Source organism: Gracilinanus agilis, chromosome 1, assembly GCF_016433145.1.
Source record: "Gracilinanus agilis isolate LMUSP501 chromosome 1, AgileGrace, whole genome shotgun sequence".
Classification (NCBI taxonomy): Eukaryota; Metazoa; Chordata; class Mammalia; order Didelphimorphia; family Didelphidae; genus Gracilinanus; species Gracilinanus agilis.
In genome coordinates, this window is record NC_058130.1 from 607,630,541 (window position 1) to 607,702,629 (window position 72,089).

The window sequence follows — 72,089 nt, forward strand, 5'->3', positions numbered from 1 at the left end:
GAAAAATGAAGGTGAAAGTTATGCATGCCCGTCTTGAAGGTTAGTCAGATCACCTGCACTTTTCCCAGGGTAGGAAATAAGAAATTACTTCTTATTGGCATATAGTGGCATGAAGAAAGGGATGTTCAAAAGCATCTAAATATTGCTTTTACTCAGGGTATATTAGCTATTTTCATGTTGAGGACCCCTCCTCCTTATCCCCCAACCCTTTGGTAATTTGGTAAAGTCTATGGTCTCATACTCAAGAGTTGCTTTTTAAAAAACCATTACCTTTGGTCTTAGACTCAATACTAATTATTGGTTCTAAGGCAGAAGAGTGGTTCCACAGTCAAATTTGAAGTCAGGTCCTCGTGACTCCAAGCCTGGTGCTCTCCACTGTGTTACCTAGTTGTCCCTCAGAATGTTTTTAAAATAAAATAAGATATATAGGATTACAAATGAAGCTAGTTATCATTGATAGTTAACAAAAAATATATTTTTTAAAGTTTCTTCAGGTCAAATTATTTACCATCTCCAAGAGAGGGGAGAGGAGAGGGAGAATCAATTTGGATCTTAAAATTTCAGAAAATGTTATGTGGAAAACTATTGCATGTAATTGGGAAAATAAAATTACCTTAAGAAGAAGGTTCATGTTCTCATCTTAAGAACTATTGCCTCAACTGAAATATTTAACCTAGCTTCCCTAAGTTTTCTAATCCATTAAGACTTGGAAATTCAGGGGCAGCTAGCTGGCTTAGTAGATAAAAGAGCTGAACCTGGAATAGAAGATCCTGGGTTCTAATGTGACCTTATACATCTTCCTAACTGTGTGACTCTAGGTAAGTCACTTAAGCCTACATGACTAGCCTTTATTGCTCTGAAGAGATATTTAGTATTGATTCTAAGACAGAAAGTAATGGTTTAAAAAAATGGAAATTTGAAGGCAGTGGTAGTGATTTAATTTTATTTGTAACACAAGGTATATTTTCACATAAGACACTAATAAGGGATGGACCTAAGATTTCACTGGTATGGAGAAAACATGAGAAACTTCTACCACCAATTCAATCTTAGGAAGCACCATATGGGTACTGCTTCGATATTTTCTAGCATAATGATTTTAACCCCAACATAGTTGCCGATCTATATCATGTTACCAAAAGCTTAAGTGTTTTTAAAAGGTTATTTATTCCTCTTGAATTTTGAAACTTCTACTAAAACCATGCTCCAATGTTTCCAAAGAATGTCTTTTCAACAATCACTCTTGGACTCTGTTGGTCATATTAAGTATATTTTCTCAAGGTGTCCCCCAATATTCCCATCCTAGATAAGTATTTCAGGTGTGCTGTTAAATGTCAAACGACCATAGATCTCTGAAGAAAAAATGTAGACAGGACACACTTTTAAGTTATCATTTTATCCATCAGTCAAAAAATCTAGACAATCAACACAATAATAAATTGATAGCCTTTTTTTTATTAACATTTACAGATTTCGGAGATGTAAATGCTCACATGGAAAAATTTTAATTGGTTAGAGCCAGTTCCAGCACACCACTGGATGAAGTTAGAAATGCACTTTACAAATACTGTCTCATTCTTTTGTCACAACTACCTTGGGAGATACTTCTTCAACCATAATCAAACCATCACTGCTACTGGAAAATAGGTGGCAACCTTGCCTGGCTATGTATGGATCCACTCACCATCTACCTTTCTGAAACCAAAATACCCATCCCTTGCCATCATTCTCCTGTATGTTGTCTCATTCGTAAGAACTTTAGCTTCTTGAAGACAAGGATTGTTTCTGTCTTTACATTTATATCACTAGTATTTAGCATAGTGTAAGTATTTAATGCTTTTTTTTTATGTTTAGTCAAAAGGTAAAGCAGCAGAACCTAAGTTCTAACAGGTTCTCTCAAGGTAGAAAGGCTTCAAGTAATGACTCACTAAGATATGGTGTCTGTAATCTGAGGACCTGTCTAGGTAAGTTTGGAAAGGCTCATCTTTTAGAGGGTTGTCACCAGATAAATTTTATCAGCTACAATAACTGATTAAAAAACAAAATAACATCACTGTCTGGTGATGCATCGATCACTTGGAAGATCCTTAAAATATTGAAATAATTTTGAAATAGTTAGGACTCCAAGGGATCTGTCTGTAATAACAATGACTAGGTAACATTTATAGAGCACTTTAAACAAGGATGTGTTGATAAATGTTTAACAACCAGATGCCTGAAGAAAAAAAACTATAGTCAGGATACATTTTAAAATTTATCCTGATTGGAAGTTTAATCTGCATTTTATCTATCACTTTTAAAAATCTCTAGACCATCAACAAACAATAAATCAACCCCAAGTTTTTAACATCTGTTGATATCTGAGATGTAAATGCTCATTCTTAGAGCAGAAATGAGAGTTAAATGACTTGCCCAGGTTAACACAGTTAGGAAGAGTCTGAGGTCAGATTTGAACCTAGGATCTCCCATCTCTAGGCCTGACTCTCAATCCACTGAGCCACCACCCAGCTGCCCCCCACAATGAAAATTTTCAATTGGTTAGAGCCAACTCCAATACACTACTGATTAAGGTTTGAAAAGCACTTTGTAACTATTATTTCATTTTATTGTTATCATAACCTTGGAAGATAAGTACTATTATAACCTCCATTTTATATTTTATAGATGAGTTAACCAAAGCGGAAAGATTAAGTGCCTTGTCCAAGGTCACACAGCAAGTAAGTTGTTGAAACTGGAATTGAATTTAGGTCTTTCTGATTCTAAGTCCATTGTGCTCTATCCACTGTGTGCCCACTAGCTACCTAAATTTTATGAGCTCATCCATGTGATTAATTCCCTCCAATGATGAAGATTGAAACCTATCCAAGGTCCCCCCAGCCACTGTAAGTACATTTTATGTCCACCTATAAATTTGCCATGAAATCCAACCACAGTGCTGAGAATCTTCCTCATGTTATATTGACATCGTATAATTCTAATGGACCATATAGGCTTTCCCTTGTTCTCGCTATGTGATTAGTCCATCTCTTTCCAGTTATGTATTTCTGGCATGACAGCTGTTGGGCTTGAGGTGTCAAAAATAAGATTGTGGCACGTATGGAATTTGAACAAGATTAAAATGAACTGGGCAATTTAACGAAATATATAAAAACAAAGATAATGTCAATATGTAGTTTTCTAAGTCAACATGCAGCCCTCAGGGATGCTTACATATATTCTAGGGCCCTAACTCTTTCTATGAGTTTAACACCAGTGTTTTAAACCACCTCTCATTATCATATTGAAGTAGACCGAATTATTCCCAGGCAAATTAAAGAAGGCTCTCATTTCAACTTCCTTCTATCAGTGCATTTTTATGCTAGAACTGCCTCCATATAATGGCCTTTTTCAAAGGATTTTAACCAACAAGTCAGTTAACAACACCAGCAAATCCTACACATTGTCCTATAAAGGTGGAAATTAATATATTAATTTATTTCCATGAAAATACAACACAAAAGTCATTCAAAACAGCAATATAATCAGTAGCTTAAGGGCATGCCAAACAGACCAGTGATCATCTATCAGCTTGAGGCTCCCTTACTCCCTCCCCTTACCCCTGCAAAGTGTGTTCGAGAGCTATAGCTAAAGTGTAAACGTCTTTTCCTGAAAGATTTCTCCTCCCAAAGTCCAGTGTATAAAACATTCTTTTGTTTCCAGCTTATTCTTATTTATATCTTCAGAATCTATTTTCTGACATTGCTGGTTACAATTTACTTGATTTCCCCCACCCCCCCCACCCCCCCGGTCACATTTTTTTTTCATTAACAGGAAAAGTCATACTTTTCCCTTTGGCAAAGTTGGTCCTCTTAAATGTGACACCAGTTTAACATTGAACAAGTACATATTACAGAAGAAAAATATAGTTTTTTCATCTAAATATGTCATTGGTTCTCTAGTAAGAATTTTAGTCATGAAAAAAAATGTAGGCATCTAAAGGATTGATGGGATATCAACACAGACTTCGATCAAATATTACAGAGAAAGGTAGCTTTTGTCATAGTGGGAACACATTCTGTTCACAGTAAAATGGACTAAGATGATACAGCAGAATACAAAGTGGTTGACTCCTCGAATAAACCAAGAATGATGGCTTCTATTTGCCTTCTGAGTAGGTTCCAGCTCAAGAAATGAATGGAATGTTTTAATAGGAGAAACCATACCCAAGAACCTGTAATATTGTTTTCCTTAAGTACTCCCTTCAATTCCAGGTTTCTAACCTGATGCTGCCATGGTCTGACAACAAATCTGGAAAATTCAGGTGAGGATACACTTAAACACTGCAATTCTGTAGAACCTCTACAGGAGTGTGCAGGGAGGGCTGGCATCTCTGGTGTGAGGACTTGTTGAGTTCTTTTCAGAGCTCTTGAGCCACTTTTGGTGTCCATATGCCACCCAGCTCTCACCTGTGGCTCCAAGAAGCCGTAGCATGTGCAGTGGCCACATCCTGATAAAACCACCTCAGCAAACAGACGAAAATAGGTTGAGGGTAACTGACAGGTCTCAAATCCTCAGTGACTTCAGGAGATGTCTACCCCAAGGCTGTGAAGATTTCCCCCAGCAGAATGGATGGATGAGAATAATTTATCCTAATGGCCACAATGGTGACTAAAGCAGGTGCTGTGGAGCACTTAGAGCTTGGTCAGACTTCAAAGAAACCAAGGTTGTCTGCTGCATCCTGGGCCATCACCAGCTGTCGTGATTTTTGTCTTGCCACTGGGCTTTGATAACTCTGGAAAGAGAGTGAGGCTACCATCTTTGTGCAACTCTGCCTCATCTAAATCGAACTCATGCGCAAGTCAAGTCATTGCTGAAGAACGAACAACAATAGAACCTCTATGATTCCTAGTGCTGAGGTAACTGCCTCAGTTTTCAGGGTCTGAGAATCTTCTTCCTGTGAATGAATGCTCAGAATTGCTTATTTTGCTTTATTACATGAAAGGTTAAAAAAAGAGGATGGAAACAAAATCTATGATTTTATAGTCCTATAGCTGATACCACCTGACAAAACTATTTTATACTGGCTCAAGGGAAAGCTCTGCTAGACAGAATACAATCTACTTTCCAGGATGCTGTTATTAAGAAGGCATAGAAAGAATCACAGAATGGTGTAGTGATTAGCTTTGATGCCACAGAAAGTTCAAGCAGCACTTAGGAATTTACTCCTCTTCAAATCCCCCACACATATAAAAGTGCATTGTCTTCTCCATACACACAGAGAATAGAAATCTATGCTTCAGTAAAGTTGAAATTTTCTTCATTTCACAGCTGTTCTCCAGCAAATTCCCAGACTGGCATCTCAACTCCTTGCTCCATCGGTAAATACAGAAGAGAGCCAAGGATACAGAAAAGCCTAGAATTAGCAATAGAGAAAGCACAATTTCACAGACCTTTTTTTCAGTGAAGCCGACATCATTCAGTGTTTCAAGCCTTGCTCTATGATTTGCTGCAAACATTATGAAATACATAATTTTTAAATAACAGAAAATCAAAACCACTAGTACTAAAAGAACCAATGTGTGGTCTTAATTCTAACAGGAGAAAAGAGACTCAGCTATCTAGTTATTGCTAAGCATATATGTGCTAGGAAGAACACGCTATTTAGAGATCTCACTGTGGCACTGTTATAAACCAGAAATAATTCCTTCTTGGGGTGAACTTGTTTTGCTTTGTCACAGACATAGAAACAAGAGCATTAGGCCTTTTTCTTTCTATTTCAGCATGCTTCGGACATCTGATATGCAGCTATAACAAGGGTCTTACATAAAATCATGGTCCAATTATTATTTTTAGAATGAAATAGTCACAGGTGTCCAAGTACCTATCCAGCCCATGCTCATTGCTTGAAAACCAGCTACTGCTTTGGCCAACATTTTCTCTCGTGTGGCCAAAATGTTCCGTTTTCATCATAACCAGTCCTTGAAAACTGTGACTTTGTTGTGAAAGACCAAATCTTTAAGGAACAAAAAGCTTCCTTTCCAAACTTGAAGTCATTAAGCTTTTATTACCGTCTTGACTCCCCTGAATCCAGTTGCAGAGGATCAAAGATACCAACTCGATCTTATTGGAATTTCACTTTGGTTTAGGGTTCTCTCCCGAAGCTTCAGTTCCAGGCATTCTAAAGTTAGTGGATATGTTTTAAGCTCAAACTTGTTTGCAAACATATTTGGGGAATCATATAACCACTTTAAGTCACCGTTTCCAAAGATGCAAATGTCACGAATGTAGTGACCTATAAATGGAGAAGAAGCAGTTAATAAAACCAAACATTTATTTTCAAGAGATAGAGTGCATGCTGCTTTTTAAAAGAAATTTTATCCCAAATTTGCCCTTACCCCCATGTCTTAGGAATAGTACTAAGTATCTGTTCCAAGGCAGAAGAGCCAATAAGGACTAGGTAGTTGGGGTTAAATGACTTGCCCAGGGTCACACAGCTAGGACGTGTCAGGCCATATTTGAATCTGTGTCCTCCTGACTCGAGGCCAGGCATGCTATCCATTGAGCCACCTAGCTGTCCCAAGGATATGCTTTTAGTCTTCAGAAGCATATTTTTTCCTCATTGCCCACTTTATATCTAGCATTGTTTATAGAATAATGCAATTCAAAAGAAATAAGACAAGGTCCATGTTCATTGAGAGTTTACAATCTACGAAGTTATGAAGTTCATGAAAAATTAAATAATATAATGCAACAAACTAAGGCAGTATATACATTTAATGGCTTTTGAGTGGTGCCCATTAGGAGTGCAGAGAGAAGTTAGAAGTCACATTAGGCTAAAGTGTCCAGCAAAATTTAATGAAGGTGGGGGTAGCGCCATGTGGCTCAATGGATAGAGAGCCAGACCTGGAGATGAGAAGTCCTCAGTTCATATCTGACCTCAGACACTTCCTAGTTGTGTGACCCTGGACAAATCACTTAACTCCAATTATCTAGCCCTCATTGCTCTTCAGCCTTGAAACTGAAACTTAAGCCTCGATACTAAGAAAGAGGGTAAGGGTTCTTTAAAGAATTTAGTGAAGGAAATTATCTTCTTAAAGGATAGGTAATATCTGGCTACATGACAAGGGCATTGGGGAATGCCATACCCAAAAGCCATATGGAATAATGAACATAATTTTAGGGCAAAAAGGTACAATAGGACTTAACATATAATTTAATATGTTGTATAAATGTCAGTTACTGTTGTTCGCATAGATCATTTGATCTAATGTTTTAATTTGCAGATAAAAAAAATTCAAGCTCAGAATGACTTATTCAAGGTTATCCAACTTACCCAACTAGTTCAGAATTTCCTGAGTATCATAGTTGTGTAAGATAGTAGATGGAAAGAGGCAAGCTGAACCTAGATTGTAAATGGCCTTAAATGCCAGAGTAAGGAACTTTGATTTTATTCTGTAGATACTAGAGAGCCATTGAAGGTTTTTTGAGCAAGAGAATGATTGGTGAAAGAGTAGAAGATGACTTTGTCAGAGTTGGGTAGCTGGGAGAGAATGAGAATTCTACTATAATAATCAAGGCTTAGGGTTGGTTCAGTGGATAGAACACTAGGCCTGGAGTTGGGTAGATCTGGGTTCAAATACGGCCCTTAGACACTTCCTACCTGTGTGACTCTGATCAAGTCAGTTAATGCCCATTGCTTAGCCCTTGCCACTCTTCTATCTTAGAATTGATACCAAGACAGAAGGTACTAAAAAATAAAAGAATACAAAAAAGAAAGATAATTTTAGACTTTTAAGTTTGAGGTAACACAGTTATATATAAATAGAATTGTCGAATAAGGCAAAGTTCTGACGAGAAATTGGGACAGGACACATAGACTTGAGAGTCGTACACACTAAAGGCATAGTCAGAGATGTAAATTCTCCAAAGGGCAATGTATATAAACAGAAAAGAACAGAGCCCAAAGGTTAAGCCCTCACAATTAGGAAGGAGAATCAGAAACTAGCAAAAGGGACAGAGGAAGCATTGCTAGAGAGGTTAGCAAAAGATCAGGTGAACATTAGGGAATCAAAAGAGAAGAGAATATCAATGAGGTGGTGGTCAGGGCTGCCAAAGTCTCCATGACTGCTGAGAAAAGGGCATTTGGCAATTGAGAAATAGATGGGAATGTGGTTTTAGGAAAGCAGTGGAAAAAATGAAGGTAAATTTGAGAGAGATGAATTGGTTGTGAAAAAAAAGAAGCAATAAGAATATGATGGCAAATGGGAGGGAAAAAAATAAGATAGCAACTTGGGAAGCAGTAAATGATTAGGTTTTTTTAGAGGAGCTAAAGACAAGGCCACCTGAGTATATTTGAAGGAAGTCTTCATTGGGGAGAAACTAGAGCCTACACAGAGAAGATTCTGAACTGGCTGAAGGAGACTGATTGGCACAATAGATACTCAGGAGCTTTAGGAAGGAAAAAGGGTATATCATCTGTAAACGCAGGCAGGTGAAGCTCTTCCTACATCAGAGCATGTTCCACCCTTGCCCAAGGGATTTATTTTAAACCCATTGCTGCCATGTCACTTTCCTACTACTCAGTAACTCCATATGCTTACAAGACCAACTATAAATTCTCCTGTTTTTCTTTTAAAGCCTATCAAAACCTTGCCCCAACCTGCCTCTCTGCCCTCCCTGGTCATTACATGCTCTCCTGCAATTGAAGCAAACTGACCATATCTCTGTTTCACATGCAAGATGATCTGTCTCCTGCCTTGTGTCTTTGCACTGGTCATCTCCAGGGCCATGAAGGCAATAACTTCTCAAGCCTCTTGAATCCCGTTTTCTTCCTTCAAGACCCAGCTGAAGCATATCTCTATTACCTAAGTCTTTCCTGGTATCCTAACTGCTAGAGTGCCCTCTCTTCAAACTCTCCTGTACTTAACTACTTTTTTTTTGCTATTTGTTCTCTTCCTATTTATTCTGTATACATTTACATATATTTGCTGGTTGCATTGTCCATTAGAATGTATGCTCCTTTCAAGCAAAGCTGTTTCATTCATTGAGGCAGCTGGGCATCAGGGATACAGTGTTAGACCTAGAGTCAGGACAGACCTATGTTCAAATCCAGTCTCAGACACTTATTAGCTGTGTGGTGTGGCTGGGCAGGTCCTTAACCTCTATTTGCTTCAGTTTCTCAACTGCAAAAAGGAAATAATAATAGCAGCTACCTCCCAGGTTTGTTGTAAGGAGCATATTTGTAAGGGGCTTAGCACAGTGCCAGGCACATAGCAAGTGCTATATAAATGACAACTATGATTACACTTATTATTCATTGTATTTGTATACCTACTCCTTAGCGGAGTACTCAGCTTATTTTCATTTTTCAATTGTGTCTAATTCTTCATGATCTCTTTTAGGGTTTTCCTAGAAAAGATACTAGATTGGTTTGCTATTTCCTTCTCTTAGCTCCAAATGGTTTGTAGGTCTGATCCAGAAACAATGTGATCAGGGAGCTGGCTTAACTAAAAGTTGAGGCAGGATATACCAAGAGGTTGATAAGAGCTATAATGAAGAGGTTGACTATAGTAATACAAATAAGTAGGGAGTCAAATATATTCAAAAGTGAATTTAATAGATTTCATGAATATGGAAAAACTGAATCATAGAGCTGGATCATGGCATAGAATATGCTCTGGGTATGTGGCAGAATAGGAAAAGTGAGGAAATTTTAAGTTTGTGACAAGAGAGTTTGAGATTTTAGAAGGTAGTCCTGATTGGCTGTGGTAGTACATAGAATAGAAGAAGGTGAGGGCATGTTGTGAACTGAGTCATCAGTGTAGATTAGGGGTCGGCAATCTTTTTGGCCATGAGAGCCATAAACGCCACATTTTTTAAAATGTAATTTCGTGAGAGCCCTACAGTGCTCACAGTGCGCGCTCCTGTAACAGTTCGTGCTCCTGTAGCAGCGCCTGAAAAAAATTTGACTTTATGGCTCCTGCAGAAAGAGCCATATCCGGCCCTCAAAAGAGCCAGATATGGCTCGAGAGCCATACGTTGTCGACCCCTGGTGTAGAAGATGAAGGCCTTAAAAAGATGCCACAGAAAAGAAGTGGAAGGTAGTGACAGCAAAGACCTGGTGGGAGTGTTATTACCTAAGAGCACATTTTTTTTTAAGTGAAGAGAAGTGGTCTTTTGGTATTTTAATGGACTAGTAGAGTGCTAGAAAGGAAACAGCAGTCCAGTGTTTTCTGTTATCTCTCTGAGCTTCAGGTTGAGGGAATAGAAGAGACTTCTAAGGCAGAGAGCAGAGGGTTACTCTGTGTCTGTTGTGGACAGCCAGTTCTTATGATATTAGAAAAAAAGGTTATGGGTCAAGATGTAGTTTTTCCCACAATCAAGAAGAATTTCTCAGGGTTCAACGGAAGTGGCGAGTAGGGTACTGCCTAGTGGACAAGGCTGGGTAGAGACAGGCTGGACTGGAATAAGAGTGTGGTGAAGGGGAGAGAGGAGAGAAGAAAAAAGGAAGTATGCGGGATGGAATGGGTACCAACAAATGTGAATGACAGGAATACGGAAATGAAATTGGAAGGCAAAATAGAGATCTTTTTTTTTTACTTATAGAAATTAAAGAGTAAATATTGAAAATATAGAAGGTATTAGGGAGAAAGAAACACATACGCAGACACACAGACACGCACCCCTCCCTCTCCCCCAGATGAAATCCATTCTGAACAGAAGAGCAAAGATGCTCCCTCTCTTTTTAGCTGGTTAAGTAATGGTCCTTCATTACTTCTAATTCCCAACCTTCCCCTCTCCCAATGCCATATACAAAGCCAGTTCCAAGGAGCCCTCTGTGCCACAGGCTTTATTTTTATATCATCCTGTGCCAACAGGATCACAAAGACATCTTTCAAAGCACATATAATAATCTAAAGGTCCACAAAGGAAATGACTGAAAGGGAGGGGAGTTCCCGTCACTGAAAACAAAACAAAACAAAACAAAACAAAACAAAAGTGGTTAATAAAAATGGGGAAGAGCTTCTTTACTTAATCAGTTGGATCTGGGAATGTGGTGGAAAAGAAAGGAACTGAATTTCTTGTTCTGCCCTTCCCCACCCCCCCCCATGCCCAACCTTAACCACTACCTACAACCTACAGAACAAGAAGGAAAGGGGAAAAAATAGCAAATAAATGATTTTTCTAATGATGCAAGAGATAAATTACTTGCAGTCATCTGCAGGTATACACATCCACAGAGAAGAATGACCTAATGTAGTGTTTTCTTGGTAGCTCCCTAGTTACTTCAAGGACTTTAGAGACTGTCTTTTCAAACTATGAACTGATGATTTGATCAATGTAATATAATGTATGTAATAATGTAATTAATGATTAAGTGATGGATGGATTGGTCCAAAGGCACTGACTGGCAACTCAGCTCTTCTAACGTGTACTTTACTTTATGCTACAAATCCCATCTGTGCAAATATACCAAAAGATATCCTTTAGTCCGAACTTTGTTCATATACAAAATGTCTCTATTATAATCAATCAAGAAAAAAACCCCAACAACAACCCAACATGCCCTTGTTAAGTTATATTAATATTATATTTCATATTATCTGTACTAATAGTATTATTAAGTGTGAACTATTTTAGGCAATGTGCTAAATTTGGGGGTTACAAAGACAAAAGTCAAAGTATCTGCCCTTAAGGAGTTTTGTAGATAAGACGCACATAGATACATATATGGAATAGCTACAAAGTAATTCTGCGGATGAGACTCTGGTGATGGGGGGAATCAGAGAAGATTTCTACAGAAGGTGGTATTTGAGATGAATCTTCTAGCAAATGGAGGAATCAAAGAGGCAGAGGTGAGGAGAGCCTGAGGTTTCTGCATGGGGAATGGCTTTTGCAGAGGGATAGAAACAGAAGTTGTAATGTTATAGATGAGGAATAGCAAGAAGACCAATTTGCCTGGACTATAGGGTTTGTGAAGGGTAGGAAGGTGTAGGTAAGCCTGGAAAAAGTAGGGAAGGGGCCAAGTTGTAAAGGCCAAATGTTATTTGATCATTTCAGTTGTGTCCAACTCTTCATGACCCCATTTGGGATTTTCATAGCACAGATACTGGAGTGGTTTGCCATTTCCTTTTCCAGCTTATTTTACAGAATAGGAAAACTGAGGCAAACAAACATCAGTATTATATAAGAAATTCAAATAAATACAAACTTGTCTATTTGGCATTAAGACAAGTTTATATTTGAATTTCTGAAGTAATAGATAACTAATATAGTTTAATGAGTAGGAGAATCAGTCCTGTACCATATGAAAAACACGTTAGCAGTGAGCTATGTGGAGGATGGAAGAGATTTGAGACCAGAAAACCAATAAGGATACTCTTGCAATAATCTAGATGAAAGGTGATAAGGACCTCAATTAACATGGTACCTTTTGGATGGGAGAGATGTTGAGAAGGTAGAAATCAAAAGTTCTGAATTAAATGTACATTCAGGGTGAGAATGAGGAAGGGTGAGGATGACTGAGACAGAGAGCACTGGCAGGATGGTGGAGAAGAAGGAGTTTTGAAGAGAAATAAAAAGTTTAGGAGAGAGTGGGTCTGAGGATGAAAATAATCAGTTCTATTTTGTTGGAAACATACAAAAATGCTAATGATTTATGTGGATTTATTTTGTATCCTGCAACTTTACTAAAGTTATTAATTATTTCAACCAGTTTTTAGTTGATTCTCTAGGATTCTCTAAGTTTACCATAACATCTGCAAAAGGTGATAGATTAGTTTCCTCTTTGCCTATTTTAACGACTTCAATTTCTTTTTCTTCTCTTATTGCTAAAGCTAGCATTTGAAGTATAATATTAAATAACAGTGGTGATAATGGGTATCCTTGTTTCACTCCTGATCTTATTGGGAAGGATTCTAGTTTATCTCCATTACACATGATATTGCTGCTGAATTTAAGATAGATACTACTTATTATTTTAAGGAAAGGCCCTTTTATTCTTATGCTTTCTTGTGGTTTTTTTAAAAATAGGAATTTTCTATCTATTGAGATAATCATGTGATTTCTGTTTAGTTATTGATGTGGTTAATTACGCTGATAGTTTTCCTAATATTAAACTAGCCTTGCACTCCTGGTATAAATCTCACCCATTCATAGTGAATGATCAATGATTTCTATTTTGGATGTCTTAAGTTTGAGATATCTTATGAGAAAATGCAATAAAGATGAAACAAAAAAAGGACATTACCATGACAGCCTCCGTGTTCTTTTTCCATGTCAAACCATTTTACAGCTCTGAGATTTCCTTCCCAAGATGCATTTGGCATTGATCCAGGGACATCTGTAATGTGGAGAAAGGAGAAAAAGAAGTAAGAGCCATAAAAAAATGATGGTTGAAGACTAGCATCTAGCTATAGAAAAATGGAATCTGTTTTTTACACTGCTCAACAACCAGAACGTTAATGTTTCAGTGATGTACAAAATAAAATTTATGAAATGAATAGACTAATGTGTTATGGTTCTATTCTTTCTTTTATACTCCTGAATTGTTTTTCTTTGGGAAGATAAAGGCGGGAGGAAGGAAGAAGAATTTGACTGGACCTATGATTTCATAAGTATATGACAAATTCTTACAGTGTATTGACTGACTTATTTTTACAGTTTAAAAATCTTACCTTATGAGCTCTGCTTGCAAAGAACTGAGAAAGAAAAATAAAAATAAATGCCTTGAGATAACTATGTTTTGAAATTCCATGGTCTAAAACCTTACTACAAACAATGCCAAGCCTTTGACTGGTTTTTCTAATAGCTACTCCCTGTCCTATTATAAATATTTCAGTGCTTGATGAGGTAACAAATAGGTTATAGGATCTTAGTACTAGAGTTAGAAAAGCCCTCGGTTGACCTGCCCAACAGCAGGCAGGGGATAAGGGTCATTAATGAAAGAATGCTCCAAATCACTAATAATAATGGAAGTGCACATCAGAACATCCTACAGGGGTAGCTTGGTGGCTCAATGGATAGAGGGCCAGGCCTGGAAACAGGAGGTCCTGGGTTCAAATTTGGGCTCAGATATTTCCTAGCTGTGACCCTGGGTAAGTCACTTAACCTCAAATGCCTAGCCCTTACTACTCTTCTGCATTGGAACTGAAACTTAGTATCAATTCTAAGATAGAAGCTAAGGGTCAAAAAAATCCAACAATCTTGAAGTTTTACTTCACCCCCTGCAAATTGGCAAAGATGACAAAAGATTGGAATAGTCAATGATGAAGGAGTTGTGGGAAGGAAGATAGACATGCCACTGCAATATTGGTAGAGCCATAAACAAGTAAAACTACTTTGGAGGCCAATTTGAAGTAATGCGAATTAAGAATTAAAATGGCCACACTCTGACCCAGATATTCAGTTACTACACTAACACCCCAAGGAAGCCATTGATAAGAAGAAAGTCTACATATATCTCCAAAATATTAATATTAATTAGAAGATAGCACTTGTGTTAGCAAAGAATGGAAAACAAAAGTAGGTACTCATTGATTAAGGAATAGCTGAATAAACTTTAGTACATGAATGAAATGGAACATCACTGTACTTTAAGAAATTACATAGTTGATAAATATAGAGAAACAGAAGTAAGCAAAGCCAATGATATACACAGTGACAACAATGTAAATACATGCATACACATAAACACAAATCAAAACTGAATGTTATAAAATTATAAAGAACAAGCATTATTCAAGAGTTATGAGAAAATACTCCCAACCCACCCTTTTGCAAAAGAGGGAGGTGGAAGATGCACAAATATGGCACATTGTACAAGTTTTCAGACTTTTTCAATGTACTAATCAACTGATTGTGACTTTTTCCTAAACCTTTTTTGCCTTTAAAAACATACTATGCTATAGAGAATGGTTCTCTGAGAAGAGTAGAGGAAGCATACTGGGAAATAATACAGTCATATCTCCCACCCACCCTCAAAAAAAGACATCAATAAAAACTTATTAAAATATATTATGTCTAGATTCTTTACTGATTTGATTTCTGGACCATTATTAAGTGAGGTTGGTACTAAGATAACAAATTATGGTATTGGGTACTGTAGAAAATGATAAGTAAAGGTAATGGAGATACCAGGGATATTATGATAAAACTAAGTGATTTGTGGGTACACACACTGGAGTTTATGAGAGACTATACCTGGACATGGAGACCAGAACAGCCAAGCTGCTCCTAACTGACAAAGGGACAGTTGATCAACCATCACCCTGGGCCAGAGACTTTGAATCCAACAGGCAAGGTAACAGGTTATAACTGGTTTTAATTCTGAACAACTAAAAGGTGGGATAGGGATGTCTACTCTAAACCCTTAAAACCTAATGACAAAACCCACAGGGAAAGGGGAGGACTTATTTCTACACTAACTTAGTGACCTAAACAGACAAGGCCCGAGGAGCTGTAATGGAGTCTCTGAGTGACTGTCTCAGACCTGGACCTGCCAGGCTTGAGCACAGCTAAGGGCTGATGTGGCTTTGGGGTTCTTACTGCAATCCACCGATGATCTCTGGATGCCAAGAGCCAAGATGGTCTCAGGTACCAAGTTGAAAAGGTGTGCTCGAGACACTGTCCACCAGATCTCAAACTTCTCCTCTTCCCTTGGTACAGCACTGAAGATCTTGACTCTTTGCTAGATGCCACACAGGATCCCAAGAAAATCTGGATGCAGGGGGTGTCCTTTACTCTGAGGTCTCCCAGGGCTAACCACAGTGTGTGCTAACCCCTAATGGAGTCCCTCTCAGAGCACAAGTCACTTCTTCCTGCTCCTTCATTTCATCTTGGAATTCCCAGCTCCAGCTCCTTCCTGCTAGATACACCTTAATTCTTAATCAATAACTAATCTAATCTTCCTCACAACAGTACAAAGAAAAAAACCATACGTACTAAAGACAGTTCTCTCAGAAAATTATCATCATAAAGAAAATTTTATAGTAACGTGTAGTCCCCAGTATTCCTAAAATACTCTGGGTAGGATTTGTACTGAGTCATTTTTTTTTTCCAGTAGTGATAGATACACAGGGATCCAGCCTCTCTCACTCAGCCTAACAACTGAACAATTACTCTTTCTAAGCATTTGTTCTCAAATCTCTCGACTCATTTTACCATTTTTAGATGTGGATTAAATGCCCCTACTTTTGCCTTTATCCTTTTTCCTTCTGAAAGGCTTCTGAAGGGCCAGGTCTAAAGCTTAGCAGAAAGCCTAAGATTGTAGGTAGAGATTAGAAAGTCAGCTACAAAGAGACTTGATGTATCATGGTTCTTTCAGAGTTTGGAGGAAGGAACCACTGAGCATACCACAAGGTTTGGATAGTTTAATGGAAATAGTAGACAAACTAGAAATGGCAGCTAGGTCGTGTGCTGGACAGAGCACCGAGACTAGAGTCAGGAAGACCCTAGTTCAAATCTGACCCCAAGACACTTTCTAGCTATGTGACCTTGGGCAAATCATTTAACTCTTCTTCAGTTTCCTCATCTGTAAAATAAGCTGGAGAAGGAAATGGCACAAACACTCCAGTAACTTTGCCAAGAAAACCCCATATGGGGTCACAGAGCATCAGACACAACTGAACAAAAGACAAAGGATAGAGGTTTTAAAATCATATCAATTATAAATTCATCCCCTGGACTTTGTATGGATTTGAGAGTATGGAATCCTGAGGTCCAGAAGAGACACAAGATTATTTCTGTTAAGGTTATCAACATTCTTCTTTTTAAATTTTTCTTTTCTTTTGTTTTTGTTTTTGTTTTTATTTTATTGATACAGATTCAGTAGTATTAGTATAGGATCAAAGCTCTTTGGGCATAGTTCTAAATTGAATTCCAGAATGGTTGGATCAATTTACAACTCCACCAACAAGGAATTAGTGTTTCAATTTTGCCATGTCCTCTTCCAACATTTGCCACTTTCCTTTACTGCTATATTGGTCAGTCTGATGGTTGTGAGGTGGTACACCTCAGCATTGTTTTAATTTGCAGTTCTCTAATCAAGAGTGATTTAGAACATTTTTTCATATGATTATTGATGGCTTTGATTTCTTCACCTGAAAATTACTTGTTTTTATCCTTTGACCATTTGCCAATTGGGGAATGGGTTGCATTCTTATAAATTTGACTTCAGTTCTCTATAAACTTGAGAAATTAGACCTTTACTATAAAAATTTTTCCCCAGTTTGTTGTTTCCCTTCTAATCTTGGTTACTTTAATTTTTGTTTGTACAAACGCTCTTTAATTTAATATGAATACAATTATTCATTTTTACATCTTATAACTCTTATCTCTTGTTTGGTCATAAATTCTTCTCTTCTCCAAAGGTCTGCCAGGTAAATTACTTTGTGCTCCTCTAATTTAGTTATGGTATCACTTTTGAGATCTAAATCATATATTCATTTTGACCTCATTTTTGTATAGCATGTGAAATATTAGTCTATACCTAGCTTCTACCAAACTGGTTTCTAATTTCCACAGAAGCTTTTGTTAAACAGTGAGTTCTTATTCCAAAAGTTAAGATCTTTGGTTTATCAAACACTAGGTTGCTAAGGTCATTTACCCTGTACATTATGTATCTAACCTACTCCAATGATGTACCATTCTATTCCTTAGCCAACACCAGATTGTCTTAATGATTGCTGTTTTATAATATAGTTTGAGATCTGGCACTGTGAGGACTCTCCTTCCTTCACATTTTTTACCTTTTGTTCTTCTGGATGAGTTTTATTAATATTTTTCCCAGTTCTATAAAATAATTATTTGGTAGTTTGGTATGGCACTGAATAAATTTATGTAGAATTGTCATTTTTATTATATTAGCTCAGCCTACCCATGAGCAATTAATATCTTTCTAATTGCTTAGATCTGACTAATTTGTGTGAAAAGTGTTTTGTAATTGTGTTCATATAATTCCTGTGTTTGCCTTAGAAGTAGATTACCGGGTATTTTATATTGTTTAGAGTGATTTTAAATGGAATTTCTCTTTCTAACTCTTGCTGCTGAGCTTTGTTGGTAATATATGGAAAAATTGAGGATTTATGTGGATTTATTTTGTATCCTGCAACTACTAGTTATTATTTCAACTAGTTTTTCAGTTGATTCTGAGATTCTCTAAGTATATCGTATCACTTGCAAAGAATGATAGTTTACACTGTTTCCTCACTGCCTACTTTAATTCCTTCAATTTACTTTTCTTTTGTTGTTGCTAAAGTTAGCATTTCTAATACAATATTAAATAATAGTTGACAATGGGTATTCTTGCTTCACCCTTGATATTCTTGAAAAGATTTCTAACTTATCCCCATTGCAGATAATGCTTACTCAAGGTTTTAGGTAAATACTACTTATCATTTTAGGGGATGACCCATTTATTCCTATGCCTTCTATTTTTTTAAAAATAGGAACTGGTGGTGTATTTTTGTTGAAGGCCTTTTCTGCATTTATTGAGATAACCATGTGATTTCTCTTATTTTGGTTATTGATATGGTCAATTATGCTGTTAGTTTTCCTAATATTAAACCAGTCTGCATTTCTGGTATAAATCCCACATGATCATAGCCAATGATCCTTATGATATATTGCTATAGTCTCCTTAAAAGTACCTTAATTTAACATTTTTGCCTCTATTTTCATTAATGAAATTGGGTTATAATTTTCTTTCTCTATTTTTGTTCTCCCTGGTTTAGGAAATAGCTCTATATTAGTTTCATGAAAATAATTTGGTAGGATTCCTTCTCTGCTTATTTTCCTAAATAGTTTATGTAGTATTGGGATTAATTGTTCTTCAAATGTCTGATAGAATTCACTTGTGAATCTATCTGGCCATAAGGATTTTTTCTTAGGGTGTTCATTGATGGCTTATTCAGTTTCTTTTTCTGATATGGGACTATTTAAGGATTCTATTTTTTTCAGTTGCTAATCTCAGCAATTTGTATTTTTGTAAATATTCATCTATTTCACTTAGAGTGTCAGATTTATTGGCATATAATTGGGCAAAATAGCTACTAACGATTGGTTTAATTTCCTCTTCATTGGTAGTGAGTACACCCTTTTCATTTTTGATCCTGATTTTTTTATTTTCGTCTTTCCTTCTTTTAATCAAATTAATCAATGCTATATTATTTATTCTTCATGAGACCAACTACTACTGTTATTTATTAGTTCAATGGTTCTCTTACTTTAATTTCTTTATTAATTTCTCCTTTAATTTTCACAATTTGAAAGTTAGTCTTTAAATGAGGAATTTAACTTGTTCTTCTTCTAATCTTTTTTAGTTGCATGCCCAATTCAGTGATCTGCATTTTCTCTATTTTATTAATGTAAGTGTTTAAGATATAAAATTTCCTCTAAGTATTGCTTTGACTATATCCCATAAATTTTGATATGTTGTCTCCTTGGTCATTCTCATTAATGAAATTACTGATTATTTCTACAATTTGTTCTTTGACTCACCCCTTTTTAGCATTAGATTATTTAGTCTTCAATTAGTTTTTTTATTTATCTTTCCATGGAGCTTTATTGATTATAATCTTATTGCATTATGATCTGAAAAGGATGCATTTATTATTTTTGCTTTTCTGCATTTGATTATGAAGTTTTTATGCAGTAATAAATGGTCAGTTTTTGTGTGGGAGACATATATTGCTGAAAAGAAGGTATATTCCTTTCCATTCCCATTCAATTCCCTCCAGAGAGCTATTACTTCTAACTTGTCTAAGATTTCATTCACTTTATTTATTTAGTGTTTTATTTTTTGGGTTTGATTTATCTAGATCTGAAAGGGGAAAACTGAGATCCCCCACTAATATAGTTTTATTGCCTATTTCTTCCTTAAGCTCTTTTAATTTCACCTTTTGAATATGTAGAGGCCATGGCATCTGGTGAATATATGTTTAGTATTGATATTACTTCATTGTTTATAGTACCCTTTAGCAAGATGTAATTTCCTTCCTAATCTCTCTTAATCAGATCTATTTTTTACTTTAACTTTGTTTGAGAACATGATTGATACTCCTGCTTTTTTACTTTAGATTATACATAATAAATTCTGCTCTGGCCCCTTATCTTTACTCTATGTGTGTTACCCTGCCTCAAATGTGTTTCTTATAAACTACATGTAATAGGATTCTGGTTTTTGATCCTACTCTGCTATCTGCATTTTTTTATGGGTGAATTCATTCACATTCACAGTTATGATTAACAACTGTATATCCCCCTCCATCTTATTTCCCCCTTTTGATTCTACTTTTTCCTTTTTCTCTGTCCCTCCTCAGTTTATCACCCTACTGTCCTCTCCCTCTTATTACCTCCCCCCTTCCCTCTTGAATTTAGCTATAATATTTTGTTAAGTTGTTGTTTAGGAATTTATTTCCAGATGTGATTTGTGGAGTCTTTCAATTTGTATTTTATTCTCTTGTTCAAGAATATCAGGGCAATTTTCCTTCCTTCCTTTTAAATCCTCACCTTCTACCTTAGAATCAATACTATGTATTTGTTCCAGGGCAGAATAGTAAGGGCTAGGCAATGGGGGTTAAGTGACTTGGCCAGGGTCACACAGCTAGGAAGTGTCTGAGGCCAAATTTGAACCTAGGACCTCCCATCTCTAGGCCTGGCTCTAAATTCACTGAGCTACCTAGCTGCCCTCCAGGGAAATTTTCTTTGATAATTTCTTGTAATATTATGTCCAGGTTGTTGTTTTTTTTTTTAAACCACTGCTATTAGGGAGTCCAATAATTCTTAAACAATCTATCCTGGATCTATTTTCCAAATCAGTTGTTTTTTCATTGAGATATTTCATGTTTTCTTTTTTTTTTTCCTTCTTTTAATTGTGTTTTATTGTTTCTTGATGTCTCATGAAGTCATTAGCTTCTAGCTACTCAATTCTATTTTTAAATAAATGGTTTTCTTCCATCAATTTTTGAACCTCCTTTTTCATTTGTCCTATTTCTTCTTGCATTGCTTTCATTTCTCTTCTCTTCCTCATTTTTCCTCTTCCTACCTCTCTTTTTCCCCCTCTGCCTCTCTTAATTGATTTTTAAATGCTTTTTTGAGCTCTTCCAGAATCTGAATCCAATTAATATTTTTCTTTGGGGCTTTATGTATGTGTTTGCTTTGCTTTCACTGTGCCCTTCTGCATCTGTATCTTGTTCTTTTGTCTCCATAAAAATTTTCTATGCTTAGGGTTTTTTTTTTAAAGTTTGTTCATTTTCCCAGCCCTTTTTTGTGGATTTTCACTTTTATTTTATTTATTTTAAAAGTAGGCTCTGTTCTCCAGGGCGCTCTCTTAAACCTTGGCTCTTTCTTGATGTTACCCTTAGCCTTATTTCTGGGTTTCCATAAGTTTCAGTTCTTCATTGACATTCTTTTTAAGAGTTTGTTCCTTACTCTATTTTCCTTCACCTTAGTAGTCAATTAATTGCCATGTCTTATACTAAAAAGATTCCACTTCCAAAAAAAAATCTCTTAAATTCATTGATCATGGCCATTACTCTAGTTAGGCTCTCATCTCCTCTGACCTAGACTGTTGTATTAGGCTCTGAATTGATCTCTGCTTCAAGTCTCATCCTTCTCTAATCCATCCTAATAGCTCCTAAAGCTGCCTTTCCTTAAGTCAATTCTCTCTGTCCATGGAATCTTCCTGCTCCAGAAGCTCTAATGGATCCCTGTTACCTCTAAAAGCATATATTTTTTTGTATGTTTTAACCCTTCCTTTCTGTCTTAGTAACAACTTTTTAAGAGCAAGAGCTAGGCAAAAAGTTTTAAGTGACTTTCCCAAGTCACAATACTTGTTGGAGAAGATTCTGGAGTTAAAAAACACCCTTTATTCCTCTGTACAGGGAACTACAGCTTAGCTGTACAAAACCTACAGCTTAGCCTCACATTAGCTGTGTTCTCCAAATTCTTGATTCAGGAGCCTCAGTAGACTGCCTCCCTGATCCCATTAAGCAGAAACAAATGGAACTCTTGGACAGGAACATTGATATGACAAGTGTTTTGAGGCAACTGAGGAGATATTTTATATTCTCAGGCTTAGAAAAGTCATATAAACTCACACGTGAAGGGTTCATAACCCAGTACAATTCATTTTTATCCCAGTTCAATTCATTTCAATTCAATCCAATTCATTTCAACAGTTAGTAGCTTCAATAATATGTGACTATGGGCAAGACATTTCATCCTTGTGAGCCTCAGTTTCCTCATATGTAAAGTGAAGATAATGATGTTTTCAGGAATGTATAGAGTAATGAGCTTGGAATCTGAGAGATCTAGATCTCAATAAACCCTGGTCATTTTCTAGCTGTATGAACCACAGAGAAGTCATTCTACTGTCCTAGAACCTCAAATAACTCTTTGACTTTTCTAAATAATAGTGGCACATAATTTGTATCAGGGGAGAGAATTCTCATACTGATGAAATCATAACTCCTTGATTTGTTGACTATGGATAGTAAAACTGCCTTCACAGAACTGTGATGAGAAAGGCACTTTTAAAGCCTTAAAAAAAAACTTTTAAAATGGGAGGTATTACTGTAACTGACAAAGAGAAAGCCAACTGAAGCAATCTTTCAAGGAAATGTGCTTCCTGGAGATAGTTTAAGCTCTGTAGTTGAAAGAAACCCAGTTTCTTGTGAAAGTCATTGAAGATATAATAGGTCTTTACCACGCATCCAGTATCTTCAAATACTATGTGAGCTTCTGGGGATACAAAGATAAAAAGTTAAAGTCTCTCTCTGCCCTAATCAAGGCTGCATATATTCTATTGGATTCATGCAGTGAGCCTGCATGCTTATATTTGTGTATGTGGGTGGAGATTAACTTGTACATTGATAAGTTAATACCAAGCAACCTGGGGAGTGGGGGGGTGAGATAAACAACATTAGGAACCAAGGTGAAACCTAAAATGAACCTTGAGGGGAATGTGAAAGAAATAATCCAGTGTAGCTCTTTACCAGGAAGGTGGCTAATGGGAGGAAGAAGCCTTCTGGAATGGAAAAATGGAGACAAAAAGAACAGTTTCCTCAAAAGCATGAAAACATCTGTGAGTCTTTCTGATCTCCCCCCAAGGAAACTCAAGGATTAAGAGAACATAGAAACACAAACTTAGAGAGGGAAGGGAAGCCATCAACTCTAATCCCATCCTTACATAAATGAGAAAACAGGCAGAAGGAGGTTAAATGACTTGTCAAGAGTTCAACATAGGTAATACATGTGTGAGGTAGAATTTGGGCGCAAGTCTTCCAGGCAGTGAAATCCAGGACTCCGCCTGTCTAAGTTTCAATCAGCCCACTATCACTGTTGTTAGAATACAAGATAAAGAAATGGTCCCAAAACTATATAAATAAATTCAAGCTCTATCACAGACTGAATGAAGTTAAATGAGTAATAATAAAGCATCAGCTAATCAGATGCTGCTCCTGTAGCACTTCTGGATATGAGCCTGCCAGCAAAGGCTTTTCCTTAAAAAGACCTAGCTAGGATTAAGGAAAAAGTAACATTTTAAGCACTAGTGCTATATTGTCAGAATGTTTCAGCATTGTGTTTTTTAGTAACCAAGAAAGGCTTTTTCCCTGGACTCTTTTTCCCCCCCCTATATAGACACAAGTCTTTTGGTATCCTCATCAGCTTTCATGGGTTCATCGATCATTTTCTTCACACGCTTTTGGAGCAATATATCCAATCTTAGTGTCATTTCTGAGCGCAAGTCATCAACTAACTACTCGATATCAAATGGCCCATAGGCATCTCAAACTCAGTGATGTTAAAAACAGAACATACTCTTCTTCCCTAGAACCAAACCTTCTTGCTAACTCTCCTAGTTCTGTCAGGGATCCTGTGGTCTTTCCAGTCACTGAGATCTATAACCCTTGAGTCATCTTCTACTTATCGATCTTCCCCACCCCCACATTCAATTCATTGTCAAGTATTATTGGTTCTACCTTCAATCTATTGCATTCATGTCCTTCTCTCTATTCATGTGGCAGCACTTCTAGTTCACTTTCATCACCTCTTGCCTGGGGTATTTTAATAGCTTTTTAATAAGTCATCTTGCCTTTGATCTCCCCCTCTCCAAATCCATCCTCCACAGCAGGTAAATTAAAATTTCTAAAGCTCAGATTTTGACCATGTTACTCACTACCTTGCTTATTAATAAGCTCCCTTTTTGCTTGATAAAATACCAACTCCTCCACTTGGCATGTAAAACCCTTCACAATCGGGATCTGGACTACCTTCCTAGGATTACTGAATTTTGTTTGCTTCACACATTCTACATTCAAGCCAAACTGTCCTACTTTCTGTCCCTTCTTCACAATATTCCATCTATTGCCCCTATCCATGTCTTTGCCTAAGGTGTCCTCTGGCCTTGGGATTTAGTTTCTCCTATATGTTAATTCCTATGGAATCATGATTCTAGATCTTTTAAATCCTGGACTACTCTTTCATTTCAAATTTGGTATTTCGTATGAAATAGAACTATTTCATCATCCTACATCTAAAACTTAGTATTACTCCTAAGGGCCAAAAACAGATCAGAAGATACTGTCCTAAAGGAATATGGAAAAATTTACAGCCTTCAGGACAAGTGAAATGCTTGCCTGCAGCCAAGCAGTAAAATGCTTGAATAACCTACATGCTTGTTTAAATTGCAATTAAGCAACTTACCCATTAATGTTTTACCTTTCTCCCCAAATATTCTGAAGGCTGAGTAAGAAACTTCTGGACAGCATTAAGATTCTGAGATAACGCTGAGTTTTTTCCCTTTATGACCATAAGACAGTAAAGAACAATGATTTGATCACACAACCAGAGATTTATACCAAGAGAATTTTAATCAATATAAATTTTAGGGGGATTATTGGTCCAGGAGTTCTTTTTATTTCTGAACATTATAACAGTTGCTCACGATGCAATAAAAATCAGTTTATCTTTACCTGGAAATTATACCTATTATAAAAATCTCGGGAAACAGAAAGCTTTAAAAAGGTCAGGAAACTCCCTAAAATATGTGATACTGGTTTGCCAGGCTGGCAGTGACACCAGAGGAAGAGAAAAAAGCAGAGAAGGGTTACATTCATTAGGTTCCATTTCAGCAGAAAATTCTCTTCAGGCTCTATCACTCCTTAATTGGTTTAGTGATCCAGATAACTGGCTGTATCCCAGGGAGCCAAGTTTCCCCCCACCCTAAATCGCTTTCCTCTTCTAGGGTAAATTTGATGGATGGCACAGCCTGTAAAACAATGGACTTGGTTACTGCATCGTTTTCTTAGTAACCCCAGGAAAATGCAAGCTGGGTTAAGGGTGAGAACTTTGTCCTTTTTTAGTCTTTGCAGATATAGGACCTACTAAAGGCTTTGTGGGAATGAATCAAATTGATAACACAAACAGACTACAAAACAACCAAATTTTCTCATAGGAACAACTTCATTATTAGGCATAGGATGTCATCAAAGTTAAAATAGCTATATACTTTTCTATAATAATTTCAAAAAGTAGTTGTGTTTTGATTTCTAAAAATTTGGCAGAAATGTTATTAATATTATTTATACAAGGAGACCCAAAGTGCTCCTCTTTCCCCCCCACTTTTCTCTCTCTCTCTCTCTCTCTCTCTCTCTCTCAAAATAAGTATGCCACTGAGCTGTTGTTCAGTTGTTTTTCACCATGCCTGACTCTGCGTGACCACTTTAGGGTTTTCTTGACAAAGATCCTGGGGTGGTTTGCCATTTCCTCCTCAAGCTCATTTTTGGTTTAAACCTTTATTTTTTGTCTTAGTTACAACTATAAGACAGAAGAGAGCAAGGGCAAAGGGGTTTAAAGTCATTTATCCAGGGTTACACAGCCAGGAAGTGTCTGAGGAAAGATTGGAACTCAGCGATTTTCCTCACTCCAAGCCTGCTCCTCTTATCTGCTGTGCCACCTTCAGATCTCATCCAAAGTGTGATCCTTGGACAAGTCACTCATTCTTTTTGACCTTAACTCAGTCCTCTCTATTTATAAAATGAGGTTAGACTTCATGGCCTCTGAGGTTACTTATCTCTACATGTATAATCCTGAGTCAGATAAAACTAAAAAAACAAACAAAAAAAATCAACCTTATTTCCTGACCTAGAATCCATACTAAGTTTTAGTTCCAAGTCAAAAAGGCTAGGCAAAGGGGGTTAAGTGACTTGCCCAGGGTCACACAGTTAGGAAATGCCTGAGACCAGATTTGAACCCCATCTCCAGTCCTGGCTCTCTATCCTCTGAGCTACCTAGATGCTCGAACATTTTATTTTTAATGTGAGTTTAATCTGAACTCAAATGATTAGAACCTCTGCTCCACAAGACCATAAGCAAGCACTGACCCTCATTTTCAAGGTTGGCCAATGCCAACAACACTCACTAATACTATGCTTCGTGACTTTTTGCCAGAATTATATGACTGGCATCCAGTAGTATCTTATCTGAATGCCAAGTCTAATTGGTTTTTGAGAGGTGAGTTTGGTCTTCTAGAAAGATATCTCTGTAGAATAAGGCTTTTAAAGAAAGAATTCAGTGTCACAGAAAATAAGAAAGAACATGTGTTTCCTGGATGCCCCTGAGTGGCCTCCACTGGCCACTCAGAAGAGACAAGCTGGGTGGCTCAGTGGATTGAGTCAGATTTAGAGATGGGAGATCCTGAGTTCAAATCTAGCCTCAGAAACTTCCTAGCTGTATGACCCTGGGCAAGTCACTTAACCCCCACTGTCTAGCCCTCACCATTCTTCTGCCTTAGAACCAATACATACTATTAATTCTAAGACAGAAGGCAAGGGCTTCAAAAAATAAATAAAATTTAAAAATAAAAATAAAAACTATGGCAGGGTGTGTGTATGTGTATTGTAGGGTGTTACACAGTTCCTCATACATGGACCCTATACCTCTGGAAGTATGGGGCATGCCAGCATGAAGTCATCAGGAATAGGGATTGGGAAAGAGGAATTTAAATAGTTTCACCTATAGCTTCAGGTAAGAAGCTGTGTCTTTCCACTGCATGCTTGGGAAGTTTCTGAATTGTGTAAAGATAATTAGCACTAAAAATAAAAAGAATTTAAGTCTGACTTTTTGGTTTGGGTTTTTCTTTTTTGTCTACAAGTGCCTGGAATAACTCGGGACTGTATCCAAATCAATTATAAACAATTGAGAAGTTCATACTATATAAGGCAAAGACCTGCAAAACAGAACGAAGGGGCAGGGAGGAAAGACAGGCTCTCTTAGGAATGGGTGATTTGCTATATTATCAAGAATGGAGCCCAGAAGTAAATATAGGGCATAGAATACTCTTATAAATCTGCTGCAAGGGTAGCCAAGTGGTGCAGTGGATATAGTGCTAGATTTGGAATCAAAAAGACCTTTCTTCCTTAGGCCAAATGTGACTTTTGGCACTTAGTAGCTGTGTGTCCTTGAACAAGCCACTTAACCCACTTCACCTCAGTTTCCTCATCTGTAAAATGAACTAGAGAAGGAAATGGCCAACCGTTCTGGTATTTTTGCCAAAAAAACTCCAAATAGGGTCACAGAGTTGGACACGACCGAACAACAACAACAAAAATTTGTCACATCTGATCTTGAATTAAGAACGTGGATATATCCTGAGTAAATTCAATGTAAGACCTCATACAAAAAAGAAGAAAATCCAGCTACTTATCATAGGTTCACAGAGCCAGAGCTGAGAGGGGCTTCGGGTTTCATTTAATCCATTTGCCTCATTTTACAAATGAGGAAACTGAGTCTCAGGAGGTTACATCTTAGGAGAGACATGCCCAAGGTCACTCGGGGAGTTTCAAAGGTAGGATTTGGCCCCAGTCCTCAGACTCTAGAGCAAATATTCTTGTCCCTGTAAACAGGTTTTGTCCTTGACAGTTCTGATATGAAGTGTTCCCTCTCACACCTGAGACTCTTTGGAAGGACCTACGTATATGCCCTCCCTGTCAGCTCCCTCCAAACTTGCTTGATAACAATAAAGGGAAACACAGTATTGGAGGACACCTAGAAATAGAAGCAGAAAGGGCAGATTTGAGAGCTCTGGTCAGAAGGCTAAAAGGCATCAAAGGTTCCATACTTATTATTATTATTTTTTTTTACATTTTTAAACCCTTAACTTCTGTGTATTGGCTCCTAGGTGGAAGAGTGGTAAGGTGGGCAATGAGGGTCAAGTGACTTGCCCAGGGTCACACAGCTGGGAAGTGGCTGAGGCCGGGTTTGAACCTAGGACCTCCCATCTCTAGGCCTGACTCTCAATCCACTGAGCTACCCAGCTACCCCCGGTTCCATACTTATTAGTGACTATCTCTGGATTATGGATAGTAGGGATAAAGAAAGTGGAATAATATTCATCTAAATGCTTAACTCTTCCATACTGAACAGGGGTTCTTAACTTGAGGAATGTGAATTGTTTGTTGCGGTTTTAGAAAAAGATTCTCCTATTTCACTGTACTTGGTTTCCCTCGTAATCCTGGGAGGCAGGTTGGTGCTGGGTCTAGAGTCAGGAAGACCCAAGTTCAAATCTAGCCACAGACATTTATTAGCTGTGTGACCTTGGGAAAGTCACTTAGCTTCTATTTGTAAGTTTCATCATCTGTAAAATGGGGATGATAATAGCATCTTTTGTGAAGGATCAAATGAGATAATTGTCAAGTGCCTGCACATAGTACCGTATAAATGTTAGCTATTGGTTTTATTTTATGCATTTAAAAACATTATTCTGAGGGAGCCATAGGCTTCACCATCCCACTGAAGGAGACTACAACAAAAAGAAGGTTAAGAAGAGTTTTTAGCTAGTCAATAAAAGAGACCAAGGAGATAGATGGGTCACACTAATGTATTTATAACACTGGTCACTAATTCTCTGAACATGTTTGCATTAGTCAATATCCTTTGGCCCCCACTTCTGAAAATAATATATAACCCTGGCATTAAGTCAATTCACATCTTTAGGTCTCAGTTCCCTCCTCTGTAAAAAAGGAAGGAATGGAAAAGACATCCACTAAGGACCTTTTCAGCTCTATCCATAACTGTGCATTGAACACTGGAATCAAAGTCAGGGCAGACCTGAGTTTCATTCCTTCCTCAGATATTTTTAGCTGTATGACCCCCACCCCCAGCCTCAGTTTCTATCTATAAAATGAGAGTAATAATAGCCTCCACCTCCCAGGGTTGCTGGGAAAAATCAAATGTGATTAATATTTATAAAACACTTAGCACAGTGCTTGGTGCATAGGAGATACTCTTTCTTTCCTGTTCATACAAACCATTTTGTAGGAGTTTTACTTTGTGCTCTTGAGAATTGGGTTTATTTCTTTCTTTAAGTCTAGTAGCATCTCTGGCACATAGTAGGCACTTAATAAAAGCTTGCCAACTGACTGATCTGTATTTGCTGTCACACATCTGGCTCAAATCAAATCTAGAGTACAATAGAGTTTCCAAATCTTTTTTTTTTCTCCTGTGATCACCTCCCCCTTCTCTACTCATGCAGCTGATCTCCTGGAGCTCAAATGAAACTGAACTAGCAAATCTGAAAGTGGCCTTTGTGCTACAAAAAGGATCTTTTCACTTAATGATTAGACAAACCTGACTAATCAGGAGAACAAGAAGGATGCCTCCTCTCTGGCAGCATCGACACTCCCCTGATTAGAAGGAGCCTGACTGCAACTGACAGTTCTGGAGAGCAAGGGAGAGGGGGCCTGAGCATTTATCTGAGAAGGGAGAGGGCAGGGGCATTGGAGGATCCCAAACTTTCTAATCACCAAACTATGCCAAGAAAGGAAGTAATCCAAGACTACACACAATATTCTTCTACCCCAGTACAGGTCAGGGCAACAAGTGACAAAATTTTGGATTTTCATTTTATATGAGACCAATTTCATCATAAAGGAATTTTTACTTTTAGGGTCCATTAAATGGAATACAAGAGTTTGATTGCTGATTAAAACCAGTACGTACTGCTAAAAGTTAAAAATGAAATGCTATTTTGCATGATAATACATGTCTAACCCAAATTAGATTGTTTACCATCTCTGGGAAGGGGGTGGAAAAGGAAGAAGGGAGAAGATTTGGATCTTATAACTTCAGAAAATGTATGTGGAAAATTGTTATTACATATAATTAGGAAAATATAATTGCTTTAAAAAATTAAATGCTAAATTTGTTTCCTCAAAAAGCAACCCATTCCAATTTTGTACAGTTCTCATGAGTTTTTTCTTTATGTCAAGTATATTGGTTATTCCATGGTGCTAGGAATTCCTAAAACAAATAACTGTATATTTTCCAGATGTACATACTTAGAAAATAGCACTTCTTCTTCTTCTTTTTTTTTTTTTAAAAACCCTTACCTTCTGTCTTAGGGTCAAATACTGTGAGTTGGCTCCAAAGCAGAAGAGGGGTAAGGGCTAGGCAATGGGGGTCAAGTGACTTGCCCAGGGTCACACAGCTGGAAGTGTCTGAGGCCAGATTTGAACCCAGGATCTCCTGTCTCTAGGTCTGGCTCTCAATCCATTGAGCTACCCAGCTGTCCCCAGATCATAGCACTTCTAACAGACCGAGTTGGAATTACGTTGATTTCCCAAATCATACAAAACCATACTTCATTTTTCTCTTGGAAATTTTGTCAAATGGCTTTGTTATGCTGACAGACAGAAATTAACCTGACCTATACCATTTTTCAGTCAAGTCTGACTCTTCATGACCCTATTTGGAGTTTTCCCAGCAAAAATACTAGAGTGGTTTGTCATTTCCTTCTCCAGTGCATTTTACAGATGAGGAACTGAGTCAAACAAAGTTAAGTGACTTCTCTAAGATCACACATCGTGTGTGTGTGTGTGTGTGTGTGTGTGTGTGTGTGTGTGTGTGTGTGTGAGAGAGAGAGAGAGACAGAGACAGAGACAGAGACAGAGACAGAGACAGAGAGAGAGAGAGAGAGAGAAGCCAGATTTGAACTCAGGAAGATGAATCTATTCAACTTCAAGCCAGATATTCTACTCACTGTGCCACCTGGCTGCTCCCCTAGTCTATATACACCAATACTAAACGCAGACATATCTGGGATCCAATGGAATGTCACCCAAAAATGCTAAGCGGAACTATGGGTGTTCTTGGATCATTGGAACAAATATGGTCCAATTAACTTGGAAAACAAATTTAACTTACTCCCTCATGAGAGCAACATAAGTAAAGGACTGTTTACTGGAGAGGTAAGGATTTTAAAGTATTGGTGTTTTATATATATGAGACTCACAGACAGATATATACTTTAAAGGCTATTTAGCCCTTTCAATAGTATGTAAAGGAGGCAGCACCCTGGAGTTGGGTGAGTGATATTTTTTTTTTCCTTTTTAAACACTTTCAAATGAGTCTCACTTATCTCCTTGAGGGTTTTCTGGGGGAAAACTGGTTCTTGAGGGTTAATGAAGTATTTCCACTGAAGTTCAGAGCTTACAAGATCTCTCATGTTGTTCAGGTTAACCTGAAGCCTGAATGGACAGTCCACCATAGAAGACCGGCTCCATACTAGAGGCAAGGTAAGTGGCTCGCCAAGGACCCCATCGCGTTTTTTAAACTCAGTTGTTGCATATGAACATAGGAAACATTTGGGGGCATATAAACTGCTCTGAAGGGGGCAGCTGGGTAACTCAGTGGATTGAGAGCCAGACCTAGAGACGGGAGGTCCTAGGTTCAAGTCTGGCCTCAGACACTTCCCAGCTCTGTGACCCTGGGTAAGTCACTTGACCCCCATTGCCTAGCCCTTACCACTCTTCTGCCTTGGAGCCAATACACAGTACTGACTCCAAGATGGAAGGTAAGGGTTTAAAAAAAACAACAAAACCAAAACCAAAAATAAATAAATGAATAAATGAATAAATAGACTGCTCTGAAGAGTTTCTTAAAATCTTTGTGTATAATCATTGCATAAACCAAAGGCACTGGGCCTCTTCTTTATAGAGATGAACTATTATATGGCAAATTCTATTCAAATATTTCTTTCATTGTTTATTTGTTTTTAAGTCCTTATCTTCTATTTTGGTACCAATTCTAATGTGGTAAGCGGTGATGGTAAACCTATGACATGTGTAACCATCTTTGATGGCATGCAGCCACATGCAGCTGCATAAAGAGAAGTCTGGGGCCACATGCCAAGGATGAAACATTTGCTGTAGTGTAGTGTAGACACTGTGCAATATAGATGACAATTCTGCCTATATTAATTTACCTATTTTGGTTTATTAAAAACAGTTATATATTACAATTATACATTTTTGTTATTTAAACTATAAATACCACAAAATTATGCTTTTTTTCCTCAAAGTGACACACCACCTGCATTATACTTGTTTTTTTTGGTGAATTTTGACACACCAAGCTCAAAAGATTGCCCATCCCTGGGATAGGCCATCAGAGTGACACAACTGGGAAGTATCTGAAGTAAGGTTTGAACCCAGGTCCTCCCGACTCCAGGTCTGGCACTCTATCCACTGGGCTATTTACCTACCCCCAATCAAATATCTCTTTACAATATCCTCTTGGAAATATGGTGATAATTTCTTTTCCTCTGTAAATGCTTTTTTCCCTTCTCTGAGGGTATTATAGGCATGTGTCAGATAGCATTTTATGGATAGATGAGATCGTGGCTAATATTTTGTTGATTTGCTTTACTATTGTACAACACTATAAAACAGATCCCACCTACTATGAAAATGACCAAAAAAAAAAAAAAAAAGGAAACATCTTCAGAACTTCATTATTTTAATTCTTTGAGGAAAAAAGAAAAACTTAATTCCTTTTCAGGGATTCTAATTTAGTTCTCTGGAAGAGCTTGGAGTTTGACTCCTTCTCAATTTTGTGTCATTGTCCAGAATCTAAATTAGATGGGTTGTAAAACATTTTATTCTCTTTAGGCATCCTGTCAATTCCATACCTTTGCATCAAATAAGTAATCATTTTCTTTCCTTACAATGTGTTTTCTGGACAAGATGCTTGGTACAAGCCCAAAGCAGCTCAGCCCTGTCAGCTAATTGTTTGGGAAAAAAAAAAAAAAAAAAAAAAGAAGAGAAAAACGTGGTGTTTTCCACAAATCACATACTGCAATGAAATGCCAAATACTGTGACTTTCCATTTCATGTCATCTGCTGGGCCCATCCACCAAGTTTAGAAAGTCTCATTTCTTCTTTTCCCCACTCCCTTCATCTACAATTTATATCACTTTTATTTTTGTTATTTGGTATCATTGAAAATAAATACCTGTACCAAAAAAAGATATCAATAAACAGAACACAATTATTTGAAGTGACAGACTGGATTATAATGAGATGGCTAAAACAAAACAAAACTTGAAATAACCAAACCCAATGGATCCATTTTCCTAATGACTATGGTAACCAGATCTGGCTAGATACTTTATAATAGCCTTGTAGAACAGATGGCTTGTCTTCTCTTCTAAGGCCAATTCTTGGGATTTCTGATAAAACAGTGACCTCAAGATATAATGAGTTCCGATTGTTTTTTGCCTAATATCATTCACTATTGACCAAGAATGGTCATCTGAAATATGGGAATGGAAAACAGATATCCCCCATACTTCATTTTTTTAATACCTGAGAAGGGAACTTGAGCTGATCAGTTCTAGAAACTATGAAGTCACTCAGTCTTCATTTCAGTCCCCCATGAAGGTTTTTGACTCAGGTTAGCTTCTCAACAACATTTGCTCTTCCAGAATACTAAGAAACAAATGTGCTTTAATTAATCCTTAACCATTACTTAATTTTTTTCTTAAAAAAAAAAAAAGAATAAAAAATCCTTGCCTTCTGTCTTAGAATTTATACTAAGTATCAGTTCCAAGGCAGAAGAGTGGTAAGGGCTAGGGAGGGGGGAGGTGGGGTTAAGTGACTTGCCCAGGGTCACACAGCTTGCAAGTATCTGCCTTTAATTTCCAGCCTGTCCCCCCTGACTCAGTATAGGTGCTCCATGTAGTCAGTTACTTCCTACCAAGTTTGGACTAGTAGACAGCTTGGCTGTGCTATGACATGTGCTAGCTCTCTTCTTCTCCCTCTGCCTCTTGGGATTCCTGGTTCCTTCAAGATTCTGCTCAAGCACAACATTCAGTATGAGGCTGTTCCTGGTCCTCCTGGATGTTGGCACCTTCCCTCCTCTCACCCAACTCACTCCCCAGTGCCAAAAGGTTACCTTACTCTGCTTATGTTTCACATAGAACTATTTACACACAAGGTGTCTCCTTTTAAAGATAAACGCCTTAAACTCTTGCTTTGCTTTGTCCTTGTGACTCTGGTACCTAACACTGGGCATGGCAGACAGCAGACACTTAACAAATGCTTGCTGATTTGACGGGTGAAAGCCCACAATTGTTTTTGTCCTATTCCATCACTGAAAGGTATGAGAATCTAAGAATCACAGGTTAAATGAGTTAGACAGATCTCAGAGGACATATTTTCCCACCATATTGGAGAACATATCCTTCCTTTGTATGAGGACTTCCAGTGAGGGAGAATCCGGTTTCTTCAAAAACAAAAAACCACCCCACCCATTCCAAAATCTCTCTTTATATCAAGCCCATATATACCATTTTGCAACTTGTACCCATTGCCCTATTGGGCATATTATGGCAACTGTCCATAACACTTAGGAGAGAGAACGAGGGATGAGATGGGGAGACTGTAGTGAAGAGGGACATCAAGTGGGAGGACCTAAAAGTAAGTGGATCAATATTTTTGTGAAAAAGGGCCTTACAATAAATAAGGTCACACAAGAATTTGTTAACTATATGTTATACAGCTCATGTGTCACATTACACAGCACCCAAAATAACGGATACAGAGTTTAGTGTCAGCGAAACATTTTATGGGAAATGAAGATGGAAAAACAACAAGTCAAAATTTACCTCTAAAATCTAGTAAAGCAAGTCTAATCTGCCTTCTACAAGCACTTTATCATATTTCCTTCTTTCCTTTACAGATGCCTTTTGTTTTCACGTTGGTCATTTCTCGATATACTCAATTTCCCTCACCTTCTCCAAAAACCTTTATTATAGATAAGCCTTGTGTAATGTGGGTCTTCTATCACAACATGAGCAATAAGGAAATATGAATTGCATGAAAATGCTGGAATAACCAATACTGGACTATTTACCACCTGGGCAGGTGGGGTAGGGAGGAATTTGAATCCTAAAATGCCAGGAAAAAAATTTGTCAAAAACGGTTTCTACATGTACCCGAAAATATACATTAAAAAAAGAAACCTTCACATGTTAAAAAGAAAAAAGTTAAACAAAATCCATGGAGCACTCTACACATCAACAATGCTTATAAACACCCTGAGATATTTATTTATCGCCCCCCCCTCCGAATTCTTTAATTAATTAAGGGTATTTTTCCATGATTACAAGATTCATGTTCTTTCCCTCACCCTGCCCCCCATAGCCAACGTGCAATTCCACTGGTTTTTACATGATCAAGACCTATTTCCATATTATTGATATTTGCACTAGGGTGAGAGTTTATAGAGTCTACATCCCCAATCATATCCCCCCTGAGATATTTCTTCAAAGAAAGAAGGCAGATACATTTTCTTATTTGTAAGAAGAGGTTTGGCCAGTATAATTTCAGTTTTCACATTCATTTTGTTGTTCTTTCCTAATTTTTATTGTTACAGCTGTTGTGCGTAGTCCATAAATTATTGGGCCTAGAAGTTAATGCCTGAGGTCATATCTGGCCTCACATACTTGCTGGTTGGGTGACTCTGAGCAAGTCACTTTACTCGTTTGACTCAAGTTTCTTCATCTGCAAAATGTGAGTAATAATAGCACCTATATTCCAGGGGTATTGTAAGGATGAAAGGGAAAAATTTTTGGAGAGGGGAGAAGCAAAGAGAGACAGATAGACAGAGAGAAATGATATTTGTAAAGAGCTTTGCAAACTTTAAAGTTCTATATAAATGCTCTGTTTGTTGTTCATTTTCCAGTCACATCCAACTCTTTGTAACCCCATTTGGGATTTTCTTGGTAAAGATAGTAGAGTGGTTTGCCAGTTCCTTCTCCAGTTCATTTTACAGATGAAGAAACTGAGGTAAAAAGGGTTAAGTGACTTGTCCAGAGTCACACAGCTAGTAAATTTCTGAGCAGATTTAAACTCAGGAAAATGAGTCTTCCTGATTCCAAGCTCAATAGGCTATCCACTACACCAGCAAATCGCCTCCTATAAATGCTAGCTAGCTATTATTATACTTTTCTATTATTCTGATATTCCCATTTTGTAGCATTTCATACAAATCTTCTAATACGTTTTTCCTGAATTCTGCACAGTTCTACTTTTTTAATGCATAATAACATTCCATTACATTTATAACAATTTCATAGAATCACAATTTGAGAGTGGGAAGGGACCTCAGTAATCTTCCAGGCCAACCATATTGAAAAGGAACCTAAGCATAATTTATCTGGCAAGGAATCAACTAGTCTCTGACTGAAGATGGATGTCTAAAACCAAGGTGTCCCCCCCCCAACCCTTTCTTCAAGTTATACTGGTTTTTTTTCCCTTAAAAAATGAAGGAAGCTGCCTCAAGACTTAACTGGCCCAGGGGGTTGAAGGATTAAGCCTCTTAACCAGTTTAACACAACAATGTTAGGACCAGACTTTCTGCTCATCAAATCCAATGGCCTTTCCTCAATTTTCATCCTTCTTCATCTCTCTGTAAGCTTTGACACTTTTTCAATCATCCTCTGCTCCCTGCTTTTCTCTTTTCATTAAGTTTTGGGGGCACTACTCTTTCCTAGTTCTTCTCCTCATCCCACTCCTCAGACTTTTTTTCTTGAATCTTCATTTATATCATGCCTAACTGTAGGTGTTGTTTACATACTGTTCCCCCATTAGACTATGAGCTATTTGAGATCAGGGGTTTTCTTTCTATCTGCAGGATTGAGTTTTGTGCCTATCACTTGGTACATGCTTAAAAAAATGGGGCAGCTAAGTGGTGCAGTGGATAGAAGGCTGAGCCTGGAGTTCAAATCTGGCCTCAGACATTTGCTAGATGTGTGACCCTGGGCAAGTCACTAAATACAGTTTTCTCAGCTATAAAATGAGCTGGTGAAGGAAATGGCAAATCCCTCCAATATCTTTGCCAAGAAAACCTCAAATGGGGTCATGAAGAGTCAGACACAACTGGAAATACTCAACAACAACAATAAATGCTTGTTGACAATTTTTATCTATTCTACAGAACTTGCAGAGAGCACTGAATGGACAAGATTGCAATAAGTCATTATATTTCTTCTTGCACATTGCTTGCGATTTGATCCTAGGAGGTTATGACTCAGAACCAGCAGTCATCATTTCAGGCGGGGATTCTTGAGCTTTTTTTCTGTCATGGACTTCTTGGAAGTCTGACAGAACCTGTGGATCCCTTCTCTGAATAACTTTCTTAAATGTGTAAAAGTAAACACATGGGATTACAAAAGAAACCAAGAATTTTGACCCCAGGTTACAAACCATTGATTTAAAAGTCACAGAAAACTTATTACCCTCCAGCTTTCCCAAATTGTCTCACAGGACTCCTTTGGCCATTCAGAAGAAGGCTGCCAAACTGGATTGTCAGTTTTGTTATCTATCCCTTGTGCATGCCCTATTCCTGTTGTTCTTTGTGCCTGGAATGCCCTCCCCTTCCCTTTACCAGCATTTGAATCATAGTTCTCTTTCAGGGTCTACCTTAAAAGTTTCATTTCCTTACTGAATTGCCGATCATTGTTTTGGAGTTGGCGGGGATTTCTGGGATTGTCTAATTTAGTCCTACTTGCTTTACAGGTGAGGAACTTGAGAGACCCAAAGAAATTGGGATCTCACAACATCTCAGAGGTGGCAGACACTAAATGTGATTTGACTAAAAATCTCTAACTCAAAAAATCAGTTGGGTTTTTTGTTTTTTTGTTTTTTCTTTCTATACCCTATGCCAATAACTACTCTGATTTCCCCAATGAGAACCAGTCTTTCCCTACCTGGAAACAGGAAAGTACTTGGTATGCAATTTATGTTTATGTCACTCAATTCTATTTTGCATTATGATTACATTGAATAATATTGCATGTTAGCGTATTACTAAAATGTTCTGACTAAAAGTTCTATGAAGTCAGAGTGTCTGCCTTAATTATCCTCTTAATCCCAATAACAGGAAAAGAACTTTTTCACATTGTAAGCATTTTATAACCTTTCTGCAAAATTTTGTAGAAACTGTGACAGAAAAAAAAATTATTTCATCCTATTAGGTAGTTCTGACCCATAATTAAATTCAGAGACACAGAGCTTCACTATATAAAGTCAATCACAGGGCAGCTAGCCAAGGAGACAGAGTTAGGCCTAGAGATGAGAGGTCCTGAGTTCAAATATGGCTTCAGACTAGCTGTGTGATACGGGGCTTAACTCCTTAATATGGGTCACTTAACTCTAAATGCCTTGCCCTTACCTAGCCTTGGAACCCATACTGAGGACAGATTCCAAAACAGAAGGTAAAGAGTTTAAAAAAAAAAAAGGAAAAAAAAGTCAATCATTAGAATAACAATATCATGGAGCTTGATACAAATACCACTAAAGAATTACTTTTGCTCTTTTCATTCATTCACTCAACAACCATTTACTACAAGTAAATCATTTGCAATGGCCATTTTTGTTTGTATAAAACTGTTTAAATTTAATTTAATCAAAATTATCCATTTTATATCCTATAATGCTCTCTTTTGTTTGGTCATAAATTCTTCTCTTATTCATAGATTTAACAGAATCTTAGGTGAGATATGCTCCCCTAATTTGCTTGTGGCAGCGCCTTTTATGTCTAAATCATGTACCCATTTTGACCTTTGTAATGGCAGGTTGTGGGGAAAACAAGCTTTTAGAACGCTGCATGCTGGCTGAGTGACACAAATGGATCCTGGATCCATACCCACTCTGCCATTCCATTTTAGTTTTTTCCTGTAATCTTGGTCAAATAGTGAGTTCAGCAAAGACAATTTAAAAAAGAAATACTTTGGGGAAGAAGCAAATAATGATAGCTAGCATTTAGATAACATTTTAAAGTTTGCAAAGTACTTAATATATATTATTTCACTTGATACTTACCATAACCCTCTTAAGTAGGCATTTTAATAATGCCCATTTTAAGGATGTGGAAACTGAGGCTAAGAGAAATCAGAAAACTGATTAGCCCAGGATCATTGAATTGCTAATTGTCTGAGAAAGGATTAGAATTCACTCCAAGTCAAGCTCTCTATTTGGCAAACTATTTAGCAGCTAACCCATAGCTGCATCTGAGAATAAGATGGAATAGTACTGTGCTAGAATGAACAATGAATAAGGAGGATTCCGAGAAGCTTAGGAAGGCACATGAACTGATACAGGATGAAGTAAGTAGAAATGGGGAAAAACTAAACATATGTAATGATAACAATATAAATGGAAAATACAATAAAAATTAATTTTCTTCCCCAACACTCTGTGCCAATAATTACTCTGACCTCCCCAATGAGAACTGGTCTTTCCCTTCTTGGAAACAGCTAAGTAGTTGATAACAATTTATATTCACATCACTCAATTTGTAATGATTAAAATTGATAAAGGCTGATATTATAAGGAAAACTAATATGATAGAATAAAATCGGACCACATGCCTGGCTAAGATCTATTCAAACAGCCCACCAGTCCATACCTTCTATTTCCTTTGGCTGCTTCCTACAAAAGGGGCAGAGCCCAAGCTCCACCCCTAATTTAAGCTAAGTTCTACATTGGTTCCCGTTGTTTGACGTCATCAACGTCAGAAATGGGAAACCCATTGGATCACAGAAAATGTAGTCTCAAAGTCCACAGGAAGTTTGTCATATATCTACATATGTTAAGGCTCAAATGAGCCCTAATACCTCTAAATGGAACCCCAGAAATTCTAAATAACACAATTCATCGGTTCAATTTTGCATTATGATTACTGTATTCATCTTGAAAAATATTACATTAGTGCATTAGAAAATTCCTTCTGACTAAAAATTTCATGAAATCAGAGTATAGAATTACAAACTACAGCACTATGACCAAATTTATCTCTGAAGAAGAAATGAAAACATAGACTTCCTTACTTCTTTGAAGCAATGAATAACTATGGGTAGGAATATTGCTTAGTTGGTATTCTCATTAATTCTACTGAACTACTTCCCCTCTTTTATTTTGGTTATAAGTGATGGTTGCTGGGCAGGGAAGAGGGAAATGAAGACAATGTTAAAAAAAAAAACAACTCACGAAGGAACTATCATTTCCAGAATAAAATGTACATACCTTCTCATTATTTGTCACATAACCGTTAAGAGTCAAAGATTTAAAGCTGAAAGGATTTTAGTGATTATCTAGCCGGATACCTCATTTTACAGATGAAGAAACTGAAGGTTCTGAGAGGTTAATTACTTTGCCCACAGTTGCAGAGCTATAAAGCAGCAGCCAGGCTCTGAACACAGGTCCTCAGCATGCCTTTTCTTTTTTTAAATCATTACCTTGTTTTAGAATCAATACATAATACAGTGTCAATACCTAGTTATCCGTTCTAAAACAAAGGAGTGGTAAGGGCTAGAAAACTGGGGTTGTGTTTTCTAATCAAGGTACCTAAATGGATCTTGAAGTTTATGAAAATAGCTTTAACTTTCCCACCTATAAGTCACTCATGTGTGTACCCTGAATTCACAATCAAAGGGGAGTGGGTCATTTCCAAAGACTGCAGAATTCTTTCTCTTCTTTGCATATATACTGTGTAACAGATTAGGAAAAGAATCTGAATAGTCTGTGGAATTCATCCAATGCTATCTAGCAGGATGAACAGAGGGAAAATTGGTAGGTGAGGAATCTCAATTTTTCAGTGCTCCTGAAGACAAAAATACTAATCAAGGGGGCAGCTGGGTAGCTCAGTGGATTGAGAGTCAGGCCTAGAGATGGGAGGTCCTAGGTTCAAATCCAGCCTCAGACACTTCCCAGCTGTGTGGCCCTGGGCAAGTCACTTGACTCCCATTGCCCACCCTTACCACTCTTCCACCTAGGAGCCAATACACAGAAGTTAAGGGCCTAAAAATAAATAAATAAATAAATGAAGTACTAATCAAAAGTTCCTATGCTGTTGCCTCTGACTATTTTAGACATCTATGAGTGAGTCAGGGAACCTTAAGAGTTAACTGGCAATAGTCAGCTAGGTGGTTCAGTAAATAAGAGAGAGGACCAGAGATGGGAGGTCCTGGCCTGAGACTCTTCCTAGCTGTGTGACCTTGAGCAAGTCACTTCACCTCTATTGCCTTCACCTTACTGCTCTCCTGCCTTGGAACCTATACACGGTATTGACCCAAGATGGGAAGTAAGGATTAAAAAATAAAAGAGAGGGTTAATTAGCAACCACATGGTATAAAACTGGGCATCACCGTATCTTTGAAACGTTTCTTCTACCGTTCTCCTACTTCAATTCTTCTTATAGCGCAGTTCTCAAATTTTTTGGTCTCAGGAGCCTTTCATATTATCAAAAATTGTTGTGAACTCCCACCCTAAAACTATAATTAATGTAAATTATCTATTGATATTTACCATATTAAAAATTAAAATTCCTGTCATGAAAACAATTTGGACCTCATAAACCCCTTGAGAAAGTCTAAGGGGCCCTCCTTGCCTCCAAACCACCCTTCAAGAACATCTGCCTTATGGGAAATCCTGTGGACCTCAATTTGTCCCTTGCGTCTAGTAAAGGAAGTAAACATTTTGTCAGCTTCCTGGTGACAGTTTTTGAGAATAAATCTAGATTTGTCTATGTTGTTGCCGCCATTTGAGTATTCTACGGAGGGAATGCTTGCTATAAAAATAGCCAATTAATTTTTTAAAAGCAACTGAATGAAGTAATGTGCTCACTTCTCTTTATACTACAAAACTATGCCTTGTTTGATGGATATCCCACTGAAGATATCCATGGCCATCATCCCAAATGTTGCCATCCACCCCAAATACCATTCCTCTACTACATTTTCCCTACGATAACACCACATACACACTTCATCATCTTTGTTCCTAGTTGCTTGCCTGAGTCTCCCAAGTGTTCCTCTAAAAAGTGGACCAGAACCAGGTAAATAAAAAATAAGCCAAAATTTAGCTGACATTCTACAATCACTTCATACAACTACTTTGGAAGATGTATCTTTGCCTCCATTTCATAGATGTGAAAGGGAGGTGGAGTAACTTCCCCAGGATGACAAAGCAATTAAGTGTGTGACTAGAGGAGAGAACAGAAAGAATAGAGTTGGGAAGAGATGTGCAGTTCATTAAGCTTATCTGACTTCAAACCCAGTGTTCTTTCTAAAGCAATTTCAGAAATACGAGGCAAAGAGAGAATATCAGAAAGGTGAAGTCCCAGCCATCAGTGTTCTTGTGACCTGAAATAAGTGGAAGTCCATCAATTCTCCATGGCTCAGGAGAAAAATATTTGAATAATTGCCCAAGAAAACACATTTTAGTTGTACAACATAAATCTCTGCTTGTCCCATCACATTTGCTCTTTGTAAATCCATTTAAACCAAGTGGGTTTTTGGAGGGTTCATGGCCCCTTTCCCACATTTGCAATCTGGTGAAGTTCTATTATGGACCCCTTCTCAGAAGTTTCTTTTTAAATATATAAAAGATATGTAGTATTACAAAAGAAAATACTTACATTCAAATGTAGTTACCAAAATGCTAAAACAAACAAATGAATGGACCCTGTTAAGAACTCCTAATTAAACAAACAAGTCTCAGAATAAACACTGCATAGGCTGCTTCTGATGCCTGATATGTGTCATTTGTTAATAACTAATCTCCATTCTTAGGAATTTTTCTGTTGACTCAATCTCTTCCTTACTGTCTGATATTGTTTACCATCAGTCTGTTCCTAGAACAAAGATGGTCATAAAAGTTTCTCGAAGTTTTTATGAGTTCTAAGATCAATGAATAAATTTAGTTTATGCCTACCTTTGAAGAAACTGAGGCAAATTTATTGTCTGGAAAATTTAAATTACCTCAGGTACTACTGAGAAAATACAGCTAGTATTAATACGTACCACTGTGAGCTCTCTTTTCTGCTCTTCTGTACTCAAAATTCCTCAACATACCCCAATTTTCTTACTCTGGTCTTTAAAAAATTTAGATGTGATACTTCTCATCGAGCCCATTCCCTTTGCAAGTAAAAGAACTCTCAATTCCTTCCCCTTCCATCTTTGTTGACAGACTGGCTCTATCCCAGACACCCTACAAACAGACCCAGTTGTCCCCAACCCTTTTCTTAGGGATGATCCAACTTAAAAAACCAAAACCTTCACCAGGATCCTACCATCCCTTCAAATCATGGTCCTATATGTCTCCTCTCATCACCAAACCCCTAGGAAAAAGTTACTATTGCCTCTACTCCTCTCACCAGCTTAAAAAAATACATATTCTTAAAAATTCCCCTAACAAATAATCATGTTTTCCCTAACAGAACATATATTCCTTGAAGGGAATCACTATTTCATTCATTTTCTTTGCATCCCCAGTGCCTAACACATTGCCTGCCATGGAGCAGGTATTTAATAAATGCCTGCTGATTGGGGGCAGCTAGGTGGCTCAGTAGATTGAAAAGTCAAGCCTAGAGATGGGAGGTCCTGGGTTCAAATCTGGCCTCAGACACTTCCTAGCTATGTGACCCTGGGCAAGTCACTTAACCCCCAATGCCTAGCCTTTACCACTCTTCTGCCTTGGAACCAATACACAGTATTGGTTCTAAGATGGAAGGTAAAGATTTTTTAAAAAAAGTAATAGCAGGCATTTATGAAACACTTTAAATATGTTTTGTTTCCTTGTAGTAATTTAAGAGAAGACTACTACTGAGGGGCTCAATGGGTAGAGAGCCAGGATTAGAGACAGGAGATCTCTGGTTCAAATCTGGCCTTAGGCACTTTGTAGCTGTGTGACATTGGACAAGTTGCTCAAGTCAAATCAATTGCTTTCTACTTACCTCTCTTCTGCCTTAGAACCAATACTTAGTGGTAATTCTCTCTTTTTTTTTTTAACCCATATCTTCTTAGAATCAATATTGGGTTGGTAAGTTTAAAAAAAAATAGGTACTACTGATATTCACCTACTTTATGGATTAGCCAATTGAAACTTAAGAGGTTAAATGACTTGCCCACAGTCATACCGTTGCATTCAGACTTTGGTCTCCCCTGACTCTAATTCCAACATTCTTTCTGCTATACTATGATCCCCCTTTTCCTTTGTTTGAGTTTTGTGTATTCTGTCCAAAGAGTCAGGGGCTTCTGTTGCTGACTTGAGAAAGGAAGGAAACAAATATTTTATTAATCACTTGCAATATTCCTGGCACTGTGCAAAAATGCTTTATAAAAATTATCTCATTTGAGCCTCACAAAAACTCCAGAAGGAAAGTGCTATTACTATCTCCACTTTTATAACTTATAAATGAGGCAGAAATTAAGTTCACATGACTAAGCTAGTAAGTGTCTTAAGGCATATTTGAACTCAGATCTTCCTGACTCCAAGATCAGCCCTCCATCCACTTCCCCACCTAACTGCCCATAGAAAAAGGCTATCTTTCCATTGGTCATTGGACAGCTGGGTCCTCTTAGAAGAACACAGTAGGTTACATGTGCTTTCAGAGATAAGCTCTCCATAGAGAGGTGGACTATCCTAGGACTGTGATGGCGAACCTATGACATGGGTGCCAAAGATGGCATGCAGAGCGCTCTCGGTGGGCATGTGGTCATGCCCCCCCAATTGTTACTGGAAAGGTAGAGGGACTGGGGCAGAGCTACTTCCCTCCTGCTCTCTACATACCTGATGGAATTTTTTCACATCTACTGCCCCTCAGCCCAGCAGCCAATGGGAGCACAAGGGAGGGTGGATAGGTGGATGGCTCACAGGCAGCAGAGCTGGAGGGGAGCAGAGTGCTGCAGCCACTCCTTCCCCCTCTCTACACTTGCTGAGGACATTCCTCACTTCACCCACCTCTCTGCCCAGCAGCCAAATGGGGGTGGGGATGGGGTATGATCCACACTCAGTGGAGGAGGGGCACTGCACTGGGTCTAGGGGGTGGGATGGGAGTGGGGCCTGGCACTCCATCTCTATACGACTCTTCATCACTGGCCTACGATGTGTTCTTGGGTTAGTGTAGCTACCAGCAGGTTAGCTGACAGGAATGAAGACTAGCTCACAGACTCATCTTTGGGAGAAAGCAATCTAAGGTTCCCAGTCACAGATACTGGAAGGGAAGGTCAATTAATCAGAACCTGGATAACAACAATGAAAACAAGTGAAAAGAGTCCCATACAAGTTCCTTTTCAGGTTATCCTTGTGAACAGCAGAGAGTATATCTCATTTTCCTTTGTCTAAGAAGAGAGACTCCAGGTGGGAAATTTTTTAAAAGACATTTTATAACCCCAAGAAGCAGGTCTGATTGAATATAAAGGAAAAACACAAACTGTTAGCATTTACTGTAGCAAGATAAATTTATGAGTTGCTCATATGTTAAAGTCTCTCTAAAACAGAAAACTATCTCCCTATTTTAAGTCAGAGAACATACTATATAGCAAGACCTTGTTTTAAGTAACCGAAAATATGTTCTAAAACCCTTCATGTAAGCTGAAAACTGCATAATAATGAACCCTTTTATTTAATATTTTTTATTTATTTATGCTATTTTATAATTTATATATTAATTATTTAATAAGTATTTCTTATACAAACACACCAGGACTTTTGAGGACTTTTCTGAGGCTTACCAGAGCTACCAGCATTACACTCTTATACTTTAGGGCCATTGTTTATAACAAAATAGCATTAATGAAACAAAGAAAAGCACTGCTCTTGACCATTACAAGCAAGTGCTCTGGACAAAGATTGATGCAATAGTTAATAGTTGATAAAAAAAAAAACAATGTAATGACATGCGTCATAGCTTGCCAGTTCCAAAATAATTTATATCCCTTTTGTCTTAACACAGTTTAATGCAATGAGAGGTAAATATATTATTTTATCAAATTTGAAGTATATGACGTGAAGGTCAAGGCAAGGTGGAAAGACCATGTGACTTGGCCGACTGAGAAAGATGGCAGTGAAGCAGAGGGAGCACGGTGCTGAGAATCAGGAAGACCTTGAGTCGCTCTGACTTCATCCACTTATCAGTTGAGTGGTCCTAAGCAAGTCCCTTAGCATTAGTTACCTATAAAATGGGGACAAAAATAGCACCTACCTCAAAGGGCCATGAGGATCAAATCAGATAATAATTGCCAAGAGCACTTAGCACAGTGTTTCATCCCTAGTAGGAGCTATATAAATGCCAATTCCCTTCCTTTCCCCCTTTTTCTTTTAGGAGGTCTGGATTCCAATAGTCTTTAACATTTATTGCATTAGCTATGGGAACAGTCATTTATATTCTCTAAACCACAGTTCCTTTATCTGCAAAAGAAACATGAAAATACTGGTATTTCTTATCTCATCAGACTTTGTGATCAAAGGCTCTTGTGTGTGTGTGTGTGTGTGTGTGTGTGTGTGTGTGTGTGTGAGTGTGTACTCTATGTTCTTTTAAAGATTTTTAAATATCACACACATACGTGTCACTGTAATTCTTTGTAATTCATAAAGGTGTGAAGTTACTTATATATTTATCTCCATCATAAACTAACCTGGAACAATGAGCTCCATGAAAAGGATGGCTGTTACAGGAAATGCCGTGGGCCTGCTTAGAAACAACATACATTGTACAAAAGATTCTATGAGATCCAGCCACGCCCAGACTGGACTGTGCCAAGCCTCCATAAACATTCCACCGTGCACACATACCTTGTTAACAGCTCAGTCCTTCCATTCCGTAGGTACATTTTTCACATTTTGTTCAATTAATTTCTTTGCCATTCCTTTCCTTTTCATTATTTGGTACCATAGGAATAGCTAGGGGGCACAATGGATAGAGGGCTCAGCCTGAAGTCAAGCAGACTCCTCTTCTTGAGTTCAGACACTTATTCATTGTGTGACCCTGAGAAAGTCACTTAACCTTCTTTGCCTCAATTTCCTCATCTGTAAAATGAGCTGGAAAAGGAAATGACAAACCATTCCTGTATCCCTGCCAAGAAAACCCCAAATGAGGTCATGAAGAATCAGCTGTGACTGAAAAATGACTGAATTAAACAAACATTCCTTCTCCCACAAGTCTGTGCCTTCCATGCCTAGAATGAACTTTCTCATCTTCCCCTTCAGGCTCAGCTCAGGAATCATTTTCTTTCTCTGATTCCCCCAGCTGTATTTTTTCCTTTACTTATTTAATTTTTTAGTTTTTTAAATCTGCGTACATTCTGGTTCTCTTGTTTGAAGGCAAGCAGGGCAAGGACTTCTTCATTTTATTCCTAGCATCCAATACCACGTCTCCCACAGAATACATGCTTACTAACAATTTGCTGAATCAAATCAAATCTAAGCTAGAAATCCAGGAAAGCCTTGAACCAAACAATGTAAGAAAGGACTCAGTAAGGGAGCTAACTAAACCAGAGCAGTGAAACAATTTGGTAATGTTACATAGAGCAGGGCTGAACGGTCCTGAGTAGAAAGAGATACTCAAGTCATTTAGCAAATTTATTTATCATAAAACCTACAAAATATTAGAACAGGAAAAAATTCCAAAAAATGATTTCGTTCAACTTATTTTAAAAATGAGAAAAACAAGGTGCAGAAGGGAATGAACTCACCTAAAGTCACACTACCAAGTAAAGTACAAAGTCAAGAATCAAATACTGGGGGGCTCATAGATAAGAGCCAGACCTAGAGATGGGAAGTCCTGGGTTCAAATCTAGCTGTGTGACCCTGGGCAAGTCACTTAATCCCTACTGCCTAGCCCTAACTTCTTTTCTTCCTTGGAACCAATATACAGTATTGAGTCTAAGGCAGAGGGTAAGGTTTGTTTGTTTTTTAAGTATATCACCAGATTTGGAAAGTCACTCTGGGTACTTTGATCCCATAGCTTCCAACACAAAATGAAATAATGAAAAGATTTCTTATATAATATAGAAAAGGTCAATATTGGTAAAAGACCTTATTGTCAAATAAAATAAAATTAAAAGTTAAAAAAAATACTTTTATCAAGTCCAAGACAGAAGGTAAGAGTTAAAAAAAAAAAAAAAAGACAGCTAGGTGATGGATCAGGAGTCAGGAAGACCTGAATTCAAATATGACCCCAGACACTTATTAGCTGTGTGACCCTAGGCAAGCTACTTAACCTCTCTCAGCCTCAGTTTCCTTACACGTAAAATAGAGATAACACCTATTTCCAGGATTGTGAAGAACAAGTGAAAGAATATTTGTAAAGTGCTTTGCAAACCTTAAAGAACTATATAAAAGTTTGCTATTAATGTTCTTAGCTAAGAGACTAAGAACTGGTCAGGAATTTGTGGTCTTGTTTATTCCTAATAAGGAGAAATAAAGAATACATTACAAACCCTCTAGGATATGGAACAAAATGGCCTTATTGCATCACGCAGGCACATGCTACAGAGTAGACTGGGATGTAGTCCAAGCACAAACACCACTTTGTATTGATCCTTAACGGAGTACTTTGCTCTTAAGAAAAAAAAAAAAAAAGGAACCAAAAACTGTGAGCTGATTGGAATCTTACACAGAATTAAATTTTCTCTAGTATAGATTTGCTTCCCAACCTCTTTAGCTGTGATTATAAATGTTATTGAGAGAAAAGAAAGAAAAGAGGGAAAAGGGTGTAGGGACAGGGGAGAAGCAGAGGAAGGAAATTATTGAGAAGAAAGGGAAGAAGAAAATAAGGAAGAGGTAAGGATAAGCAAACATTATAAAAATTATCTATGCAAAACAAACACATAAGAAATAAAAGCTGTAATAATAAGCACTTAGCTAGAGATACCGGATTTTAAAAAGGAGATAAGCTTTTCTATTGGAGAATAGGGTTCAAATCTTGCTTCTGACACTTACTAGCTTTGTGACTATGGAAACGATCTTAGTCTTTTTGGAACTTTCCTTATGATAAAATGAAATGGACTAGATGACTGAAATTTTCCTTTAGTTCTAAATCTGTATTCCTATAATTCATTAAGCACTAATTATGTGTTAGGCACAGTGCTAGGTGCTGGGGATACAAAGACAAAATGAAACAATAACTGCCCTCAGAAAATTTACATTTTAACTAGAGACAAGACTGACATATATTGTTATATACCACATACAGAAGGGGAAGGGAACAAATATTTATTAGGTGTCTAGCATGGGCTATATGCTATGCTAAGTGCTTTAAAAATACTGAATTTGATTCTCTCAACAGCCCTGTGAAGCGGATATTATTGTCATCATTTGTATAATTGAGGAAACTGAGGCAAAAAAAAAAGGTAAAATGACTCATTCAGGGTCACACAGTGTCTTAGGCTGGATTTGAACTCAGGTCTTCCTGACTCCAAGTCTAGCACTATACCCATTCTATCACCTAATTGCCATATAAAGGATACATATAGTAATAAATGATAGAAGAGAAGACACTAGTAAGTAACAGGATTGGGAAAGGTATCCTGTAGAAGGTGGAACTTGAATTAAATCTTGAAAGTGACCAGAGATTTCAAGAGTAAGAGGTAAAAAGAAAGGGCATGGGGCAGCTGGGTAGCTCAGTGGATTGAGAGTCAGGCCTAGAGACAGGAGGTCCTAGGTTCAAATCCGGCCTCAGACACTTCCCAGCTGTGTGATCCTGGGCAAGTCACTTGACCCCCATTGCCCACCCTTACCACTCTTCCACCTAGGAGCCAATACACAGAAGTTAAGGGTTTAAGAAAAATAAAAAAATAAAAAAAATAAAAAAAAATAAAAAAGAGAGGGCATTTCAGGCATAGGGGACAATCTATGCAAAGACAAAGAGATGGGAAACTGAACATCAAATGTGAGAAATAACAAGGTGACTCATATGGCTGAACTGTAGAGGGGAATAATAAAAGAAACGTGGAAGGGCCTGGATTATAAAGACTATTAAATGCCAATTATTAAATGTCTTTACATTTGCTCCTAGAAGTAACTAGTTCTGGAATCACCGAAATTCAATGAATAGGGGAGGTAATAGTGGTAATGACACATTTGGACCTCCCTTTAAGGAAATCACTTTGGCAACCTGCATAGAGAATGTATAAGAGCAGAGATTGTCAGTTAGAGCAGCAATGGATGTTCTATGGATTGAGAAGATAGAAAGATTTAGCAACCGACTCATCACTAGAAAGTGAGAATTGAGAAGAAAGATAATGTCAAGATTGTGATTCCAAATTACTGAAAAAAATGTTGATGTTTTCAATAATAGAGAAGTTCCAAAGAAGAGCATGTCAGATGTAAAGGGCGATATTGAGTTCTATTTGGACATACTGAATTTGAGATGCCTACAGGTCATCCTTTAGGGCAGTTAGCTGGTGCAGTGGATAGTGCCAGGGTTCAAATCTGGCCTCAGACACTTCTTTAGCTGTGTGACTCTAGGCAAGTCACTTAACCCTGTTTGCTTCTGTTTCCTCTTTTAGGGAATGAGCAGAAAAAGAAAAAGACAAACCATTCCAGTATCTTTGCCAAAAAAACCCCAAATGGGAGAGTCAGATGGGATTAAAAACAACTGAACTATAGACCATCATCTAGATAAAAATGTTTATTAGATAGCTGGTGAGGAGGGCCTGGAGCTACATATATTGATATAGATGTTATCTGAATAGGGTGGATAATTAAACCCCAGGAAGGGAGTGGAGAGGCGATTCATATTCAGGGATATGCACACTTAGTGGAAGTGGCCTGAATGGAGATCTTTCTTCCTTTCAGTCTTCTTACAATTCACATACTCAAAGATACAGCCCTGACTCTGTCTTCTGCCTGGAAGGTCTCCATCTCCTGGGTCCCACGCCTGGAACACTCTATCTGTCCTCACCTTCTAGATCCCTTTACCCAACCCCATCTCTTTTCTTCAAGACTTATCTCATCCCATTTTCTGCAAGAAATCTTTCCCCTGTTCCACTGTACTACGCATGCTCGGCGTCTGACACCACCACTAACACTAACGTGAGTGATGGGGCAGCATGAAAGGGTCACAAAAATACCACCTTTTCTATTTCCCAATTATTCACCAAAAACAAACCCATTCGGCAATATCAATTACTTGTATAAACACAGCCTCCGTGTCTAGCTATGTGTTTTGACTTTTTTGTATAGAACTCATTAGAGGTAAAGATTATTTTCCATTTATGCTGAAAGCGTCTTTATGTACATAGTTACTAAATATTTACATGTGGCGTCCTCCTGTGCAATGTGAGCTTCTTGAGGGTAAGGTCTGGGTTTCCTCATCCAGTTCTATTCCCAGTACTAGCCAAGAACATAGTACTGGTACATAGTAAGGTATAATAAATGTTTGTTGACTTAATATTTTGGAGGGAGATAGAGATGGCACGGTTTGATGGACACTACCCTGAATCTGAAATCAAGAGACCTTGGTGCCTTTTCAAGACTCAACTCTGTTAGTTAAACAATAGCTGTGGGCCCATCAGCAAATGGTTGGAACAAATCACTTCTTCCTTAAACTTAGCTTTTTTCAAACCCAAACAATTTTTAGGAAAGGGGAAGATCACTCTTTCAGCTTTTTCACCATGTTTCAGTTGCCTTCTCCTTCTGGCCCTGTGGTCTCCTTATTCCTCTTCCAAATCTCTTTTCAGCAAGGGCCCGGACAATCCCTTCCTCATACTCTTTGCCCCCAGGCAACCCTCCACTTTTCAGTTCTCAATTAGAAAGAAAATTCCAGAAGGCATGGACAGCCTTTCTTTTTGTTTATATTTACAGCCTCGGTGGTTAGCACAGTTTCTGACACATAGTGAGCTTTTAATAAGCATTTATTTTGGATTAGATTTAAAAGAAACTTTAGAAGTTTCTTTTCATTCTAAAAATCCCATTTGCAAATGTGTGGTGGAGAAATGTTGTTGAGCTGTTTCAATCGTGTACGATTTTCTGGCTCATTTTACAGATGAGGAAACTGAAGCAAATAGGATTAAGTGACTTGCCCATACTGCTAGCAAGTACTTGTCTAAGGCTGTAGTTGAATTCAAGATGATTCTTCCCAAATCCAAACCCAGTGCTTGATCCACTGGGTTACCTAGGGAGCCCACAGAAATGTAAACTTACAAAATCATCCATGATTCCCAGCTGCTAGTGCTCTTTCCCAATCACTTCATCTTGAGAGTTGGACTTGGGAGGGTAATAAAATGCATCTGATACTTCCTAGTGGTGTAACCACTCACTTCACTTCAGGGGCCTCAGTTTATCTGCAAGATACTGGTAACCTCTACAGCTTTTGGCTATCAGGAGGTTCAAATGATATAACATACAATGTGGTTTGGAAACCTACATAAATGGCAATCATTATAATCATGGGTTATACAGTATTATTTTATATATATATATATATTATATGATAATAATATATAATAACATTAAATATATTATGGGGGGGGTTCTATTCCTACTCCTATGAGCTTGCCTGCTGAGATGCTTATTTTTTTTTAAACCTTTCCCTTCTGTCTTAGAACTGACATTGAGTCTAAGGCAGAAGAGCAGTAAGGGCTGGCAATGGGGAATCAGTGACTTGCCTGAGGTCACACAGCTAGGAAATGTTTTAAGCCAGATTTGAATTTAGAAAGAGAAGTCTTCCGGACTCCAGACCTGGCATTCTACCCACTGTATTAGCTAACTGCTTTAAAGGATGACCTTTAAGCATCTCAAATTTAATATGCCCAAACAGAACTCATTATCTCCACTTATCACAACACACTCCTCTTTGGATCTTTCCTATCACTGAAGACCTCAGATTCCAGGTCTGGCTCTCTAACCACTAAGCCCCCAAGCTGCCCCTGCTAAGGTGCTGTAAAAGTGTTTGTGGAAGCAAATAGAATCCTTTGGTTCTGAATTCATACGCCCTTCAAAATATGGAAAAATTGGCTTCAGTAAAGCTAAACTTAAGTTTTTTTAGCTTTTTTCATGTTTATTTTTTTTATTTTTTTACCAATTAGATGTAATAACAAATTTCCTCTCAAGTTTTCCTAAATTATATGATTGAAATTATCTCCCTCTCTCTTCCCTTTCTCCCTCTCAATTGATGGCAGGAGATTGGATCTGGATTATACATGCATTATCATGCAAAATACTTCCATATTGTACTTTTTAATAAGTAATCTTATAAAACCAAAAATCCAAATAAACAATTGAAAAATCGTCTTTTGTCTGCATTATGACTCCCAACAGTTCTTTTTCTGGAGGTGGATATGTGTTTATTTTCTTTTAAATGGGGGGCTGGTAGGTGGTTTTGTGGATTGAGAGAAAAGGCTAGAGATGGGAGGTCCTGGGTTCAAATTTAACCTCAGATATTTCCTAGATGTGTGACCCTGGGAAGGTCACAACTCCTATTGCCTAGTCCTTATCATTTTTTTTCTACCTTAAAACCAATACACAGTATTATTGACTCTAAGATGGAAAATAAAAGTTATTAAAAAAAATGAAAGCATTCCTGATAAAATGTTATTTTTCTCATCTAAGACTCACATACAAACACAGGATGGGCATCTAGTTTAATGCCTTAATTTTACAAATGGAAAAATAAAACCCTAGGAGGTTAAATGACTTGTCAGTGACTACAGATATAAACATCTGTCAAGATTTGAACCCAGGTCCTTTGACTTCAGAATTAGGACTTTAATATAAAGTCAAAAAATAGATGTATAAAAAAACAGCTATGTGGCTCATTGAATTAAGATCCAGGGCTAGAGATAGGAGGTCCTGGGTCCAAATTTGGCCCCAGATACTTCCTAGCTGTGTGACCCTGAGTAAGTCACTTAACCCCCATTGCCTAGCCCTTACCACTCTTCTGCCTTTGAAGTGATACTTTTGATTCTAAGTTTCTAGAAAGAAGTGAAAGGTATTAGTGAACATAAATGTGTATGTATACGTAAATAAAATGTGTTAATGTACATGAACATTTAATGTCATTTATTGTCAATGAATAAGCATTTATTAAGCACCTAGTAACTGGCCAGACATTGCTAAACACCAAGAATGGAAAAAATGCCCCAAATAAAAGTAAACCAAAAAATTATGTCTCAGTTCTCAAGGGGCTCACATTTTAATGGTGGGGACAATATATAAACAACTGTGTGCAAACAAAATCTATACAAGGTAAGATGAGAAGTCATTTCACAGGGAAGGAACTAGTAGTGGGGAAGGGAGGAGGCAGCTGGGTGGCTCAGTGGATAGAGCCAGACCTAGAGAGAGTAGAACAGTGATTCCCAAAGTGGGCGCCACGCCCCCTGGTGGGTGCTGCAGGGGTCCAGAGAGGCAGTGATGGCCACAGGTACATTTATCTTTCCCATTAATTGCTATTAAAATTAAAAAAAAAATTTAATTTCCAGGGGCACTAAGTAATATTTTTTCTGGAAAGGGGACGGTAGGCCAAAAAAGTTTGGGAACCGCTGGAGTAGAACCTTGGCTTAAATTTGACCTCAGACATTTTCTAGCTGTGTGATCCTGAGCAAGTCACATAACTCCCACTGCCTAGCCCTTACTGCTCTTCTGCCTCGGAACCAATACACAGTATTGAGTCTAAGATGGAAGGGTTTAAAAAAATAAAAATAAAAATAAAAATAAAAACAGATAGGGAAAGGTCTCCTGCAGAAGGTGAGCCTTTGAAATGAATTCAGAAAGGAAACCAATGGGGCCAGGAGGTGGAGGGGAGGAGAGGGAAGTGTAAATAATATTTAAAGGTCTATCTATTTTTATGTGTCCCCTTTTAAGTGAAATTTTTATTTAAATTTATGTTAGCTAAGGGTGATGTCTAACCAGATTCACTGTAAACCAAAGAAAAGTTATGTTTTTAAGGAGTAAACTTTGCTTAAGGAATTTCACATAATGTACCTATTAAGTAAATGAAGCTTAATGTGTTTTAAAGCCAAAACCAAATATAAATAATATAAATAAAGTTGTAGGTGGTGATAGGTTTTTTTTAAAAAAGAAAACATTCCCAACAACTATTCTGTCCTCTTCAGGGCACAACATTTTATTTCCTGTTATTATTATAAAATTATTATCATTATCATTTTTATTATTATTATCATTTTTTTTGTACCTGGGACCAGCCCTAGTGTTTTCTTGTCCTCCCTAACTCTTCCTCCCCTGCTGGGATCACTCATTTCTTTTGGCAACTCAAATCCATTTATAAAAAGTGAAAAGGACAGATAGATCTTTGCTGTGCAGGAGGGAAGGACCCAGACAACATCATCTAAAGACCCCTTCATGAAAGCCCCTCACTTGACAACCACAGGCCACGCGTTTGGTGCGGAGGCAAAGATCCCGGGCTTATAAACATACTCCATAACTGCTATTATGAGCTTCTTCACAAGCTCTCCAATCCAATCAACAAACAGGTCAGTGCTTACTAGGTAGGAGGCACAGAACTGAAGGCTGAAGAAGAATAGAAAAAGCAAAAAACAGTCCTAGCCATCAGAAAACTAACGCTAAGAAGGGGACGGTGGGTCCTGGACTCCCTCCTTCACTATTTCTCTTCCACTCTCATTTTTTCTCCCAGGGATATGGCCTAGAGATTGCTTTAGATATATGATACGTAAAGAATGAATTATGAATCAGTCTCTACCTAGGAGGCTTGGAATGATTCCTAGTCTTGGTGGGAGCAACAACTGACAGTGAAGTGTCTTATAAAACCAAATTCCCTCCAATACTGTGAATTTCATTGCCCCTGACCACTCTTTTCCAAAGTGAAATTCAGACACATCTAGTTTGTGCTTTCAAGGGCTGGCAGATAACTTGCTACTTTGTGTCTGTTTTAAGGCAGGAAGGAAGTTTCAAATAACAATCAAATGTCTCTGATACTCACCCAAAACAGGAAGATCTGTGGTTAAAACAAACAGGTGTGGGTGTGTGTTTATGTGTGTGACAGAGACAGAGAAAGAGAGGAGACACACAGCTGCACCGGGACACGGTAGGGACAACCTACCAATCAATCAAAAAAAGATTTATTAAGTGCTTACTATGTGCAAACACAAACATGGAAGCCAGCAGGGTGATTCCTATAATTCTATGACTTTCCATCAAATACATATGGGGGGGGGGGGGGATGGAGAGTTTGGGAAAGCTAATCAGTGTTAGAAAGATTTTAAGTCTTGTCTTCTGCCTTCAAAAGCCTGGAATTCCTTGGGACTTTGGCCAAATCAGCTATAAGAAACTGAGAAGGCTTAATACTATATAAAGACAGGAGCTCAGAAGCCAGAATTTCTTTAAAAAAAAAAAATCTGTTATCTTGTCGTCTTGAGCCAGCCCAGAAGTAAATGTTTCCAAACTATTATTCTTATTCTGTCAAGCACATTTTTGCCTTTAAATCCAAATATTTAGTGCCTTTGCCTTGCCTGCTTAAAGTGTTGATCTGAATAAATTATCAAGAGTACATTTTCTACATCTTATCTGAAACTGAATATTAAAGATTTTTCAGACTTAGAATAGTCATTTGTGAATACATGACTATAAATACATGGCAATACACTCATACATGAAGAAGGAGGAAATGTTGAAATAAAGATAGTTTTTGCTCCTGGTGTCTGGGAACTCTGGAAGAGGCAATAGGGTAAAGGGAATAGAGGTTTTGGAATCAGAAGACCTGGGTTCAAACTCTGTCTTAGACATAAAGGAACCATATGACTTTGGGCAAACCACTATTCAGTACCACAGGCAAAACTTTAATACAAGGGGCAGCTGGGTAGCTCAGTGGAGTGAGAGTCAGGCCTAGAGACAGGAGGTCCTAGGTTCAAACCCGGCCTCAGCCACTTCCCAGCTGTGTGACCCTGGGCAAGTCACTTGACCCCCATTGCCCACCCTTACCAATCTTCCACCTATGAGACAATACACCGAAGTACAAGGGTTTATTAAAAAAAAAAACAAACTTTAATACAAGATAACCAAGGAGTATCCAATAATGAGAACTAACATTTATATAGGGCTTTTAAGGTTTTAAAAGTACTTTATCTATTCTTTGACTCTTTAGATCCGGAAAACAATCCAAGGGAAATAGGCGCTATTATTATTCCTATTTTACTGAGGGGGAGATTAGGCTAAGAGAGGAAAAAAGGTCAGATTTGCATCTAGCAGTGAAATTTGGAGCACTTTACCTCTCTCACCCTAAATTCCTCATCTATAGAATGGGACTTGACCAGGGTTGAATTAGATGGTTTCTAAGATTCCTTCCAGCTCTCAATCTAGGATTCTATCATCAATGGAGGAAGCCTATGTACCTTAAGTTCTACAAATTCATTCTTTTGAAGATATAAAAAAGAAATATCTGACTGAAGATAACTCCAAAAGAAGAGTTTCAAATGGTCCTCGTTAATGTAAGACTAAAACGAAATGAGAGCCTTGCCTACAATGTCCAAGGCAAAACCATTTTGTTCCTTAAAAACAATAATTAATATGATTATAAAGCAATGAGAAAGTTTTTCTTGAATAATTGGTAACCTGGCCTATAAAAGCAATTCTAAAGAATTAAAAAAAAAAATTTTTTTTCCTGGGCAATGGCAACATTTCAGGAAGAAGTACAGAACTTCCTAAGTGGACTGACTGACTCTTTTTGGACTAAACAATGCACAGGTGGAATTTTAAGTTCATATATACTGAAAAAGTTCAACTTAGGACTCTATAATCACAACTCACTAAAAAAGTAGCCTTGGGAACTCTAGATGGTGATACCAGCCTTAAAAAGTATCACCATCAAATTTGATCAGTAAGTCTCTTACAGATCACTTAAGAATTGCCTTCCAAGTTACTCCGGTTATATGTCATATATAAATCTATAGATCTAATACTTACATATTCATATCTGAACATATAAAATCATGCTTAAGACGTTTTAAGTATTGAAAGATTCACCCCCCATATTATTTTTTAAAGGCCCCTTCATAAATTATTCTAATGGCTAAAGTGTCCCAGAAAAGAGTCTAGTAGGCGGGTGGAATTAAGAAATGACACGTACCAGGGAGCCGATTGAGAGTCACCCAGAAATGCTCATCCGGACTGTAGGTATCCTTAGACCATTCGAGTAAATCAATGGCTCGCTGATCTTGGAGAACAAAGTTGACAAACTCTTTTGTGAGGGCAACATAAGCAGAGCCAAAGTAAATTTCTAGCTCATGGGGAGGGGAGGATTTTAAAACCTGGGTCCTTTCCACATACGAGGATTTCTGGTTCATATATTCTCTAAAGGCATACTTGGTCCTTTGGATAGCATGTGCAGGAGGCAGCACCCCAGGGGTGATATTTTTCCCTTTAAATCCTTTCAAATGCTGGATTATTTCCTTATTGGTTTTCAGAGGGAAATCCTGCCCACAGGTGTTGAGGAGGTATTTCCACGGAATCGGAGAGGTTACAAGGTCTTTCATACAGTTCAGGTCAGCCTGGAGCCTGGATATTCCACCATAGACCACTGGCTCCATCTTGGAGGCTAGGAAAACATTGGGGAAGCACCTCACCAGCCACTCCACAGCATCTTTAAACTTGGCTGTCGCCTTCTCATCCACGTGAACACAGTATACGTTTTGGGGCATGTAAACCGCCCTGAAGAGTCTCTCAAAGGTTTCAAAATCCTTATGTATGACCATTACGTAGGCCAAAGGAAACTCAGCCTCTTCTTTCGACAGGGGAGCCGTTATGTAGTGACTTTGGCGCATGTACTTCTCGCAGGAGACTCTTCCAAATGAAGGCACTAATACTTTCTCAAACCACACAAATTCTGGCCTCCCTTCAATGACTGCATTACAAGATTCGTAGAGAGAATATCGATCATTAGACACATTAAACCGTTGGTAATTCTTGGAATCATAGATATGATGGTAGTACAGTAGGACGAAGAGGACCAAGCTCAGCAAGGGAAAGACAAAACGAAAATACCTCCCAACGTTCATGCTTTTCATTCCTCGGAGGAAAAAAGAATCCCTCTTCGGGGACTAAGAAGTGAGGACTCGGTTCCCCAAACCGTAAGTCACCCAGCCTCCAGCTTACTTTTCTGGAAGATCTTGCATTGGGGCAGCTTCTCAGCTGTGTCTGCTAGTCCAGGCTCCAAAGAAGACATGTGGTTTAATTAAGAGTTGCTCTCTAATTCCGTCTCCAGGCCATCCCCTGGCTTCGGCATTGGAGAGCAAAGATTCCGTCCCTTACCGCACACTGCCTTCAGCTAGGTTCAGCTCGGCTCCCTCAGAGTGGTAACTAGGCTTTATGAGCTCAGCTCGGTTCAGCCCAACCCAGCCCAGTTCTGGGTAAGCGCTTGATTTGCATATGAAAGCGTGGGGCCCTTCTTAGCAAATTACTTTGGGGTGGGCTAGGAGATCTTGGGCTGGCAGAAGCTTTTGTTTCTTTGGCTTCCTCGTTACCACCTACTCCCATTCACCAACCTATTTATTCTGCTTTCTCGGATCCTCCCACTCTGGTCCCACCCACTTAACTCATCCAGTTTAGCACCTCTTTCTTTCAGCACCCGCCAAAGCGCTAAAGTTGTAACAACTGTGCAAATAAATTCGTTCCTTTCTCTTTCTGATTTCCTGAGACCTCTTACTCAGTTAACTAGAACCTTTACCTTCTGGGTGCTAACGTAGGAGAGCTGGGAAAACGCTCTTGCATTCTGGACTAGTCACAGTAACTTTAAGCAAAAAAATCTTTGTCGCGGAGGTGTTAGTTCACTGATTTGCATCAGGCAGAGAGTGTCCCAAGGGGCCCAGTGGCCCGAAGTCTTTTAGTGGGAGGCTTTGGGACAGTCGTCTTTGAAATGCATCCTTTGCTGCCAGGGGGGGAAATCTTAGTATTGCCAGAGATTTGGGGCCTGGAATCTAGTATTTTTATTGGGAATTTCTAGCAATGACAACAAACACTAAGAAATAGGGATTGTGGAGCACAGATTAGCTCCTGTTACATATAGTCAGTCGGTGTCTAAACGTTTATTAAGCGCCTACTACGTGCCAGGCACTGTGCTAAAAGCTGGATTATGCAGTGTGGAGATGATTCGTTGGGAGGCTACCATTTTATTATGTACAGATTATGGGAGATGGGCCCTTTGAAAATCTGGGATTTGGCACTCTCTGATGTTTTCATGCTTTTAACATTTTCCATAAAATTTACTATAAGAACCTTGCATTTAATTTCTTAGAATTCACCTACTTCTCTTTCTCTCTACCCTCACCTCCTTTTTCCTTCAAAGAAAAACAAAAAGTCTACAGTAGTATATAGGAATCCCGAGGCAGCTGTGGATCATGGGTTAGAGCACTCAGCCTGTAGAATGGAAGATGGGAGTTCAAATGCAGCCTCAGATACTTCCTAGCTGTGTGACCTCCGGCAAGTCACTTAATCTTTGATTCCCAGACAAAAGAATCCACTGGAGAAGGAAATGGCAAACCACTCCAGTATTCTTGCCAAGAAAACACCATGGATAGCTCTGATCCATGGAGTCAAAGAAGAATCTGGCATGACTGAACAACAATAATTGGAATCACCAAAGACCTTGGGATAAAAGAAAAGAGATTAAGCAGACTTGGTAGTGGCAAAGGGATCTGTGTTCTTTCTTGCTATTAGATAAAAAGCCTTTTGCTTTGTCTTAAAAACCTTTCCACAGCTAAATGCCATTGGAAATGGACCTGAAGTCAGAATGATCTGAGTCTGAATTCTTCCTCAGATACTTAGTAGCTAGTTGAGTGACCCTAGTAAAATCATAGTATCTCTCAGCCTTTATCTGTCTTAATCTGTATAATGGAGATGATAATAGCACCTACCTCATAGGATTGTTATGATAACATGAGTTAACATGAGTAAAAATACTTTGCACACTTTAAAAAATATTCATATGATGCTAGCTACTATTATTATCAAAAGAACAGAATTTTCTTTATCTGTGACCCCATAGTCTTGTATCCTTCTATACATGAGTTCCTTCTTACAGTGAGAAATTCAGTAAATGCCTATGATGTTCAGGCAGTCCCTACAATAAGGCAGGGTTTCAGAATCTTTTTTATGTCCTATAACCCTTTGGCCAATCTGGTGAGGCCTATGAACCCCTTCTCAGAAGAATCCTTTTAAACCCATGAAATAAAATACATGTAATTATGGTTACAGGGAAAACCTATTATATTGGTTTTATAGTTTCAATTATATTAAAGTACAGTTAACAAGATATTAAGTACCAAATATCAAAATCAATATAAAAATATTTTTTAAAAACAAGTCAAAGGACCCCAGGTTAAGAACCTTTGAAAGGAATCTTCAACCTTCTGTACTTATTATTATGGCTTCATCCTTCATTTTCTGGAGATTTTTAGATATTTGGAGTTTTCAGCTTATTTTACTTCAGTCTGATCCTCTGAACAAATCTGTGATGTGATGGGGTAGCTAAAAGACACAGTTGATAGAGTGGTGCTGGGCCTCCAGTCAGGAAGACTCATCTTCCGGAATTTAAATCCAGCCTCAGACACTTACTAGCTATGTGACCTCAGGCAAGTCGCTTAACCTTGTTTGCCTCAGTGCTCATCCGTAAAATGAGTTGGAGAAGGAAATGGCAAACCACTTCAGTATCTTTGCTAAGAAAACCCCAAATGGGGTCATGAAGTGTGGAACTGGACTGAACAACAACAGGTAGGATAGGTATTATTATTATTATTTCTGTTTCATGGCAGAAAAAACTGAAATACCAGAGGTTAAATAACAGCCTGGATAGGGCTTAGAGATCATTTAGTTCAATCCCCTCACTTTGCTAAGAAGGAGGTTGAAGTCCAGAAAGTCTAGGCTTCAGAGTATGAATTAAGCTCCCTGAAAATGACCCCACAAACGCATCACATCCAAATCCCTTCTTACAGTAAGAAAAAAAGTTCCCTGAGGGGAGCTAATTGGACTAAGGTTCTATAGCCAGTTGGTGAGAGAAGTGAGACTAGAATTATTGTCTTGGGACTCCTTATGCAGTTGATATTTTGAACATGAGAGCTGAACATTGCATGAGAAGTTGGAGATTGTGGGTTGCTTGTAAGACCTGCAGCTTCATCTCTGGAGGGAACTCCCTGATGCGTATTTCCCCTCTAACAGAGCAGAAAGCAGCTGCACCAAAACTTCCTTCCTTCCACAGGTATCCCGCCCACTTAATTCCTCCTTAGTACCTTTTGTTTTAGCTAATTTAGTGTTAGCACCTATAAAGAGCAGCTAGGTGTCAGAAAGGATAGAGTGCTGAGCCAGAAGTCAACAAGACTCATCTTCCTGAATTTAAATCCAGCCTCAGACACTTACTAGCAATGTGACCCTGGGCAAGTCACTTAACCCTGTTTGCCTCAGTTTCCTCATCTGTAAAATGAGTTGGAAAAGGAACTGGCCAACCACTCCAGTCTCTTTGCCAAGAAAACTCCAAATGGGGTCAATGAAGAGTCCAACAGAACTGAACAATAGCAAAATTAAGGGTCACTCCAATCTTAGATATATGCTTGGGGCACCCAGAGTTTAAGACTGGTTCCCGTCATATATATGAATATAGCCAATCTTAATGAGACAGCTCTTGAAACGAAGTCTTCATGATCCTCAGGCCAGCTTACTAACCCTTAATATCATGGAGCCCTTGTTGCTACTATGACTATTGAAAAAAGATGCGGGGGGGAAGAAGAAAAAAACAGATGGAACACCAGGTCTATGGACTCCCAGTCCACAGGACACTGTCACTCTGGTGTCTTATCTGGTTTCCAGGCAACAGAACCCACAACAAAATCTAATCAGTATTGATTCAGCAGGCGAAGCTTCAAGTTCTCTTTGAGCTCTCTACTGTTGTACCAGAAGAGGCTGGTCACCATCAGAGCTGTACTACAAAATCTTTTTTTCTCCCCTAATTCCACAGGGAAAAAAAAGAAAAAAAAAATCCTTTCCTTTCCCCAAGGCTGGAAAGCAGGTTGGCTTGCTCCCTTTTCTTCCTCCTCCTTCTTCCTCAGAATCATAGAGTGGAAATTGGGCTTTTGGAGAAGCAACAGTTGAACAGACTGCCCTCCCTCCTACTTTCACTTCTCTCTGGCTGCTTCATAGACTGTGCAGTTACTGCCATTCTAGAAAAAAATGTACCCCAGGCCAAAGGAAAAGGGGTGGGGGACAGGGGGAGGGAGAAGAGAGGCAAAAGATGTTTCCTGCAGGCCCAGGCTATATTTTTCTTTTGTTTGCCTTAAACTGTTCTGAATCTTGGTGATTTGCCAATGAGAACATGCCCAATAAACTGCCTAAATGTGAATGATTGAGTCAAAGTAGACTGCAAATCTGGTCTTTTTCAACCTTCTTTGGAGACTTGGAGATTTATAGCAGCAGCAGTCCAAGAAAAAGCATATATGACATATATGTGCATATATATATGTATTGTATATGTAATTATATATATGATCTATATTTTTCATTTGTCTGGACCTTTAAAATTATTTTGATAAGCAGCAGCAGAACATTTTTGCTGATAGAAAGAATCATGATGATGTGATGCCTTTTAAGCAGATGGCTGAACCTGGTGAATGTTTGGCTAGTATCCATGGTAACGAGGGTTGAATGGCCATTTTCTTCCAACAATTGAAAGAGTAGGCTGTTCACTTCCTACTAGAGATTTGGTTGATGTTAGTGGCTCAATTGTGTTTTGAGGACCAAGATCCTGAATAATAGACATCATATGACCATTTTTGGGGCCACACCCTGATGATCCCTGCCCCGTTGCAATTTTTTTTTAAAACCCTTACCTTCCATCTTAGAATCATATTGGTTCCAAGGTAGGAGAGCAATAAAAGCTAGGCAGTGAGAGTTAAGTGACTTGCTCAGGGTCACATAGCTAGGAAGTGTCTGAGGCCACATTTGAACCTAGGACTTCCCATCCCTGGGCCTACCTCTCAATCTACTGAGCTACCTAGCTGCCCTCTTCCACTGCAAGTTTAAAAGTAGCTTGTCATTCAAAGGACCAGGGATGATGAAAGAATAAAATCTCAGAATTCCTAATGTTAAAAATCAAATGTTGGTTCAGTTTATTACTAAAGAAAACTGTGCATATATATATTGCTTCTTGTTTTCTTTCTTTTATTTTTTTCAACAATGATTTGGTATTCATTCAATTGTGGGAAAATTATGATAATCCAAGTCAATGTGTTGGTTAGTTTAGTAGTAAATGAAGATGCAAATATAGCTAAAAGGACAAGTTATTAAGGCAGAAAGGGTTAGGTAGTACTTTTTTCTTTTACTGTTACCACCCTAATACAAACTCATTATCACCTCCCTTATAATTGTGAGAGACTCCTAACAGGTAGGCTTTTCTGTATCTATTCTCTCTCATTCAATTCACACCATTACCACAGTCTTGTTATTTATGTGGAGATAGAAGCCACACCCCAGTAAAACCATCTAGGCAGTTGGGCTAACAGGCTGAAGCTTCAAACCCATTTATAAGTTAGGGGGATTAGTTGTTCTACCCTAACCATGTGAAGGCTTCCCTCAGTGAAATAGATGAGCGAGAACATTTGTTCCAGTTGTCGTGAAGTTGTAAGAAGCAGGCACTGTGGGAGTTTAGAATTTAGTCAGATATCAAAAATACCAAACAAAGATTATCCACTGTATCCTGAGCCATCACCAGTCATCTTGACTTTTATCTTGCCATTGGACTTGGATCATTCTGGGAAAGTATTCTGAGGGCTTTGTGTGACTCTGCCTCATTTTAATCCAATTCACACACAAGTCAAGACATTACCTTGTAATGTCACTGGTCCTCTTTTTATTTATTTTTATTTTAAAAAATATTTCAATTTCTCAATTACTTGTAATAATTTTCAACATGTTTTCTTCCTCCAGATTGTCCAAATCCAAATTGTCTTCCTCCCTCTCTCAGAGGTGGTAAGCAATTTGATCTGGAATATATGTGTATTATCATGCAAAACAGAATTCCATATTGGTCATTGTTGTAAGAGAATACTCATATAAAACCAAAACCTTTAAATAAAAGCATAAATAAACAAATGTGGAAGATTCTTCTATCTGCATCTGACTCGGAGAGTTCTTTCTCCAGAGGTGGAGAGCATTCTTTGTCTTTTAAGTCCTTCAGAATTATCCCAGATTATTGTATAGCTGAGAGTAGTGAAGTCTTTCACAGCTGATCACTGTACAATATTGCTCTTACTATGGACAATGTTCTTCCAGTTTTGCTTATTTCGCTCTGCATCAATTCATGTAGACCTTTCCAGCTTTGTCTGAAATCATCCTGATGATCATTTCTTATAGCACAATAGTATTCCATCTCCAATATGTACCACAATTTGGTTAGCCATTTCCCAAATGATGGACATACTATCAATTTCCAATTCATTGCCACATTGGTCCTCTTTGAAAACAAAGGACAAACAACAACAACAAATAGATAGCTCAGGGATCAGCAGACTGGCCTGGGATGGTCAGTCTCTTTCCATACTGGGCTAATGAGTTCTGAGATGACTTTGGATCTCTCCCTGTCTCTTTTTGCCTGATGAAGAACATAACATCCTCTCAACATAAGGATAACATCACCTGCAGGTTTTCTTTTATACTGCAAGGACAGAATTCATGTTCCTGCCTATGGGCCAACTTTGCATAGATAAGGATGTCAGCATCACTGTATACTCCATTTATTCCTTATGTGTTTTTAGAAACCAAAGGGCCACACATATGTAACTATTTAAGTCACATGAGGCACCCAGAGCCCCAGCAAAGATCACTGACTAGTAATGACAGCTCATTCTTATGGATAGCTCCATCTCATATGACTTGTTATAATTGTGTAAGATCCTGGCAGCAGTTGTCTATTTCTATTGCTGAGTCAACCTGTCTTTCATAATCACCCACAGCTGTGTTCTTTCTCCAGCAAGAAACTGATTCCTAGAGTGGTCTGGCCAGATTTCTGAGATATAATAGAGCTAGTGATAAAGAATTTGAGAATTTTTCCTTTCTCCCTGTTATGTTACTGTAAAGTGACTCCCTTTCCCTCCAAAATGTGTAGAGCCTTTAGAAACAGAGGTAGAGATGATCAAATGCAAATATGGTCTTGGAAGAATATTAATTCTCTGAGACAATGATGGAGAATTCAAAAATACTGGTGGGTAACCAAAATAGCATCGCTGAACTCTCTAACGAAGAAAGTAGAATAGAAGGCATGCGGACAGTGGAGGTGGTTGGCGTTTAAAAGAAACTGCATTTTATTAAGGGAGAAAATCGGAATCAAGAAGATGATAAAGGTAAGCCATGGGGAGGTACCACTCAAAGAAAGCTTCAGATTATTGTGTTCCCCATTTTGTTGTGGTCTTCAGTCATTTCAACTCTTTGTGATCCCATCTGGGATTTTCTTAGCAAAGATACCAGAGTAGTTTGCTAGTTCCTTCTCTAACTCATTTTACAGATGAGGAAACTGAAGCAAACGGTTAAGTGACTTGTCCAGGGTCACACAGCTAGTGCATGTCTGAGGCCAGATTTGAACTCAGGAAGAATCTTTGTGACTCCAGGCTGGGCACTCTGACCACTGTACCACCTAGCTGCCACAGATTTCACAAAAGAATTGTAAATTATTAACAACTCCATGAAAGAATGTTTCCAATCATTAACAATAAGAGAATTGTTAACCAAATAACGCTGGCTTTCACTTTATATTGCCAGAACATTGGCAATGCAATTTTCCAGTGGCAATCTTTGAACCCAGGACCTCCCATCTCTGAACCTAACTCTCAATCCACTGAGCCACCTAGCTACTCCCTCCCATTGCAAATTTAAAAGTAGCTCATCACTCAAAAGATCAGGAATGAGGGAAGAACAACATCTCAGAATTCCTAATGTTAAAAATCAAATGTTGGTCCAACAAGGATGACTCGAGATAGGAATTGTTCATGAGATTATAGTAACACAGGCACAAGAATACATTGTTGATAGAGCTGTTAATTAGTACAACTGCTCTGGAATGCAGTTTGGAATTAGGCAAATAAAGTGGCTAAAATGTCAATACCCTTTGACCCAGAGATTACACTGCTAGGTACTTATCCCAAGAACTTCATTAACTAAAAGAAAGACTCCATAAACAACAAATATATAGAGCAACATTTTTTTAAAACCCTTATCTTCCGTCTTAGAATCAATACTGAGTATTGGTTCCAAGGCAGAAGAGTAGTAAGGACTAGGCAATGGGGGTTAAGTGACCCCTCCAGGGTCACACAGCTAGGAAGTGTCTGAGATCAAATTTTAATCCGGGACCTCCCTCCCATCTCTAGGCCTGGCTTTTGATCCACTGAGCCATCTAGTTGCCCCCATAGCAGCATTTTTCATGGTAGTAAAGAACTAGAAACAAAGTCGATGCCCATTGTTTGAGGAAATGGATAAACAAATTGTGGCACATGAATGCAGTGAAATATTTCTGTACTTTGTGAAATGATGGAAGTATATCAGCTCACTCTAAATGAAGTGAGCATTCAAGGAAATAGTATACATAATGATTGTGCCGATGATACAGTGGGAAATCTAGGTGTTATAAAAACTAAAGATACCAATATAATCTCAATTTTGCAGGCACATGCACACAATACTTTATACTCTTTGGTTGATTTGGGGACATGCTGTTAACACAGTTCCAAATTGCTACTGAGTCAGGGTTTGAATGACTGTGAGTCTACAATTATAATATAGGAATTGGAAGGAATTTTCTGTCCAGGTAAAAGGGGAACTTCTTTCCCCAGCAACCAAGAAAGTGAGGGAAAATTATCTAGCTTTGCAATGGGGGCTAGAAGGGGGATAAAGTAGGAAGGACTAACAGAATGACTCCCAACAAGGAAGAGGAAGACTAAAAGGATGGAACTAGAGAGGAGCAGGAATAGACCATATCAGTGACAATTCAAGATAACTTTGTAATAGATGCCTGTCATTTTCAGACAAGGCTGATGTATGAATTTATTTTGCTGGATTATATATTTTATGAGGGAGGGCTTTGAGGTGGAGACAGAGTTGATGGAGAGGATGAAGGGGGAGTAATGCTAATGATGTATTAAAAGAAATTAGAGTGGGGGCAGCTGGGTAGCTCCGTGGATTGAGAACCAGACCTAGAGACAGGAGGTCCTGGGTTCAAATCTGGCCTCAGACACTTCCCAGCTGTGTGAACCTGGGCAAGCCACTTGACCCCCATTGCCTATCCTTACCACTCTTCCACCTAGGAGCCAATACACAGTATTGACTCCAAGATGGAAGGTAAGGGCTTAAAAAAAAAAAAAAGTAAAGTGTCAATGAAGCATTTAAAAAATACAAGTTAAAGAAGTTATAAGGAAATTCAGAAGGGGGCTCATGCAAGAAAGGACAGATTTAATCAATGTGGGGAACTCCCAGATGAGGAAACACCCTCTTTCAAAGCAGCTGGGCCCCTTGCCTACAATGCTCAGCCTTAGAAAGTTTAGAGCACTTAGAACTGTCCAAGGTCAGGAAGGTGGATTCATTAGAGGTAGGCTATGAATTCACTTCTTCCCAACTTGGGGGCTAGCTCCCTAACCACCATGTTATATTGTCATTAAATTTAACATATGTCTTTTAAAAACCAAATTTTATATAAAAGACATTCACAGTTTCATATCCAGTTTTCTCCTTCAGTTCTTTGTATCTTAAGATATTCATGTTGATTGTTATTTATTGAGTTCATGATAAAAATTTTAAATGTGCTTCAAGCTGACGTATTTTGTGTATTGTTTGTTACCCCACTCCCCCCAGTCTCACACCCTGTAGTGTAATAATTTGTCCACATCAGCTGACTATGGATATGCTATAGTGAATGCTGTGGGAAAGGTCATTCATTGTAGGAAAAATTAAAGGGATGGGCTTCCGAGAGGGGAAGATTTTCCCTTTTCCCTAGAGCTGGTTTCAGCAGAATGTTATTATTTAAGCTAGTGGCAAGAGAGTTTGGCCAGGGAGCTTCCTGTTTGGGCGATGCTCTCAGGACCACATTTTTTCCTGGCATTCCAAAGCCTTCCCAAATCATGGGGCCCTCACAACATATATTCTTAATGAGTTGAAAGAGAAGATCACCTATCAAGTGACACCGATGTATCTCTCAGGTCCATTTCCTGCTTTCTGAGACTTCGTCATCTCTTTAGGTTTGATAGGGGAACAAGCATTTAGATGGTGTCCACTATGTGCCAGACCAGGTTTTACCATATTATCTCATTTGATCCTCATAACATAACTTTGAGATAGGTGCTGTTATTGCCCCCATTTTACAGATGAGGAAACTGAGGTAAACTGTGCCTTGCCCAGGGTCTCAACACCGGTGTCTGAAGTCAGATTTGAAACTAGGTCTTCTTGATTCCAAACCCAGTGCTAGCTGCTTCCTTCAGGAAGGGTTGGCTTTTTTTCACAAAGGCCACACCTGCAATTGGGCCACCTTTAACCTGTGAATGATGGTGTTGTATGAATATAAGTTTTATGAAACAATCAACCAAATCCAAAATCCAAACCGTGTAAGTCAAGACCTCAACCCTTGATGCCAGTGGTCATCTTAGAAAAAGAACAACAATAGTCAGCAAGCACTTGGAAAAAAACACTTACCTTCCATCTTAGAATCAATGCTATGTATTGGTTCCAAGGCAGAAGAGTGGCAAGGGCAAGGCAATTGGGGGGATGGGGAGGTGGTAAGTGACTTGCCCAGGGTCACACAGCTAGGATGTGTCTGAGGCCAAATTTGAACCCAGGATCTCCCATCTCTAGGTGTGGCTCTCAATCCATCTGGGGGCAGCTGGATAGCTCAGTGGATTGAGAGCCAGATCCACAGATATGGGAGTTTCTAGGTTCAAATTTGGCCTCAGACACTTCCTAGCTGTGTGACCATGGGCAAGTCATTTAACTCCCATTTTTCCTAGTCCTTATGGCTCTCCTGGCTTGGAACCAATGATCATTATTGATTCTAAGATGGAAGGTAGGAGTTATAAAAAGATTTTTATTTCTTTGTTACATTAAAATATCCAGTTAACTCCCTTCCTCCCTTCCCTTTCCTCATTAGATGTACTGTGTGTCTGCATATGAAGCACCAGGCTAGAAATACCAAAACAAAAGAAATAGTCCTTTATCTGAAGGACCTTATATGCTAAAGGAAGAAAGAACATAGAACCATTTATTAGTTTTAAGGACCCTTACCTTCAGTTTTAGAATCAATATTACATATTGGTTCCAAGGCAGAAAAGCAGTAAGGGCTAGGCAATAGTATTAAGTGACTTATCTAGGGCCACACAGCCAGGAAGTATGTGAGGCCAGATTTGAATACAGTCCCTCCCATCCCCAGGCCCAATTCTCTATCCCCTGAGCCATGTAAACAAAAACAAAATTGTAGGGACAGATGTAGAGTCTAGACATGTAATTTTGGTGGTAACAGAAAACTCCAGAGTGAGGAAATTTCCTTTCCCAACCCAAGTCAGCATGTACTCTGCAATTCAATTTTTGAGATTTACCTATGGCACCAAGTTTAAGTAAACATCTCCAGGGGAATAAAGCCTGTATATATCAAAGGTAGGCTACAGACTCAGGTCTGTTGGGTTCCAGGACCAACTCTCCTTCCCACCTTGCCACACTGCTTCTCCAACAGACACTATAAATATGGGACGAGGTAATTTCATGATAGGGAATCAGGAAAGGCCTCGTGTAGGAAGTGGCACAGGAGCTGAGCTTTGAAGGAAGCAAAGAATCCCAAGGTGAAGGTGACGAGAGAGTACATGCCAGGCCTACACAGAGGCAAAGACGCAGCAGATGGAATGTTGCGTGGGAAGGACAGCAAGGAGGACAGTTTGATTGCACTATATCTGGTGTTCAATGTTAGGTGAATAATATCTACGATGGTAGCCTGGATTCAGAATTTGAAGGGTTTTAAACGCCAAAGAAATTTGTATTTGACTCTAGATACAAGAAGGAGGTAGGAGATCTTTCTGAATAGAGGAATGCAATGGTTAGACCTCTATTTTTATCAATATTGTTTTGGCAACTGGATCAGAGAGAGGAGGAACTTGTGGGAGGAATAGTCCAAATGAGAAGTCACTAACTGAACTGGGGTGGAGAGGAGATGGATCTGAGAGAGATGTCAAGGAATCGAATTGGCAACCGAGAGATTTGGGAAAGTGAACAGTTTAAGCTGATTTCAGGCTAAAACACTATCTGGAAGGATGTTGATGCCCTTAAGAGAAGTAGTAAAGTTGGGAAGAGGGCTAAATTTGGGAGCAAAGAAAATGAGTTCTATTTTGAATATATTGCCTAAAGGATATTTATCCAATTGGAAATGTCCAATTAGCAATTATTCAAGTTGAATTGAAGCTAAGAAATGAGTCTAGGGCTGGATAGATGGATTTGGGAGTCATCTACATAGAGATGATCATTGAAACCAGATTGCTGATGAGATTTATAAAAGAGAAAGCATAATCAGAGAAGAGGGTCCAGGATAGAGCTTTGAAATGAACCTTTAGAGCACGATACAAGAATGACAAATAAACAAAGACCAACTAAGGTAGGGTCATACAAAGGTAAAGAGGAGGAGGGAAAGGGGGGTAGGCAAGAGGGAAAGAGAGGGAGAGAGAGAGACAAAAAGCTAGCAAAGAGTATTCTGGAGGACAGGATAGTCAACAGTGACTTTGGTAATTAAGAGATCACTGGTAATTTCAATTTAATTTTAAAAAAATAAACTTTTATGACTATCTTTTATTTTTACATTATTCCTATATCTTCTCTATTTTCCTTTGCAGAGAGCTCTCCCATATATAAGAAATGTTTTTAAGAAAAAAGAGAAAGAGGAAAAAACGTAACAAAACTGATTAACAAATTTAAAAAATCTGACAATGTTTTCTATATACACACATACATATATATCCCCCTTAATTCTACAAAAGGGCTGGGAGAGGTATCTTCTCATATCAGTTCTTTTTTTTTTAACCT

At 38.3% G+C, this 72,089-nt stretch overlaps 1 protein-coding gene across 1 annotated transcript; it reads right to left on the reverse strand.

The window, feature by feature from the left end:
* Window positions 1-6,080: 6,080 nt before the first annotated feature.
* Window positions 6,081-59,071, reverse strand: LOC123231849 (N-acetyllactosaminide beta-1,6-N-acetylglucosaminyl-transferase-like). The gene is made up of 3 exons (XM_044658155.1): window positions 58,144-59,071; window positions 13,229-13,321; window positions 6,081-6,271 (listed from the first exon to the last, which is right to left on the reverse strand). The coding sequence occupies exons 1-3, from the start codon at window positions 59,069-59,071 to the stop codon at window positions 6,081-6,083; spliced, it is 1,212 nt and encodes a 403-aa protein (XP_044514090.1).
* Window positions 59,072-72,089: the final 13,018 nt, after the last annotated feature.

Excerpts from the sequence above, each read along its gene's own strand:
- LOC123231849 (XM_044658155.1), bottom strand. The coding sequence starts at position 59,071 with ATGAACGTTGGGAGGTATTTTCGTTTTGTCTTTCCCTTGCTGAGCTTG. Across the intron at positions 13,322-58,143 it reads GACTCTCAATCGGCTCCCTG|ATGTCCCTGGATCAATGCCA; the intron begins GTACGTGTCATT and ends TCCACATTACAG. Across the intron at positions 6,272-13,228 it reads AGAACACGGAGGCTGTCATG|GTCACTACATTCGTGACATT; the intron begins GTAATGTCCTTT and ends CTCCATTTATAG.